The sequence below is a fragment of the Akebia trifoliata genome, chromosome 7 (genome assembly GCF_017979445.1).
Source record: "Akebia trifoliata isolate Shusen 1 chromosome 7, ASM1797944v1, whole genome shotgun sequence".
Taxonomy (NCBI): Eukaryota; Viridiplantae; Streptophyta; class Magnoliopsida; order Ranunculales; family Lardizabalaceae; genus Akebia; species Akebia trifoliata.
The window spans coordinates 1,876,399-1,948,487 of record NC_141381.1 but is presented as its reverse complement, the minus strand read 5'-3'; the positions used below and the strand labels follow the sequence as shown (position 1 = coordinate 1,948,487).

At 34.9% G+C, this 72,089-nt stretch overlaps 5 protein-coding genes across 8 annotated transcripts in view; 2 read left to right on the top strand and 3 right to left on the bottom strand.

Annotated features, from left to right (window-relative positions):
* Positions 1–1,068, top strand: part of LOC147397930 (uncharacterized) — a 15,412-nt gene extending 14,344 nt beyond the window's left edge. Inside the window, exons 16-18 of the mRNA XM_086447015.1 lie at positions 29–149; positions 235–329; positions 489–1,068. Of these exons, the coding sequence (XP_086303141.1) occupies positions 29–149; positions 235–329; positions 489–672 (400 nt within the window). The 3' untranslated portion in view covers positions 673–1,068. The remainder of the gene's footprint in view (positions 1–28; positions 150–234; positions 330–488) is intronic.
* An 18,264-nt stretch (positions 1,069–19,332) lies between these two features.
* Positions 19,333–36,123, top strand: LOC147397929 (uncharacterized). Of its 2 annotated transcripts, none has more exons than XM_086447014.1 (14): positions 19,333–19,674; positions 21,649–22,218; positions 22,599–23,807; positions 23,923–24,250; positions 25,348–25,603; positions 25,694–25,910; positions 26,395–26,747; positions 27,671–28,201; positions 29,240–30,440; positions 30,793–31,143; positions 31,410–31,647; positions 32,668–35,291; positions 35,376–35,527; positions 35,687–36,123. In XM_086447014.1, the coding sequence occupies exons 1-14, from the start codon at positions 19,555–19,557 to the stop codon at positions 35,907–35,909; spliced, it is 8,373 nt and encodes a 2,790-aa protein (XP_086303140.1). In that variant the 5' UTR covers positions 19,333–19,554; the 3' UTR covers positions 35,910–36,123. The 2 variants fall into 2 exon arrangements, with proteins under 2 accessions (XP_086303140.1, XP_086303139.1); XM_086447013.1 differs by having other exon boundaries at positions 25,333–25,603.
* Positions 36,124–39,429: 3,306 nt separating this feature from the next.
* Positions 39,430–40,395, bottom strand: LOC147397928 (protein SLOW GREEN 1, chloroplastic-like). The gene has a single exon (XM_086448887.1). The coding sequence runs from the start codon at positions 40,393–40,395 to the stop codon at positions 39,430–39,432; it is 966 nt and encodes a 321-aa protein (XP_086305013.1).
* Positions 40,396–42,120: 1,725 nt separating this feature from the next.
* On the bottom strand, positions 42,121–47,097 carry LOC147397927 (zinc finger CCCH domain-containing protein 19-like). Its single transcript, XM_086447012.1, has 3 exons — positions 46,714–47,097; positions 44,433–44,543; positions 42,121–44,260 (listed from the first exon to the last, which is right to left on the bottom strand). The coding sequence occupies exons 1-3, from the start codon at positions 46,828–46,830 to the stop codon at positions 42,398–42,400; spliced, it is 2,091 nt and encodes a 696-aa protein (XP_086303138.1). The 5' UTR covers positions 46,831–47,097; the 3' UTR covers positions 42,121–42,397.
* Positions 47,098–52,936: 5,839 nt separating this feature from the next.
* Positions 52,937–67,590, bottom strand: ARF8 (auxin response factor 8). Of its 3 annotated transcripts, XR_015179676.1 has the most exons (17): positions 66,541–67,590; positions 66,216–66,328; positions 65,986–66,084; positions 65,710–65,766; positions 65,338–65,493; positions 65,167–65,251; positions 63,025–63,115; positions 62,759–62,923; positions 62,553–62,675; positions 62,233–62,308; positions 60,048–60,195; positions 58,320–59,353; positions 58,056–58,246; positions 57,366–57,554; positions 57,019–57,152; positions 54,215–54,247; positions 52,937–53,159 (listed from the first exon to the last, which is right to left on the bottom strand). XR_015179676.1 is itself a non-coding variant. In XM_086447010.1 (15 exons), exons 1-14 carry the CDS (start codon positions 66,584–66,586, stop codon positions 57,380–57,382), a joined length of 2,559 nt encoding a protein of 852 aa, XP_086303136.1. In that variant the 5' UTR covers positions 66,587–67,589; the 3' UTR covers positions 52,937–53,159; positions 57,366–57,379. The 3 variants fall into 3 exon arrangements, 1 of the variants encoding a protein (XP_086303136.1); XR_015179677.1 differs by lacking the exon at positions 54,215–54,247; XM_086447010.1 differs by lacking the exons at positions 54,215–54,247; positions 57,019–57,152 and having other exon boundaries at positions 66,541–67,589.
* Between the last annotated feature and the right edge of the window lie 4,499 nt (positions 67,591–72,089).

The window sequence follows — 72,089 nt, the reverse complement described above, 5'->3', positions numbered from 1 at the left end:
TTGAATATATTACGATCAAAATTTTCAGATTTATACAGTTAACGACGCTAATGTTGATCCCAATAACGATAGTGATTTGCCGAAGATATATGAAAAAATTTGGGACACGTTTGCTGACACAAAAAACTTCACATCCAACGCCCATTAAGGTATGGGCAATGTTCATTTTATGCCATTTTTTTTCCTCTTTTCTTAATCAGAAACATATCTAAAGATGTTTTGTTATGCGTGCAGATGAAGGTGGCAGAATGCATCCGTGTTCTTATTGCTAGAAAAGCCAAAAGCATGCTTGATGAATTAAAACAACTCTCAACTGCTTTGAGTGCAAGGTCAGTTTCGATACACAAAGTTACAATCATTGTAGCCGTTATGTCTATGATTTAAAATCCATTTAGCTTTTGAATAACCCAACAGATTAATATTTCCTTGGATCCATTTTTGTGTTAATATGTATATTCTGAAATTTGTGAGTTTTTCTTATCTTTCAGTGGTAAAAAAAATATTCGAGAGTTAAACAACTTCTTGGAAAGTTGGGGGGTGAGGAGGCCAACCTTACAACCTTTGTTAAATTCTACATTCTTGAAAGACGATGCAAATACTACGGGCGAGCCTTCAGAGGCGGATTTAGAGTGGGGGCTGTGGGGGCAAGAGTTTTCAAATTCTATGGACTAATGTGTTATTGCGAAAGATGTTAGGGGCGGATAAAGAACTTTACAACTATTGCCCGCACAATATTTTTTTCCACTATTAGTTGCCCCCACAACTATTTTTTGCACTCTTAATTGTCCCTCACAAAATTTTTTCTACTCTTAGTTGCCCCCACATGAGCAAAATCCTTGCTCCGCCGCTTCACAGGCCAATGTTACAACAGGAGCCCAAAGCAGCAGCAAAAAGGAGAATTCCAAGTCGAAGGAAAATAAGAAAAAGAACAAAAACAAGCAGAGGTAGCTTTCATGCATATTTTTTTTTATATATATAGTTATGGAAAATGGACATGTGTAAATATAGATTTCTATTGTTACATGAATTGCTTATTTACTATTGAAAGTTTAAGGAAAGTATTGGATCTATAAGGATCAAAATTTTCAGTTTTATACAGTTAACGAAGCTAACAACAATGGTAGTTGTAGATAAAAATGAAAGTCCGGGTAAATCAGAATCAAACCAACATAAGTCAGTTCCACTAAGTAAGAACCAGAAACAAACTGAAATGCCAGTAGAATCAAACCAACTCAAACCAAACTAAGGTCAATTTGGTTCGATTCAGTTCCATGGGATGGCCAATATCCTAGCTCAGCCCTTGGATGCAGAATATTATACAATAAAAAGAATATTCTATTAATAGATTGTGGGTAACAAAGTCAGATGGCGAACTGTTTCAAACATTGTTGGAGGTTAAGAAATTAATCCTTCCTCTATCCCTTGATTTCAACCCCAACTTAATCCCTTGTAGAAACCCTTCATTTTTACGACCACGGGTCATTTTCAAGTTCTTCAACCTTTATAGTTAAAAAAAAAAAAAAAAAACTAATTCAGCTATTGAACCTCATCTTCAATCCATAGTTTTCAATCTTGCCTTTGTTAAAAACTTCTAGATTTTTAATCCAGAATTCCATCATCAAAATCCTATCTAGTTTGTTAGGTTTGAAGGTTGAAGAAGTAAACTGAATCATTAAGGTTGAAAAAGAACCATAAAAATACTTATAAAGATTTAAAAAAATCACCAAAATACTTTTCAAAGTTGAAGAGTATTCCAAAAATAAAATAAAAAATCTCGAAACTATGAAGAAGAGCTTGAGGATGTCTGGTTTGGGAAAATCCATAAAATTTCATTGTATGTCTGTCACCTATGGGTTGGACGAATAATCACTAGCCCGGCTAATCAAACGGGTCATTGAGTGGTCCGGTTTTTAAAACATTGTCGATTCATTTCATCTTAGTTACAATTGAATGTAGTTAATGAATTTGTTTGGTTGTTTCTGATTTTTATATTTGGGCGCGCTACTCGCTCCCACCATAAATGCTCTCGACGTCCATTTACTTGTGGCACCCACCAAAATGTTCACATAAGATTAATGTTGGAGTGACTTCAGTGAGGACACACGAAGGACATCTTGACGTGGTGGCACATGCATACCCTTAGATGCGTTTTCTCCGAGTATGAGTAAATCACATCTACAGACATGCACGTGCCACCACGTCTAAGTGTCCCCCGTGTGTCTCCCGTTAAGGTCACTCTACACTACAAAAAAATTGCAAAATAGGAATAGATATTTAAAACAGCATTAAGCCGTTTCTATTTAAAAATGGTATTAAACCATTTTATCTATTAAAGCCGATTTAATCGTGTTTTAAACATCCCAATTTCCGTCTCATTCTATTAGAACGAACCACTCTCTCTCAATCACTCCCTCGATTGACCTCTCGATCTTATCTCTCTCTCTCAGTCGCTCCTTCAATCGACCTCTCAATCTCTCTCTTATTCGCTCTCTCAATCTCTCCCTCGATCGACCTCTATAGGCCTCACTTTTCTAAGATTTCACATGGTTGCAGAAGCGAAAAGGGGCATCGTTCTGTGCTAAAGTACATCTGCAAAGAGATCAATAATCCAAATTAGTGGTTTGTGTTGCACGTAAAGAAAAAGGCTGATTCTAGTGTTCTTGCTAATTTCAACAATGGAGGAAAAGATTGAAGATTCCAAATTGTACTCCATCCTTTGTAGCATATTTGATGCCCAAGTGTTGAACCTAGAATTCAGAGGATTCCCAAAAGGCCAAGGCAATCCCCAAGCGGGAGTTCTATCCCCTATTTTGCTTAACATTTATCTTGATCTCTTTGACTTAATAATTGGTGTAGATACCCCAATTTGAACGGGCACCTACTCGAAAGGGTTCAAAAATACAGATTTTTTTTAATAAAAATTGCCAACGGACCTCAAAGGCCCAAATCAATCGAAATATGGCATTTTGATCGAATCGAGGCTCTTGAGACCTCCTAATGGTTTAGTGGGCCCATCAAAGGGATTTGACCTACCCTACAATTTTTCAATTCTACCGCTCCGTCTTTGTATCCCAGAAATACCCAATTTTTAACAAAATTCTCAGACGGGCCTAAAAAGTCCGATTTGCCAACACGTGGCGTTTCGATCAATCAAATAATTTCAAAATTTCCTAAAAAGATTTTTTTTTTTTAAAAAAAATGTAAAATGAGACTTGGGACAATCTCCACCTTCCTTACTCCTCACCGCTCCGCTCCAAATTCGAAGAAATTCTAAGCCTGCCTAAGGCCCATAAACCCTTAACACTCACAAAATATATTTCTCACCTTATCCCCTAACCTAAATCCAATCCCACACCACCTAAAACCTAAAACATACCCACCCTCAAAAATCCAATCTAAAATAAACTTACCCAATCCAATAACCCAAAACCATTTCATAACCCAAGCCCAATACACTAAAAAACCCACTAACCCTTATCCATATTCAATTCACATCCTACCCATAATCCTAATCCACAAACCACTACCTACATCAACCAATCACCATCTTGATAATCAAATATAACACATGTCATCACCCCATCTCACCTTTCTCATCCAATCACCTACCCCCATTAATTTTCTTTAAACCTCATCTACCCACACATCAACCCATCACTTTTTCTCTAAAAAAATCACATCAACCCAAACCCTCCCCTAACCTACCTTCATTACTCCCTATAACCCATATTCTCTCAAATCAAACACATCAACCCACACCTCTCCTTAACCTATCATCATTATACATCCTCTTAATCTACCATCATCATTTCCTATAAACCCATCTTTACAATCTAAACATATACCCATCCTCTCAAATCAAACATTCATTCTCTCCCATCAATTAAATCTAAACCCCTAACCTCCTGAAAGCGCCCTCGATCCGCGGGGTGTGCGGATCCGCTTTTGACACTTGAGGTTTGGGAGTCGCCACCTAGTTATTGTGGTCTAGGAACCAAACTGACTCTAACATGGATAAAAAGAACTAATCTACCATAAAAAATCTGAATTCGGGGATCAAGTTACGGGGTTGGAAGGTGTTAGGCACCAACCCCGCCCGGCCAAAGCCGGTCTCTACTAACTTCCCAAGTAAATTACATTGCTAAAACCTAGATAAAAATAAATAAAAGTAAAAATTTACCTTTCCGATAGCAAGGACTTTGTTCCCTCAGATCTGACAAAAGAGCTCCTTGTACCGTACTCCCTTGCTTCGTTCTGTCTCCGGATTTGATTTCGGATCTCCGAGACAAGGTATCTTCTTATTTTTGAATCTGAACTCTTCAAATTTGTTGCGGATTTGGGGGTGTTTTTGGAAGGCTTTTAGGTGTTTTTAGACTAAAATTGAAGGGGGGATGTTAGGTAAGGAGTTGAGGCTCCAAAACTAGGGTTTATGGGGGGCTAGGGGAGCTTCTAGACCTACTTCTCTTAGGGTTTATGATTTGATACGAAAATAGGGTGTGAGCACCTCTATTTATAGATGTTTTTAGGGGTTGATTTGGATAGAGTTAGTGTTTAATTAGAGATCTTTTAATTAGAGTTGTGTTTTAATTTGACTTGTTTTAGGTAGAATTGTATTTTAATTAGAATTGTTTTAGGTAGAATTGTGTTTTAATTCAAATTGTTTTAGGTAGAATTATTTTTAAGTTAGAACTCTATTAGATAGAGTTATTATTTAATTAGAATTCTATTATGACTTTTGGTCTTATTTGATTGACTTTTAATGTTTTGACTTTAGTCTTAATTGATTGACTTGACTTCAGTCTTGCTTAATTGACTTTAATTTTGACTTCAGTCTCACTTGATTGACTTTAATACCTTGACTTTAGTCTTGCTTGATTTAATTTTAATTTTTGGAGAAGGCCCCTTTCATTATTTCTTTAATTCTTTGGACCCCCAAATTGAGGGGTTCTTAAAGAAATATCTCACGAACCCTCAACAATTTTGCCTGAGAACCCGATTGATCGATTTTTTAGGTTCAAAATTTTAAATTAATTTCATTAATGTTTCACTTTAATTATTTAATATTTATTTATTAATTTCGAAATTTTTAATTATGAAAATTGTGAAATTACCGTTTTGCCCCCGGAGAGGACTTTTCACGTTTCAAGTCGGTTTTTAATGTTCCAGGATGTTTTAGAATCGATTTTTCGTAAGGAATTCAATGGAAATATTAGTTTTTGTTATTTATGAAGTTTTTTTGTGTGAAATGGTTGTGAACTTTACGAGGGGCATTTTCGTAATTTTGTCAAATTCTGTTAAAATTGGTGAAATGATTTATTTGGTTCCGATTTGTTATTTTATGTGTTCGAGAGAGTTTTCCTAAGCGTAACGTAGGCTCTAGGGTTGTTTTGAGGTTAGGGATATTTTGGTAATTTGGTAATTTTTAGTGATTTTTATCGTGAAGTTTCTTTCTGGTCTGCAAGATGATGATTTCTATGTTTCTGGGGTCGTATTTTCCTAGCGTAGCGTAATTTCTAAGGTTTTGTCAGTTCGAGATACCTCATCCGGATTTCTGAAATATATCTGGTAACAAAATAAAGCAATAGAATACACATCCATCATTGGGAATCATTGCGATCGGGTTGACGAGTTGATTAATCAGGCGGATGCAAAAATGGGGTGTCTACACCTCCACACATCTTGTCACATGTCACCATCTCTCTCACCCTCCCAACCACCCTCTTACACCCTCCATTATCTTAAAACAAACACTACTCAATCAATCAACCACCCTCTTAAACACCCATCATCTCACCTCACCAAGCACTCCACCCAAATGATTTGGGTAAGATCCAAACCATTTGGATAAAAACATAATCCATTTACCTCCATTACATAATTACCCATCTCCCAACTCTTAATTTCATTTTTTCACTTTTAAAACATATGTCATTCTCTACTCTCCCACACTTCACCCCATTCTACCCCTAAAATACCCTCCCAACATTTATAAAAACCCCCCTCCTCTTCCCAAAAATGGTTCCCAACTCTCACTATCAAGTCTCACAAAAATCACTCTACTCTCTACTCTCAATTCTCTACTCATCTCTTCACTACTTTCTCATACTAATTTAAAAGGAGTTACATTCTCATAACTCACTAAGGACCTTAGAAGACATTGAAGAAGAAGAAGAAAAGAAAGATTGAAGCTTCAAGGTGGGTGCAACAAAATACCCCCTCTCTCCTCTTCCCTCTTCTATTATCCTCTCATTTCTTTATTTTATTTTAGATGGACTTAGGATGAATGATCCCCCTCCCTTATCTCCGGTAAATCGGACTTCGGTTTGATCAAAAGTATAAGGGTTGTAATCCCTTTTAAAACAAAATCAATTTTTAATCTCCAAATCGTTTTTGAGGCCATGGGTATGAGGTCCCTTCTCAACTCATGAGAATGGACCCTTAACCCTAGCCAATATTCTTTCAAATCACATTTGGTCCCCATGGCTAAGGATCTATAAGGATCATCTCCATCAATGTGATGACCCTATAATCAAGCCAAAAAAAAATCCCTACTTAGGGTGTACATTATCAACACGTGACACTTAGTTTTTTTATTTTTGTATTTTCAATCAAAATGACCGACTTGAGTTGAGGTTATCGCCACTTGGAGGGGAGAAAAGGGTGCTTAACATCTTCCCTTTTCTCCAACCGAGTCACTTATCCCGAATCTCAAGGTTTGATTAGTTCTTATCCATCGCGAGTCACTACGTGCCAAAAATGTCACTTTTTAGAAAAATGTGCATCGGGTGACCATTCACACCTACTTACAAAATGAATGGTGGCGACTCCAATTCTTAGTAGATGTGACCGTTGTAATGACGAAAACCTCGTATCTACAATTGGTTAAAAGTATTGATGGTGAAGTACTTGGTAATTTTGTAAATTATGACTCATTGTAATTCTTTTTGTGTAGAAATTAATGTGATAGAGAACCTCAATGTTCTCTATTTGGTTCTATTTTGACCGCGGGTAATAGGTGCATGGAAAAAAAATTTAATTAATTTTTTTAAAAAGTTTAGATATCAATTTATGACCACTTTAGACATCGGTTTGTAATCGATGTTTAACGACTCAGACTTAGTACATCAGTCTTATAGATATCGGATTTTAAATCGATGTCGAAGGTATTTTTTATATTAGTGCCTTCATTTTATAAATGCAGATTTGGAACAGTTTTTAGCCGTTCCAAATCTTGAGATCTAGCACTGCTTTTAACCGTTTAAACTCATTAACGACGCTTGATAAGAGACCGTCATTCAACCATTTTCAGAGTCTTAGGAACTATTACAAACCGTTCCTAATTTCCATTTTATTGTTCTAGTGCTAGCACCTCTCTTTACGCCCACTTACTAAAAATCTTAAAAGTCATTGAACGGCATTCAATGGGTTCAAAAGTGAACTTGTATTAGATGATTTAGTAGATACCTACCAAAAATTACAAACGCAATTTTATCCAAAGAATCTTGAATTAATCACAATTTTTTTCAAAATATTAGAGAATTTTGTCAAAATGTTTCTAACCACTCACATTATACTATTTGTATTTATTTCCTTTGTTTAAATGCAATGCAACTTATCCAAAAAAAAAAAAAAATTCAATTAACTGTTATGTATATTCAAGAGCATCTCTTCAAGATTAAAGAGGAAAAAAATGCAAAAATTCTACAAAATGAAGCAAAGTACCTATCAGAAAAGTATCAGTCACCCTCACCTTTTGATTTATTTCTTGATTTCGATCCCAAAAAATGTCTCAAATTCAATTATCTGCAGTTGTTTCGAAGAATTTCATTTTTGATAGAGGATTCTTCGAAAATCCCATTGCCTCAAACCTGATCAGAGGAAAGATCTCTTTACACTTCGCAAATCAATTGCTTTACAAGCTTTCATAAGAACAAAGGAGGTTACTTATGATCGGTTTGATTAATCTTATTAGCCCATTTCAACATCCAGATAGCTAAGAACCAAGTTTTAAAACCATAATTGACTTTTGGTCTCATTTATGTTGATTAGAAAATCTCGTTTAGGTGGGCTCTGTTCGAGTTGTAGATGATAAAAAATAAAGAACAAAAGAAAATCTTGGCAAGCAAAGGTCGAACCATAGAGACAACGTTAATCCAAAATATGTTTCTTCCAATCCAATTCAAGTTTTTGGAAAACGATTAAAAACAATTTTTGAAAGAGATTTATCTAAAATAAACTACTGAAATAAAAATTAAGAAAAATAAATACAATAAAGAAGTATAGATCAATTGGATCCACCTTCACAAGCTTTATCAGTGAATTCTGGTTCTCTTTTTATCTAGATCCACTAAACAAAACTTATGTTTGTGGATTGAAAAATCAAACAGTTAAAAATAAACAAGATCAAAAGTATGCAATAATTTTGGTAGAGATTATTAGATAAACATTATCTATTCTCTGTGAAGCATGGTTCTTCTTGAACTTATCAAAGAAAGAAACTATCAAAATATGAGAAACATTTAATATTCAACATAATAATAAAAACCTACGTTATCCCAATAACTCAGACCGTGATTATTAGATTAACATTGACTGTTTTCTGTAAAGTATGATTCTTCTTGAACTTATCAAAAAGAGAAACATCAAAACTTTGAGAAACATTCAATGGTTAGCCTAATAATACAAACCTAACATTATCGCAATAAAACTATGAAGCAATTTCGAGAATAATCAAAACACTAACAAATCTTGCTCCAGCTTCCTCAATCAATCTAACGGAGATTTAGCCAACAATCATCGCAAGAACAATAAAGAAAAAATAAAGTAAAGAAAACAAAGAAAGAGAAGAGAGATGAAAAAAAGAAGTTATCTTTATTGCTTGACTTGAAACTGACAGAGTCTCCTTACAACTTTCATAAAACTCAGAAAGAAAATAAAATAAAAACATAAACTAAAAGAATAGAAGTTGATCTCCAGGGAGATGAGGTATCCTTTTAAAGATGAGATGCCCTTTGGTCTGGTCTTCTATTTATAGAGAGACCAGATTAGGATTTCTTGGGTAATTAGGATTTCGGAGACACTCCGTGATTACAAAAATATTAAAGTTTTACTTCAATACAAATGTCTTTCAGTTGCCAAGTTTCAGTACAAATCTCGAGGTTTTACCTTCTTAATTGATTGCGCCACCACCGTTGACCCTAGCGCCGCCATAAAGTTTTGGTCAATTGACTTGACTTTTGGTTCACGGTCTTCTTTTGGATTCTGGATCATAGTGGTAACTTCGATTTTTCCTGATTCGTCTTGAAACTCTACGAATAATTCATGTTATACGTAAATAACAGTAATTATTTTCGAATTATATAATTAAATGGAAAATACGAATTATTATGGACTAACAATGAACTTATATGCAATTAGAGGGTTTAGTGTATAATTTACTGATAAAGTTTATGTAATTAGGGCTCTAGAAACGAAATTCTAAACTCTGATCAGGCTCAACGTTCAATATGAATTTAAAGGAGAATATGATTTTGAACAAGTTTTTTTTTTTTCAAGGAAAAGTCAATTCGAAATTTCACATAATCTCGTGTTACCCAATCGCAAGACGTTGTGTGCATTGTAGACTTATCTTATGAGGGGCATTTTGATAAATTGGGAGTACACTCAACAGATGCAACGACGTCTTCCGATTGGTTAATCTAAATTTTATGAATTTTCAAAATTATTTTATGTAAGAAAAAAAAAATCAATCTTAAACATAGATGAAATGGGTTCTTTGGTCCAACGTTAGTATTCTTTAATAATTCTATTTTTCAGTAAGAGTCATGTTGGAGTGACCTCGAAATTCACTAAGTTTCACATTATGCTGACGTAAAGGTGTGCACAAAATCATAGATATTTTTCATTTGTATCTTAATGAAAGCATTTATGGTTCTGTGCACACATCCATGTCAACATAGATAAACTTATTTTATATTGATTGCAAAATTAAAAGGTTAGTATCTCTATTGGAAAAAGATCTCCCCACCAGCGATATCATTGGATCAGGTTCAAATTGAGTTAGGTCGATTTGGGGCCAATTCAATGAGGATCTATTGGAAAGAAATGTGGACCATTAAAAATTGTAATAGATTTAGATCGGATCAATAAGTTATCAAATCGGTCCTTATCGGATACGGATTCGAATATTAACATTTCGAATCTAATAATATCCGATTCGAAATAATATATAATATATATTATTTCATTTGATTTATTTATTATATACATTGCATATACCCAAATTTTGACCAGGCCCTCGACACAAAATGCCTCAAAATTTATCAAAATTGGAATGGGCCCCAAGGCCCAAATCTTCAAAAATCCAATGTATTTTGTCATTTTTTTCAATAAAGGGCCCAAGGCCTCTCACGTGGCCCACGAACCAAAAATCCACCTCCCCACTCCTTTGTATTCCTCAACCCATCTTAAACCTAACCTAAGCCCACTCAACTCAACCCCCAAACTCATTCTTATTCTACCCATTATCCAAGCCCATTCAACTCAACCCAAATCTATTCATATTCAACCCACAACCTAACCCCAACCCAACACTCTACCCAAGCTCAACTCATTATCCAAGCCCAACATCACAACCAATCATCAAACATCATCAAGTGGGACACATGTCACCACCTCAACTCACCTTCCTCATCAAAACTATCAACTCTCATCACCTTTCTCTAAAAAATCACATCAACTCATGCATTCCCCTAATCTACCCTCATCATTCCCTACAAACCTTCATTCTCTCAAATTAAACACCTCCAACCTATACTTCCCCCTAACCTACCCTCATCATTCCCTACAAACCTCCATTATCTCAAATCAAGCACCTCCCCCTAACTTACCTCCATCATTCCCTATAAACCCATATTCTCTCAAATCAAACACTCATCTCCTCCCATCAACTTATCCAAACCTCTAATCTCCACACATTTTGACATATGTCACCATTTTCCTCACCCTCCCAACAACCTAATTAATTACCCTCTTATACCCCCCATTTTCTTAAATCAAACATCACTCCCTTTTCACTTCACCAATTAATTACTCTCTTACACAATCTCATCCTCTCAACCACTCTCATTCATTTCATTCCACCTAACAATCAACCCAAATGGGTTGAAAAATCCAACCTATTTAGGTTGTAAAACGACCCATTTAACTTTCTTACAGAAATACCCTTCAATCCCCTCTAATTTACCCTCACATCTCTTTTAAACCACACATCATTCTACCATTTCTCCTCATTTCAGCCAACTTTACCCCTAAAAACAATTCACAAATCCTATAAAACCCCCCTCATTCTCCACTCACAACCCCTAATGAAAAAAAACCTAATGAAAAATCCAAGGTTTAACCCTCAAAAGGATTAAAAAGAAATCACTCTCTTAACCCTCTACTATCAACTCACCCTACTACCTTCAACTCTCAATTCTCAACTTCCTCTCAAGCAAATTCAAGAAAGTCAAAGGAATTCATTAAAAAAAGTCAAAGAAAGTCAACAAAGGAACAAGATGGGTTTGGACAAAAGAACACCCCCTCCAACTCTCATATTCTACTCACCCCTTTCTCTATACATTTGCACAGACCACAATGGTTTGAATCATCAAGAGGCCCATTTTTCCATAAGGTTGCCCTCAATAGTTTGAACTCATATTAAAGTTCCTCATACTTGAGGGCACATATGGGATTTTTTGATTCTTTTTATTTTTATTTTCAAAAGTTGATCGAATCTAAGGTTACCACCAACGGTAGATGGAGTAGGGTGCCTAACACATTCCCTACTCCATAATATAGACCCCCTTACCTAGAATCGAAAGTTTGACTAAATGTATTATATCTGTACGAAAGTCATCAAATGCCAAAAAATATGATTTTTCAAAAAAATGCAATCTGAGTGACCATTCACACTTATTTCAAATATGAATGATAGCGAATCCAAAACCCCCCAAAGTGGTTGATATATTCAAAAAAATGAATAAAACATGTGTCCACATACATAATATAATATATAATAGATTTTTTAAATAATAAAAAATCAATTAGATAGGGAAAAATTATATTTTTTTTAATACAAATTATTCGAATTCTAATCGGATATTATCCGATAGGATAATCGGATTCGAATTTGGATAGAGTTTTAGAAAATTCGTCGGATGCAAATTCAAATTCGGATATCAGATAAAAATTTTGGATTCGGATTCGAATTCGGATATTGTTGTATCCGAACTGATAAGCATCCATTGACAATCCTAGGGACTTTTGTACATGGTCATTTTGTCAATGGACGATTGGATCAAACGCAACGATTCTTTTAACAATACAATCCTAACCATCAAACTAACTAACTAACTAATCTGATTGATCTAATGTGTAAAAAATTTATCGAACCTCAAAACATGATATAATGTATTTTTGTAAGCTATATTATTATTTCTATTAATATTTTCTCTCACCTTATCATACATTGTCACTGTTAATCATCTTCTTAAGACTTGAAAACTCAACTATCCACGAGCCCAATCAACTTGGGCAAGTCATATAAAATGAAATAAAAAGTATAAATATTTAAAATAAATAAATAAATAAAAATTATTTCTCGACAAAAATATTATGTATATATATACATACACGAACAATAAACAAGGTCGATTTTTTATCCACTTTGGAGCATTTTCTAGTTGAGTTAGCCAAGTGAATGTGTCAACTCAACAAGTTGAATTCATTGAGTTAGGGGCTAAGTCACCTCATATCCAACCATGTTGTAACTATATCATGGTTTTAAAACTCATCCGAGATTGAAACGTATCGCTCGAGTCGTCTCAATATCAGGCATGGATGAGACAGACAGACAAGTCAAATTTTCGGACGAGATATAAAACCCCACGCTCATTTTTCATTTTTTTTAACGAGACGTTTGAAACGTATCGGAAAACTCATTTGAGACGACTTGGTATCTGGCATGGACAAGACGAGACGCAAAACCGAGTTTTAAAACCATGAACTGTATGGTAATAAAATAAGAGAGATTCTATTGCTATGCCAACTTTTGCTAATGCCACCTTAATTCATATGTAAATCACTAAGGAATTAACACACATTTTGGTGTGGCGTGTTAGCAAAAGTTGGTGCGACAATGGAAGTTATCTAAAATAATCAAATGGACATGATTAGAGTAGAAGGAGAGAGACCTATTTTATAAAGGTCTTGATTGAGTATATCTTGAGAGTCAAAACAGAAGACCACATCAACCAAACCATTGCCCTCTTGTTTCTTTCCCTTCTCACTAGAGGAAGCCATTTAATTCTCTCACCTCTCTCTCTCTCTCTCTCTCTCTCATGTAAATATATAAGAGGAAAGGTTGCTTAGCTCTGAAGAAATAAATAATGTACATTAGAGGAAAGCCTCCTAACCTCAATTATCTCTGAAAGTAGATTCCACTATAATTAAAAAGTTTCAAAAGAGAAAAAGATAAATCCTAAAGTTGGAACATTAGAAGATAAAATAGAGCAAGGTAGCACCTAAAGAGGAAGTACATTCGTAAATATTAATGTTTTAAAACCGACATTTTGCTCAATTATATATATATATATATATCCAACATGAATAAATAAAATATATAAGATTTAATAATTAAATTTCACTTTGTAAATCTACAATAATATTTAAAAAAAATGTTTAAAACAAATATTGATGAAGAACCTCCATAGAATCAAAGGAAAAAAAAATTGAAAACAAAAATATAAAATCCTTGATGATGAAATCAATAAAACATATAATTATAAAATAAAATATCTGAAAAAATATATAATTTCCTCAAATCTTTCATTTTTTTCAAATTTGCAAAGTTTTTCAATGTTTAATTTTATTTTATTTAAAATAAAATAAAAACCCTGAAAATGATAGAGTTTTAGTTTAATTTATTATTTTATTTATTTCAATATCCTTAAAAAGAATAAGTGATTTAGTAGATTTATAGATTTTATTTGGTACTAAAAGTCTAAAACTAGTAAAAAACATGCAAATTGTTTTGGATTTTCTAATTTTGCAAAAGAGAGAATTTTAGTTATAGTAGGTTTCTATATTTATTTGGTGCTAAAAATCTAAAACAAGTAAATAACGGATTGAATTTTCTAGATTTTCTAATTTTGCAAGAGAGAGCATCATTAGAAATTTTACAAGAACTGATTTTTAGAAACCAACGGTTTGAACGGTTGAACGATCGGTTTTTAAACAACTAATGGTTCTTGCATAACTTACGATTCATTAAAAATCGGATAGATTTTTATAGAAAATCCAATTGGATCTGGTTGAACTGTGGGTTCGGTTCGATTTTTAAAACACAGGTAATATTTGCTAGTACATAAGGCCTTTAAAGTTAAAAGTAGAGGAAAATTATGCAATGACATCATAAGACACTGTGCTGCATTGAGGTGCACATAGAAAGATAAATGATTTCCTAGAGATACAAGTGAAAATATATGATTATGTGTGCGCCACTATGATAGTACAGTGTGTAACGCAGTACCGTGAATAATTACTCAAACACCACTTGAAGGTAGATCTAGAGTTGCAACTTGGATGGGCTAACCCAAATGCAACCCGATTGATGAGCGAGCCTAGGTTGGGTTATATGAAAAATGAGTTGAGCCTGGGCTAAGAAATATCAATCCGAATTGAATTCAAGTTGAGGCTTTGAGCAACCCAACTTTAACCCGAACTCGATGTTATATAATTAAATATAATTTTTTAAAAATATTAGTTTTCTTTTCTTAAATATATTTGTAAAATTAAGAGAAAAAAATTATAATATAAAAATTAATGAATTTGGAGGTTGCACACAAATTTATTTATTAGTATTTTTTTTTTTTAAGATGTAAAATAAAATTTATATGTTGATCAAAACGAAATTAGACCCACCCATGAGTTGAGCTTGTGTTGAGGGTTCTACAACTTGGGTTGAACATGAATTGACTATCCAACCCGCCCAAATTGTAGTCCTAGGTAGATCATTATTCTTACACGTACTATGTAATGCATTATAAGCATTGTAGACACTCAAATTTGACCGGGCCCTCGATGCAAAGTACCCAAAATCCATCAAAATCGAAATGGGCCTCAAAACCCAAATCTTAAAAAAAAAAATTTTCTTTTTTTTTCAATAAATGACCCAAGGCCCTTCCTACGTGGTCCATGAACCCAAACATATCTCACCACACCTTTACACTTCTCAACCCATCACCATAATTATTCAACCCACTACCTACTACTTATTACTATACCCAAGCCCAACCTACCACCTACCATTTCAACCCATTGATTTCAAAACCTAACAATTCAAATCCAATCAATCTACCCAAGCACAATTCTCAATCCATCCCTATCCTGATCCAAATCAACTCAACCCAACATTATCCTACCCAAGCCCAATCATTTTACTCAAACCCAAGTCCATTGACTTTTCAACCATCCTACCTAAGACCAACATCACAACCAATCAATTAAAATCATCAAGGTTGGACACATGTCATTACTTCAACTCACCTCCCTCATCCAACAACTTACCCTCATCATCTTTTCTCTAACAAATCATTTACCCCCCATCACATTTTCTTTAAAAAATCATATCAATCCATCACTTCCTCTAACCTACCATCATCATTCCCTACAAACCTATTCGCACAAGTCAAACTCACACCCCTCCTCTCTAATCAAACACTTCTTCTCTCCAATCAACTCATCTAACATTTCATCAATTACCCTCTTACATAACCCATTCTTTTAATCAAAACCCATTCAACTAGCCGAACATTCAATCAATCAACCATCATTTTACACCTGCATTCTCTCAACCAAACACCACTCATTTTATTCCACCAACACTCAACTCAAATGGGTTGAAAGATCCAACTCATTTCAGTCACAAATGATCCATTTCAACCTCCTTAGACAAATGCCCTTTCATCACCCTCAATTTACACACCCCCTCTTACAAACCCCAAACCATTTTACTCATTTTCACCATTTCATCCCAACTTACCCCTAAAATAACATCCAAACCCCTAGAACTCCCTTACTCTCAACTCACACCACTTAATGCTTGAACTCTCAAGAGTAAAAAAATCACTCACTCTCAATACTCACAACTCACCATTTACCCTCAACTCTTTCTACTCATAACTCACCACTCACTCTCAACTCTCTAATCTCTCAAGTAAATCAAGAAAATTCAAGGAAGCACATCTCTTGAAGATCAACAAGATCAAGGTGGGTCTTGGACAAAAAGGGAAACATTATCCCTCTCCCCCTTCTCTTCCCTCCAATTCCCCTCTTCTACTTCTCCCCATTCTCTACACTAATGTACACACCACAAAAGGTTTGAGTCATCGAAGGGCCACTTTTTCAATAAGGGAGCCCTCAATGATTTAAACCCACATTAAAGTCCTTCATACTCGAGGGTACATATCGGATCTTTTCGATTTTCTTCTCTTTTTTGTTTATTTTAAAATAGACCGAATCCAATGTTATCACTAATGATGGAGGGAATAAGGTTTGTAACACCTTCCCTACTCTCTAACATGGACCCCTTTACCTAGATCAAAGGTTGAACCAATGAGTCTTATCCATACGAAAATCACTAAATGCAAAAAAAAAATTGATTTTTCAAAATGAACATTATGGGTGATTATTCACATCCTTTTTCAAAAAAAATGATAGCAACTCCAAATTTCAAAGTGGTTGAGATATTCAAAAACGAAAATCTCGTATCCACAAACATGACACGTGGACATGCATTGAACCCTTACCCATTTTCTTTTAGAATTAGGATCATGTAAGAGCAAAGATTTTTTGTTATAAAAATTGTGTGCTAAGCTAATAAACCAATACCATAATGCCACATGTATTAAGAGCAAGTAAAGTTCAAACATTTAGACGCTAAGAAATTTTCTCTCAAAATTTTACTGCACTAACCCACTCTTTTCAATACACGTCGAGTCATGCCAACGATTCATCAGCTCAGCATAGAATTTTTATACTAATAAATCTCTATCCCGTTCCTATAGAAAAGGAATGGTATTTACATAGCACGTACATTTTGGTTGGAGTTTAAAACACATTAGATACAAATACGCGTATATTTATTCTCCAACCAAAATGGGTCCCATCGACACCAGATGTTACCAAAATACAAGAGTATCTCAAATATATACCAAAATATAAAGGAGTAATTTCTAAATTACTATAAATTATATTTATTTAAGTCATTTTCATGCCAATTAATTTTTATTCCATTTCACGATACATCGCCTCGATATGAGAGAGAGAATAACTAAGCAAAAATATATATGGGAATTGGGATGGTCCCTACACTCCCCTGGTATTCTCGTGGCAGCTTTTTAGGTTCCATTCCAAAGAACAAATACAGAGGTCTTCATCAAAAGTGTTTCCTTTCTTCGTGCATTTGCAATCTCAGGTCCTTCTTTTTCTTCTCTCTTACAACCTTCTTATTCTAACAATTATCCTTTAAAGGTCTTTCTTCCTTTTTTTTTTTTTTTTTTTTTTTTTATTATATATATATTTTTACTTTTTCTAAAAAAAAAGCTCTGAAATAGGGAGAGGTTGTCGTACCTAGGCTGGTAAGCGTCAGTAGCAGCTTCATTTCTCCCGTTCACATTCAGTCTTGACTCTTGATCACCTACTACTGTGTCATATGGTGTCCAATGTAAATCACTACTACATGTGAGCCACGTATATGGCAAAGGTGGATCAGATTCGAGTGAGAAGGAATCTTAAGAGTAAAGACATCTTTTCTTTCTAAAAGTATAAAGAAGACGACCCTAGAATGTGAACTCTTTGGGTCCACACAAAGTCTAGGATTAGAAAATGAGAGCTGCAATTGCCACACCAATTTTTACCAACACCACACCAAATATGTGCAAATTTTTTTTTGGTGATTTATATATATATATTGGTGTGGCATTAGTAAAATTTGGTATGAGAATAATAGCTCTCATATATTGTACTATAACATTTTCTAATTATTTATTTACCTTTTCTGTGAACCTATATTCAACTCAAGGGCATAAAAGTAAGTTCATCAAATAACTATTTTTTTACAAAATAATATATATTTTTGGATATATGGCTATTTTCATAAATATTTAAAAAATATGATTGATTCAGTAATTTTTTTCAAAATACATATATCCAACTCGATCGCTTGAGTAGAGCTGTCACTGGATCAGGCTTTGGCTCGGCTTATCGTGAATTGGGTTAGAATTATGTAATTAGGCCCATTCGACGGCCCAGTTTAATAACCTATATGATTTAATTATTATTAATAATAATATATTTATATTGAATACTATATATTATATATGAAGAAATTTGCGGGTCAGGTCTGGCTTAGATAGAAAATATAAATCATAAACAGGGCTGGGCTTGGGTTATGGATATTTTAAGCTTATTAAGGATCGGGACATTTATGACCCGATCCATTATATCCCTATTATTGTTAATGGGTCCCACATAGAAGACTATCTTCTAAGATGATGTAATCCTGCTAACGTCGTTGGATTACGAAGACTTTTAATTTTGACCCTTTTAAATCCTTGATCTTGTTTTCCTGAGGATGACGTTCTCCCTAAAATTCTAACCGCTAGATTATTTTACCTTTTATTGAAGCGTCTTTGTTACAAGATCATCAACGGTTTGGATTTAAAAATATCGTTTTCCTTAGGATCACAATAAATTACCCAAAAGAAAATAGGCCCAGTGTATTTAATGGCTCTGTCACATCATTTGAAATATTTATTTATTTATTTTTATAATTTTTTAAATTCAATTATTTTAAAAAAGGAGTTTTTTGCCACGTGTCACTCTACATATATATATATATATATATATATATATACAAGTTTCTGATTGAGCTGATTTTTTGTGAGGATGATCTTCTCATCATAGTGACCATCCTTGCAAAAAATCAGCTCAATCCAAAACCTCTAACCCTTATTTTGAAAAACGAAAGTTTTCTTAGACGGTTTCTCAGATGGCCCTTGAACCGCCCCCTATATATATATCTCTACAGTATGAATCTCTCTACATATTTGTCCGTACGTACACATTAGTACGGACTCTTTGTAAGCGCTGCCACTCTTTCCAGTTTTGCCCTCCATGTATTACATATATTCCCTACTAGTTCCTAAACTACGTAGTAATGAACTCTCTGCTTTAGAATGGCTTCTAGTGAAGGAAAGATGGAAGTCTCTCTCATATAGAAAAGTATAAAAGTGATGAGAGAGAATATGAGAGTTGGGAGATTCCTAGGTTTTCTTTTTTCTATGTTCTATGATTTCTTTGTAGCTAAGAAATCTCTTCTCTCATACTCTAAAAACCATTTCTCTCATAAATATAAAATTTCCATGAAAGAGAGTCTGAGGGATTTTAAAAAACTGGTTTGTTTGACTTTGTTACAGAAACTAAGTCAAAGAAGAAGGTTTGAGGATAGAAATGGCTTCTTCTTCTTCTTCTACTACTAAGAAGAGAAAATCTGATGAAGGTGATTTGATTAGTGTGGTTTTCAAGTGGACCTTGAATGATATACTCAATGAAGATCTTTACAAATATAAGGTTTCTCTCTTACTCAAGTAGTCAAGTTTACATACATTTTTATCTGTTTAATAGCTTTTGTATTTGAGAATTTGAGATAGAGATTTTAGTGTTTTTAAAGTAATTTTTCATGTTTTACTGTTTTTCAACTCTTGGGTCTTGAAAATGTGGGTTGGGCTTGGTAGGCCTAGTTCAATTTTTTTCCTTTTTTTTTTTTTTTTTTTGTTTTGTTGTTCTTCACTTTTGTGAAATTCCCTTTAAATTGCACCTATTAAGTAAAATTATTGTGGAGACTAATAAAGAGGTTACTTTATTTGATTATTTTGTTTATGAGTTTATTTATAACTCTCTAATTTATCCAATGAACAGTGATTTTTAGAGCAATCCCTGACTATAGGTTTAGAGTTTGGTAGAGTTTTTTGGAATGTTTCATTGCTGTTGGTTTCTGGCATGTAAGGTATTGAATTTTGGTTTGTGTGTCTATTTTGATCAATTTGGAAATGTAAACTTTTTCATGGAAATATGTTAAATATCAAGGAAGTTTTAATTGAAATTGCAATAAATGATGAAACAGATACGAAAACATACATAAGTAACCAAACTACAATAAACAACTGTATGTAATGTGGAAATGAAGATCAATAATGTTATGCTCACATTAGCATGAGTATTTTATTGTTTGACAACCAAAACAATTATATTCTATAGGAAAATGTAAGCAATAATTACATATTAGCAACAAACATCTTAATATGTAAAATATTTACTTATATGAACAAATTATATTAAGTACTACATTTTCGTATTATGATCTTTTAAAATATATATATATATATATATATATATATATATGTATGATGAATAAACTACTAACATTTCTCATTAATTAAAACGTAATTGATTTTGTGCATGATTATGTGAATGTTTTAATATGCTTACAATACATCAAAATAAGAAGATATATATCTATATATATAGGGGCAGGATTAAGATCCAACATGTTTTGTAAACTTGGGATGGGCTGATTTTTGGTGAGGATGGTCTCCTCACCATAGAGATAATCCTCACCAAAAACCAGCCCATTCCGAGACTTCTAACCCTAGTTTACAAAACACGTTGGGTCTTGATCCTAGCCCATATATATGTATATATAGATAGATATCTAACTAATCATAATCATGTCTAGCAATGAATTATTATGTTTAATTCTTTGGCCCTAAATTTTACTAATGTTTTTAACATATTTGTAAAAAAATATTTAGGCTGCCTGTTACTATTTATCAAAATATTCTGCCTCAAACTTGCATTTTATGCTGTCCATGAAGCACATGGACTAGCCCTAGCAGTGCAAAATTGAAGTTCTTGTGTAGTTGATTATCTTCCCCTTTTCTCCTTTATTGGTGCCATTGTTATTAATAATGTGGATATCCCTGTAGTACTCTGTTATTGTTCTGCTGCATGGGTACTCTGTTCCAACAACTTGCATTTAAGTAACGAAGTTGGGTCTCAATTCACGACCCAATACCCATGAACCTCAATTGACCTTAAACTGAATGATTGTTGTGTCATCATCATCAAATCCTTATCCCAAAGATTTGTTGTCAGCTAATTGAATGTTTTTTTATGCCTTTTCTAAACCTCTCCACTTGGTTTTATATTTATTTTCCATTACTATCTCTATTTGTTCGTTTTATACAATTTTCTTCCCTTGTTCACTTTGTTGTTCACATGTTAATCTTTTATCAACTTTCTTTTCTATACTTATCTTATGGCTATTATTCACATTTTCAAGTAGGATTTCTGGTAAACTGTCTAAATTGTCTCCTTTTGTCTAAATTTCTGTTAATCTTTTAAATTGTCTCCTTTTGTCTAAATTTCTGTTAATCTTTTATCTCCTTTTGGTTTCTTTTGCTAAATTTTGTCTTCGGTCGGAATGTTTCTGTTAATATAATGGTATGTCTTCGTTAATTGTGAATATTTTCTTGTTCTTTGTAGGTGGAAAGCATTCCAGAATCTTTTCAATCGGTAACGCATTACCTTGGGTCATATATTTTTCCCCTAATAGAAGACACCCGTGCCGAGTTGTATTCAATTTTGGAGATTATTTCTGAGGCACCTTGCGCTGAAGTAGTCTCTGTAAATGAGTCTAAGCCATATGGATCACTCTTATATGACGTTAAAGTTGATTCTTGGAAGAACAGGTCCGGTGCTAGCCGCACGGAACCATACAAACCATTACCCGGAGATATTTTCATTTTATCAGATGCCATTCCCGAAAGTGCTTCGGATTTAGAGCGTTATGGGCGGACATGGACTTTTGCTTCAACCACTAACGTTCCAGAAGTTGAGCGTACAACAATTGATTCTAAAGTTTCTGAGGATGATAACACGCCGACATATTTTAAAGTCAGAACTTCAAAGGCCATTGAAGTTGAAAAGGGCATGAGGAAATCTCTTTTTGCGGTTTTTCTTAAAAATATAACAACAAACAATAGGATATGGAAGGCGTTACATATGTTAGGAAACATGAAGGTTATACAGGAGGTTTTGCACGCCAATTCTGGGGTAAGAACGTGAACTTGGTCTAGCTTCTCTTACAGGTGCTTTCATAAATTAAATGACAAAAGAACAATTAAAATTTTCAAAAGAAAATATTTTTTCAAAAAATTAAATCATTATTAATCGTGATTTTTTGAAAAATCAAAGTTTTTTCAAAAGCTTTGTTATTTTTTTGTAAAATCATGATTTAATTGTTTTTTTTTTTAACTATGGATTTTTGTCACTATAATTAGAAGCCTATCATCATCATTGTAGTCATCATTATCAAAGTCTTTTCTAAAAATTATTATCTATGGCCAAAGAATTTTTGTTTATCTATTCAATTATCTAAAATCTTAGTGAAACTGTGTAGAAAATGATTTATATGATTATTAATGGTATTGCAGGATGAGGAAATCTGTGATATCTGTTCTTCTTTACAAATTAATGTCTCTTGGGCCAAAAGATTTGGTGCGAGATTATCCTCCATGTTGAATGAGTCTCAAAGGGCTGCAGTACTAGATTCGATTTCTACAGTACAGTGCAACCACAAGTCTACCGTTAAGCTTGTTTGGGGTCCACCCGGGACGGGAAAAACTAAAACTGTTAGTACATTGCTGTGGACGCTCTTAGAAACAAATTGTAGAACTCTTGCATGTGCCCCAACGAATGTTGCAATCACAGAAGTGGCCGCACGTGTCCTTGATCTTGTTAAAGCATCCTATGAGTCGGACAGTTGTAAGGATTTCTCGTTGGGTGATCTGCTTTTATTTGGGAATAATGAGCGATTGAAAGTTGGTGGTGATCTGGAGGAGATATTTTTGGATTATCGTGTGAAAAGACTTACAGAGTGCTTTGTTCCAATGACGGGTTGGAAGGCATGTTTTACATCAATGATAGATTTTCTTGAAGATAGTGTTTCTCAGTATCAGATATATTTAGAGAACGAATCAAGAAAGAAGAATGAAATTGACAAGGAGAGTGAAATTGAAATTGGTAAGGAAAATGAAACTAGCGAGGTTGTTGAAATTTCATTTCTTGAGTTCATGAGAAAACGGTTTAGTGCTCTCTTATCATCACTCAGAAATTGTGTCAGAATTCTATGCACCCATCTACCCATACGCTTCATTTCGAAACCCAATATACAAAACATGGTTTCTCTTCTAAGTGAGCTTGAATCTTTCCAAAGTATTTTGTTTCGAGATGATGTGATTAACAAAGAACTAGAGGAACTCTTTGCACTTAAAGAAGTAATAGAGAATGAATGTGAATCAGTTAAATGTTGTTCTTCAACTCTACTTTACAAGACCAGAATGGAATGCCTCTATGTTCTAAGATCTCTTTCTTGTTCTCTTGATGATCTTAACCTTCCCAATTATACGAACATATATTCAGTCAGGGAGTTTTGTTTTCAAGCTGCGTCTCTCATTTTCTGTACCGCTGTTAGCTCATATAAGCTGCATTCTGTGGAAATTGAGCCATTAGACTTGTTGGTTATTGATGAAGCAGCCCAATTAAAAGAATGTGAATCAGCGATTCCCTTACAACATATGGGTATACGGCATGCCATTCTATTTGGCGACGAGTGTCAACTACCTGCGATGGTCTCGAGCAAGGTATAAATTATCTATCCCAATAGATTTTTTTCTTTTTCTTTTTCTGATGGCCACGTTAAAATTTTCTCTCCATTTTAATATTAATAGATGATGTTCTTTATCTTTCTCTGATTAGATATCTGATGAAGCTGGCTTTGGAAGAAGTCTATTTGAAAGGTTGAGTTTACTGGGACATCAAAAGCTTCTTCTTGATATGCAGTTTAGAATGCATCCTAAAATAAGTTCATTCCCAAATGCTAAGTTTTATCACAACAAGATCTTGGATGCACCTAATGTTCAGAGTCAAAGTTATGAAAGAAAATATCTTCCTGAGCCTATGTATGGTCCCTATTCCTTCATAAATATTGCTGATGGAAAAGAGGTATTGGATCGTGTTGGACATAGCCGAAAAAATATGGTGGAAGTAGCTGTTGTAATGAAAATAGTGCGGAACCTTTTTCAAGGTATGTTTATTGTGACTTAAATGGTTGTATTTTTCATAGAACATCACCGTATCCTTTGTAGTTCTATATTTTTTAAGGAAACATAAAAGTCGTCTGATTTTCCCATCTTTTTCCTCCTCTCCCTCCTAACTATCCTTTCAAAAATAGGATGATCATTTTTCTTTGTTCTTTTTTTTCCTTTTTTTTTTTTTTTGGTGTGTGTGTGTTTCAGTTGTTAGTAGGTGAAGCTGGGTTTTGAACCCAGGTTGTGGAATCAACATTCACAGACTTTTAACAAACTTACAATTTCTCTAATTGTCATTGTACTATTGACTAGTAACTAACTCCGAGCAATTTTCGTAATTGTTTTGTTAGGAAAGTTTGGAAATAATATATTAACAGATCTTGTTGCAACATATTATTATTTATGATAAGTAGAGAAATTTATTAAAGTTAAAAAAAAGGTAGATCAACCTTATCTCTTTTTTGGCAAGGCAAGAAAGGATTAGTGGTCAGCAAAAGTGAATTTGAGTTCGACGGATTTTAAAACAAGGTCGTGAGATCATCATTGTACATGCATTACGATCTTAGCTAAGCCAGCACCTTTGGTTGAATGACCTACATTAGCATTTGCATATGCATGGTCGTCTTAGCTTATTACCTTATTTGGCACACCTTTTAATTTTGTATTTACTTATAAATCTTCTAATGTAAAGGAGATAATCCGCATAGGTTTGCTTAATTTATTGAGCCCATCTTTGAGTTGAACTGCATCCATAACATGTTCTCACCAAAGCATTTTTCATTCATATATGAATATTTTGCTCTAGTTTGCTAAAAATTTTGCTATTAAATTGAGAAAATGATGAATAAGTGTTTGTTGACACCAAAATTTGGAAGACCAAAGTGCCTCCACAGTTGCATTTAATATTGATGTCATCAAGGTTATTTTCATCTAGACAAATAAAATTACAATCCACACCTATAATCCAGTTAGTTTGTTCTCTAAATAACTAAAATAACCTTTTATCGTGTAATTGCCATTATTTTCTGTTATGATTCTCGATTTCTTCAATTAATCCATGACAGTTTTATGTAATTAGCTTTTATTGTTACAGAATGGAATGGCACAAAATCGAAGCTTAGCATTGGCATAGTATCTCCTTATGCTGCTCAAGTTGCCGCAATTCAAGAGAAACTTGGAAAAAAGTATGAAAAGCTCGATGACTTTTCTGTAAGGGTTAAGTCCATTGATGGGTTCCAGGGTGGTGAGGAAGACATCATTATAATCTCCACTGTTAGATCTAATTATGGTGGATCAATTGGTTTCCTATGCAGTCCCCAGCGCACTAACGTTGCTTTGACAAGGGCCAAGTACGGATTGTTTGCTTCTTCTTTTCCCCCCTTTATTTATAGTGAATACGGTGACTGTCTTTCTTAAATACATGTTTGTTGCCTTTGTAGACGATGCCTTTGGATTTTGGGAAAAGAAACAACTTTGGTAAACAGCGAGTCTGTTTGGGCAGAATTGGTCAGAGATGCGAAGGATCGTAAGTGCTTCTTTAACGCAGATGAAGATAAGGACTTGGCTAAAGCAATATTGGATGTCAAGAAAGAGCTTGATCAATTGGATGACTTACTTAAGGGAGATAGCATATTTTTCAAAAGTGAAAGGTGGAAGGTAAATTGCATATTATAGTTAGAGAGCTACTATTGGCACCCTAACTTTTACTTATTACACCCCAATTTCTTAAATTATTTATCACACCACCATTAAAGATTAAAACACACTATTCAAGCATTACACAGATTTGGCTCCAACTTATTATCTCAACATTTCAAAACATTATAACGTTCATTCAAACAATTTCAGAAGTTGTGTACAATTAGGATTATGTCCATATAAAATCCAAAACCTAAAAATAGAAATCTAAAAAAAAAAAAAAAATGAGAGAGCTTATGGCACCCCTACTTTTACTTATTCTCAACCATTCGTTTATTTTTTTTATTGGTGTGTAATAAGTAAAAGTTGGATGCCAATGACAACTCTCTATGGTAAAACCTTTATCATTTGTTTCAATAGTGTTCAAATTTCTGCCCATAATTTGGTAGATCCATCTTTTATATAGATTTTGAGGTTTTGTCTTTTTTTCTCATATCGACAGGTTCTTTTCAGTGACGATTTTAGGAAAACATTTGGAAGTTTGAAATCAATTGAGACAAAGAAGAAAGTTATTGATGCATTGCTAAGACTTTCATGTGGCTGGCGCCCAAGGAAGAGGAAGGTAGACATCGTGTGCGAAAGCTCCTCGCAGCTTGTGAAACAATTCAAGGTTGAAGGCTTGTATCTGATTTGTACAATTGACATAACGAAACAATCAATGTATACCCAAGTGTTGAAGGTTTGGGATGTTTTACCATTGGAGGAGATACCAAAACTAATTAAGCGTTTGGATAACATCTTTGGGATGTGCACTAATGATTTTGTCAACCGCTGCAAGGAGAAACGTATTGAAGGGTATGTCCAATTATCCTTGTTATCATAATATATGACAAGATTTTAAATCTCATATCATTCCGTTGTTTTGAGTTTTCTGAAATTCAAAATGGAATCCAAAAACTCATTTTATAAATTAAATTTTAGGTCTTGTCCATAAATAATATATAAAATTAATTTTTAAGTTTTTAAAATAAAAAAATCACCTTTTTTCACATGATGCATATTAGAAATGCTTTAAAACATTTTGAAACAAACATAAGAATCTCAAACCATTACATATGATGCATATAAAATGTTGCAAAAGTCTTTTTATTTGATTCAAAGAATCTCAAAAGTTACAAATCTATTTTTTGCTTAATCAAAACATTGCAGTTGATATGTTTCGGGAAATATTATGAAACATTTGACTTTCATTAAATTTTGTTTTTCTGTAAGGCTAATGTATTTTGTGAAACATTTCAAAACATTGCGAGACATTTGAAATTTTGCAACGTTTTGTTCTTCTATGTCAAAAAAACTGAATGTTTGTCAGAGCATTTTTAAACGCAACGGACCTTTAAACATGGTAGGTGGTCCCCATCATGCAGTCCAATTTAGTGGAGGGAGGTGGAGGGTCAATGTTTTTTATCTTTCCTCACATTATTGCTTACTAGTAAATATTTTTTTTACTTGTTATACAAGTGATATTTCCTCTTTTAATTGTGTGTTTTGCACTTTTATGTTTCAAACATTTGTTTATCGTTCAACTCTAGATGTTTTATAATTTTAGACTTTTCTATAATGAAAAACATATAATTCAGTTTTTCATAAAATTTTACTCTGAAAATTTGAATCCTTGAAAGTGTTTTATTGGCTTTCTCATTCTTATTTCGATTCAGTATCTTTGGTATAAGGCTTTGTTGTTGTTCCGTGGACCATTCCTTTCTTTTTGGAGTGTGCAGAGATTTGGAAGTACCAGTGACTTGGCCAACCTCTATTATCCAATTTAAGAACCCTAGTAGAACTGAGGTTGACAATGATTCAAGTACTAATACATTTGATGGAAGAAGTTACGTTGAGAACTCAAAGGTGAGTGAGAGTCTATTACTGATGAAATTTTACTCCTTATCATCTGGTCTTGTGGGCCACTTGCTCTCTGGACGTGATGGAAGAGAGATCGATCTTCCATTTGAAGTAACAGACCAAGAATTGGAGATAATTCTTTTTCCGAGAAGTACTTTTATCCTTGGAAGGTCTGGGACCGGGAAAACAACTGTTTTAACTAAGAAATTGATTCAAAAGGAACAACTGCACTGTCTTTCTTCAGAAGGATTCTGCGAAGTTAAAAGTGACACTGGTATGGATGTTCTCAAGAGAAATGAGATTGTAGAGAGCGATGTAGAGACTAAGCAGACTGTCTTACGGCAAATGTTTGTCACTGTCAGCCCAAAACTATGTTCTGCTGTCAAGAACCACATTTCTCACTTGAAAAGGTTCGTAGATTACTTAAATATTTCAATCTATGTAATTTTTTATTTTTTTTGAAAATTATCATCTGTTAACTTAAGCTTTTGTTTTTGTTTTAATCTGCTCCAGAGTTTTCTCTTATATTAATTATGTTATTAGCTATATGACTAAAAACATTGGCGTGGCTAGAAATACTCATACATTGTGTAATGTTGTATATATCCCCTCAAGGTTTCCCCAAGGCTTTCTCTTAGAAGCGTAATGCATTCTTTAAGCGTAAACCACTGTGCAATTTTTCCAAAATAGGGAATTTCTATCCCAAGAGTTGTGCAATGATAGAATGTAAAAATTCTATTCCAAATATATAGCCCTCTTTATCTTATGATTTTTCAAAGTATGACGCTTTGAAAATAAATTGGGAAACCAACTTATTTCTTTTATATTGGCAATGGTATCATAGCTTGGTCTTTGAAAATGCTTGTAACCCCAAGTTCATCAAATCTAAGCTCTGAATCATGTAGAATGTGTGCAGATTGCATTAGTTTCGTATGTGTACAGTTGGTGTACTTGCATGGCTTCTTAAGTTATTTATTCAAGTATCACCAAGTTACTGATATTATTAAAAGCTGCCTTACCTATTAAAAAAATAAAAAGAATCATTTTTTTGGATGATTAGAAGTAACATTGTCAATCATTTAGAAGAAAAAGAGCCTATCATTGGATTGTGTTGATCATGCAATTAGGTCAATTATTATTATTTTGAGATCTAAAATTGAATCCAAAAAATGTGACGGTTTACCATTGGCTAGAACAATTGTGTTCTGGTTAAATAATCACTTAAATATATTTTCTTCGTATTTTTTTTTCCTTTTATTATTATTTTTAGGTAACAATTATTTTAATGTTCAAATTGCATAGCATTCAGGCGACTCATTTGAACTAACTATTCCATGGAAGGTATTGCTTTGCATTGTATGTGATTGTCATAGATCATCTAGAAAGTTTATATTTAGAGTTCAAGTAATCCTTTCAGTTTATATTCACTAATTTCTTGTTTTGTACAGCATTACCTGCGGGGGTGATTTTTCGGGGGAGCACAATTCAATTGATATGATTGATGACACAGTTGAATTCAAGGATATCCCAGATCGCTTCATTGATATTCCACCGAAGTCCTATCCACTTGTTATAACTTTTCAAAAGTTCTTGATGATGCTTGATGGAAGTATGGAGAATTCGTACTTTGATCGATTTCATGATGTAAGGGAACTTTCTCTTGCAAAAAGTGGAATTTCGAGTTCAATTGCCTTACAAGCTTTCATAAGAACAAAGGAGGTTACTTATGACCGGTTTGATTCATCTTATTGGCCCCATTTCAACAGCCAGAAAACTAAAAAGCTTGATTCTTCAACAGTTTTTACTCAGATAATTTCTCATATAAAAGGTGGGTTAAAAGATGGTCAAGTTTGTGATGGGAAATTGAACCGGGAGGATTATCTTTTACTATCTGAGGGTCGGGTATCCAATTTGGATAGGGAGAGAATAGAGATAATTTATGATATTTTTTTGGATTATGAGAAGAAGAAGGTAGAGAATGGTGATTTTGATTTGGCAGATTTAGTTATTGACCTTCATCGTCGACTGAGACATGGAAGCTACATGGGTGAGGAAATGAACTTTGTCTATATTGATGAGGTTCAGGATCTTACCATGAGACAAATTGCTCTTTTCAAATATGTTTGTAGAAATTTTGATGAGGGTTTTGTTTTCTCGGGCGATACAGCACAAACTATTGCTAGAGGGATTGATTTCAGATTCCAAGATATAAAATCTCTGTTCTACAAAGAGTTCCTCTCAGAATTTGGAAGTGATGGTAAGGATAATATGAAAGGGAAGGGTCAATCACGTGTTTCAGAAATTTTTCATTTAACCCAGAACTTCCGTACTCATGCTGGTGTTCTTAACTTGTCCCAGAGCGTTATTGATCTGCTTTACCGTTTCTTTCCATTGTCTATTGATGTTTTAAGCCCGGAAACAAGCCTCATCTATGGTGAAGCTCCAGTTTTATTAGAATCTGGGAATGATGAAAATGCGATCATAACAATATTTGGTAATAGTGGAAACATTTGTGGGAATATAGTTGGTTTTGGAGCAGAGCAGGTTATTTTAGTACGTGATGATTGTGCAAGGAAGGAAATTGCTGACCATGTTGGGAATCAAGCCCTTGTTTTAACAATAGTTGAGTGCAAAGGCCTAGAGTTTCAGGTAAACAGTTCTATGATTGATTTTTCATTTCAATGATATTTCTCCTTGAAAGTTTATTACTTATAGTAAGTGATATAATTGCGAGTTAGCTTCCCAAACTGAACATGTATTACTGATCTTGACTATCTAATGTCATCTTTTGGGTCGGCTAAAACGCACAAATGTCACACTGTTAGTTAAGAGTATGGGCCATCCAAGAGATGATGGCATGCGTATGTATTCGACCACTAATTGTAGTACCATTTGCATTATGTTTTAAGGTGTTACCTCAGTTCTTCTGCTATATGGTTTAACCAATTATTATAAATTTTCTTTTTGGTTTGTTTGTCCTTATTTTTTGTTACTTTGGCAGGATGTATTGTTGTACAATTTTTTTGGCACCTCTCCTTTGAAAAATCAATGGAGAATTATCTATGGGTATATGGAGGAGCAAGACATGCTTGACTCCAGTGAAACAAGATTTACAAAATTTAATCAGGCTAAACACAACATCCTCTGCTCTGAACTTAAGCAATTGTATGTAGCTATAACTCGTACAAGGCAAAGGTTATGGATTTGTGAGAATACAAAGGATTTTTCAAAGCCTATGTTTGATTATTGGAAGAAGTTGTGCCTTGTCCAAGTTAGACTACTTGATGAGTCACTTGCACAGGCGATGCAAGTTACAAGTAGCAAAGAGGAGTGGAGTTCACGTGGTATCAAGGTTTGAACTAGGATATTTTATCTCTTCTCTTTCTTCTTTCTTCTTTCTTCTTTCTTATTTCTTATTTCTTATTTCTTATTTATATTTTTCCTTACTAATTGTTTTGTTGAGTAATAATTGAACTAGAAAGCAGTTAAGAGAAATCACTCACATTCAAAGTGCTCATTTTATTAGTTTTCCAGTCTACTTAATCACTTGAGCCAATATTTGGTTGAGAACTTCTGAGTTATTTCATGGCTTCTCTTACTTATTTAACTTTTGGGCAGTTGTTCAATGAGGGCAACTTTGAGATGGCCACTTTGTGTTTTGAAAGAGCTGAAGACTCGTACAGAGAGAAATGGGCACGGGGAGCTGGTCTTCGAGCTTCTGCCGATCGTATGCATGGTTCTAATTCTGAATCAGCTCGTGTTGCCCTTACGGAGGCTGCAAATATTTTTGAAGCAATTGGCAAGGCTGAGATCGCTGCCAAATGTTTTATTGAGTTAAAGGAATATAAAAGGGCAGGTTTGGACTATTTTCTCTCTACAATTTTAATTAATATACTTCTTAGTTTTTCCATATGTTTTATTTGACATCTATTTAATGTTTCGGGGTTTCAGTGATCTTTTCATTAAAAAAAAGTCCCTAAAAACTTGAAATTCTGACTACTTCCTTAAGTTTCAGTCTAGCTGTAGTTGGAAAGTTTCAGTAGGGTTTGATTACTTGCAGATTTGCCACACCATTCATTTTAGTGCTCTTATATAGTATGCAGCAGAATGATCTCTAAGAAAATTTTCATTTTTTTCTTTTTTATTTACCTGATAAGTTTGAAGATGAATTTAACATTTCCACACAAGCATGAACTTCTTCCCACGTCACTTTACGAAACTATGACTAAGGGAATTCGTTTTTTTAGTAGCAACTTGTATTTTATTGGCTTACAATTTAGCCCACTTGGTGCCCAAGTTTGAATTTAATGTTAAGAAACATGTGTCCTTGGTATCTTGGTTGCTGTGCTCTCTCTGAGAGTTCCTCTGCCATTTTTTTGGGAAGTAGTTTGTTAATCATATTGTTTTTTGTTTAATACATTTGGTCTTCAATGGATGTTAAAATATATGATGATTTCACTACGTGATGTGTCATGTGTGGTATCATAATCTGATCAAATGTCTTTTGAGTTTTTTATCTAACTAAGTATTGTTAGATTTGTAGTTAACTGCATGCATGAGCTGACTAGGTATTTTGAGAGGAATCCTTTTGTAACCATTGAGATCTATTGACTCAAAGGAATTATCTTCTGCTAAATGTTTGTACATATGGGACACTATCATTTGTTATGGGTCTCTACATCTCAGTAAATATTTTATGTATAACTGTAGTACTTTGGTCCTCAACCTTGTTTGCCACACATGTATATCCAACGTAGATACTGCCCCAATGGACCACCACTTAAAGGGTAACTTATATTTTCACATTTAAAATCTAGCGTTCAACCATCGTGGGGTCGGTTAATTATAGTGTTAATTTCTTTTGTTACTGACACAGGAACCATTTATTTGGGGAAATGTGGGGAATCCAGGTTAGAGGAAGCTGGTGACTGTTTTACTTTTGCTGAATGTTGGTCTCTTGCTGCTGAAGTATATGCTAAAGGAAACTATTTCTCGAAATGCTTGTCTGTTTGCACGACGGGAAAACTCTTTGACTTGGGTCTTAACTTCATCAAATTCTGGAAAGGAAATGCAGATTCAACTATTGATGTGGTCGGAAGAAGTAAAGAATTGAAAGAAATGGAGCAAGCTTTTATGGAGAGATGTGCACTTCACTATCATGAGTTGAAGGATACCTCAACTATGATGAAATTTGTTCGGGCTTTCCATTCTATGGATTCCATTCGTACTTTCTTGAGAACTTGGAATTATCTCGATGGCCTCATGTTGTTGGAGATAGAATCGGGGAATTTTCTCGAAGCGGCCGTCATTGCAAGGCTGAAAGGTGATCTTCTTCTTGAGGCTGATATGCTAGGAAAGGGTGGGCATTCCAATGATGCATCAAGTCTGATTCTATTGTATGTTCTTTGCAACTCTCTTTGGGCAACTGGAAGCGAAGGTTGGCCGCTGAAGCAATTTACAAATAAGGAAGAACTTCTTTCGAAAGCCAAGATGATTGCTAAAGACACGTCAGATGTCTTCTATGAGTCTGTTTGTACAGAGACGTGCATAATGTCAAACCAAGAGGTTAGCTTGTTAAACTTGGGAAAATGTTTGAGTGCCTCCAAGAGACTTAAGAATATCCGAGCTGAAATTATCTCTTCTTGGAGAATACTTGACGTGCATCTTCAGTTACAACCTTCAAAGTATGAGTGGGAACATGAAGTGATTTTGAATCCGTTGAAGCATGCCGACGACATGATTTCTCGTAACAGTGTTTCTATGGAGTCTCTTATTTACTCCTGGAATTTATTGAGGGAGAAAATCATGTACATATTTGGATATCTCCAATCTCTTGGTACATCCGATGGACAAGAATATGTGTCTTATGGGGAGTTCTGTTTGGGTTTCTTGGGTGTACGGAAACAAGAGTTTAATAAGACTACAGTCTACGTGTTGCTTAAGAAAGATGCCTATTGGAAGAAAGAAATCAATGACCGAATACTTCGTAAGAATGGGAACTTGATTGGTATGGATGTTGGCCAATTTGTCTCTGCCGCTCGAAGTTATTGGGTTTCAGAATTACTTTCGGTTGGCTTGGAAGTATTGGAGAAATTGGAAGCTCTTCATACGTTTTGTATTCGGAATTGTTTCTCATTATTTTGCCAAGGTATGATCATACTTCACAAATTTGAAGTCGCAAAAATTCTTTTGGTGTCCAAGATAGTGGACTGGAAAATCCATGCTTGGGCACTGCAGAAGCTGCAGAAATTCCTGGACTCGTGTAAATGGAACTTCTTGAACATTGTATTTCCTCTCGACTGGAGACAAACAATTACAGAGAATGTGATTTCTCTGAGAGGAACCGATCTTTATAGGGATCTGCTTGAAGAAGTTATTATTGAGAATGTCAACTCAAAAGGTAAGTTGACGTATGGGAGAATTGGAAGGGTTGTGATGTCGTTGTTTGTATCTGGTAAGCTGACTGATCAAATGTATGAGATGATTGCAAAGTGCTTTGATGGGAACCACCCCTCATGGAAGTTATTTATTGATCAGCTTAAAGAGCACCTAATTTCAGGATCGCAACAGGTGCCTCTCGCCAACAACCTTCAAGTAGCTTTGCGAGAAACATTTAATGCCAACTGGCGTGGAGAATTTGATTATATATCGCCATTCTTTTATGTTTATCTTGTTGAACGTCTTTTGTTCTTGGTATCTTCTTGCCAGGGGTCCTTTTCCACGACGAAATCTTCTCTCATTGAAATACTTGCTTGTGAGAATTGGACAAAAAAGCCGTATATCTCTTCGGGTACTGACATTCTTACAATTTTAGGAGGACATTATGCTTTTATGGCTGATGTAATACAGCAAATTATCTTCGATTGGAGGGAAACTTGCAAATGGCTTGAAAAATCTAAAATTGCTGCCAAGCAGTATTATCCTTTGCTGGCATTGAGGTTGGTTGTTTTAGTTAGTTTAATTTGCTTGAACTCTGGCAAGCATTTTTATTTGCTGTCAGAGCTGCTTGGTAGAAATGATATTATTTCACAGTTGCCTAGGGCTTTTTGTGAGATCCTTCGTAGAAGAAGAAACCGTTCCTTTGTAAGTGTGCTTGCTGAAGCACTTCTACAAATTGAAAATCCTCTCGTAATACTACAGTCAGGAAATATTAGTCGGCAATTTTTATGTCCCGGGGCTCTTGTTATAGACATTGACATGATTCAATGCAAAGAGGATGTAATGGGGATACTGTTCCCAAAGAATCTAGGTGGTACCTATGTCCAAGAAGATGTTGAATTGGAAATCAAAAATTCAAGTCCCGAGGATCTGCCTTCATGCAATACTGACAAAGGGAATGATGATAACCTTCCACCTACTTCAGATTTAGTAGGGAAGGGAAGTCAGGTTGTGGAAAATGAGAATGAAAATGATGATAGTGATTTGCAAAAGATTTATGAACAATTTTGGGACACGTTTGCTGACACAAAAAACTTCACATCCAACACTCAACAGATTAAGGTATGGGCAATGTTCATTTTATGCCATGTTTCCCCTCTTTTCTTAATCAGAAATGTATCTAAAGATGTTCTGTTATGTGTGCAGATGAAGGTGGCAGAATCCATCCGCGTTCTTGATGCTACAATGACCAAATTGAATCAAAAGAGCCCTTCTGGCAATGAAGATGGGAGCCTATTTAGAGAAACGAAAAGCATGCTTGATGAATTAAAACAACTCTCAACTGCTTTAAGTGCAAGGTCAGTTTCGATACACAAAGTTACAAGCATTTTAGCCGTTATGTCTATGTTTTAAAATCCATTTTGCTTTTGAACAACCCAACAGATTAATATTTCTTTGGATCCATTTTTGTGTTAATATGTATATGCTGAAATTTGTGAGTTTTTCTTTTCTTCCAGAGGTAAAAAAAATATTTCAAGAGTTAAACAACTTCTTGGAAAGTTGCGGGCAAGGAGGCCAACCTTACAACCTTTGTTAGATTCTCTGTTCTTGAAAGATGATGCAAATACTACTGGCGAGCCTTCACAGGCCAGTGTTACAATAGGAGCCCAAAGCAGCAGTAATAAGGAGAATTCCAAGTCGAAGAAAAATAAGAAAAAGAACAAAAACAAGCAGAGGTAGCTTTCATGCATTTTTTTTATATATGATTATGGAATATGGACATTTGTAAATATAGATTTCTATTGTTACATGAATTGCTTATTTACTATTGAAAGTTGAAGGAAAGTATTGGATCTGTAATGACTAAATTTTTTAGTTTTATACAGTTAACGAAGCTAATGACTATGGTAGTTGTAGATAAAAAAGAAAGTCCGGGTAAATAATAGTTTTTACTTTTATTAATGTGTTAATCTATATGGTCAATGCCAAGACCAATAGTGTAAGATGTTTGCCTCAGTTTGTACTTGATTGCACTTGGTAGGTCACCTCGGCCGACATCGCTTTCTCGATCTTATTTTCATTTGGTTTATAAAAAAACCTTCATATGTTATGTATGCTACATTGTTGATCCCAATTTTTTTTAGATTATCCTTTGGTGGAAAAAAGAAGTGATAAATAGACAATTTTTTCTTACAAATTTGGTTGACGAGGCTTTCTATTAGCATTCTAGTTTGTAATGGGAATATGCTTTCGGCTTCATTGCCATTTCCAAAGCTTGGTCCTTGTTCAAACAACTAATGGAGTGATGTTTGGAAACTTCATGTGGGTTATACCCATGCTTTGGGCCGACCTTGGTTTGATTCAATCGAGTCTGGGCAATTTTCAAGTCTAAAATTAAGCCTGGTTTGATTCGATCGACTCAGTTTATGTTCTTAAATTAAGCCTGGTTTGTCCATTTTTTTCAATATTTAGATAATTTTCAAATTTTCAAATAGTTGTTTTTTTTTTTTTTTTCCATAAATATAACAAAATTTTGCTTAATAGACACTAGTCTAAGGTCTAAAGTTTGCAGTAAAATCACCAATTTAAAATGTTTCAAAGTAGGATAAACCTGCATTTTTCAGAGAGAGTGATGAAATTGCAACATTTAAAAAAGTCTAAAAGCTGTAAAATTGTACAACAAAGCAATGAAATTGTTGATTTCTTTGTTTAGAAAGCTATGAAACTAAGGGTATGTTTGATTGCACATGGAAAATAGGGTGGAAAATTAATTTCCATGGAAAATGACATTTTTCAAGTGTTTGATTGCACATGGGAATGAAAATTCATTTTCCACCCCATTCAAAAAGTTCAGTAAATCATGAATTTCACTTTCCCACCCATATGGGTGGGAAAATGAAATTCACCCATATTTTCCATCCTCAATTCTTCCCTACCACCATCACTACCACCACCACCATTACACTAACCTCGCCGTCGTCGTCATCACCGCCGCCGTCGTCACCTTCACCGTCACCGTCGGCTCCATCTCCGACCACCTTCTCTCTCTCTCTCTTCTTCTTTTCTTTCTTCTTCTTCTTCTCCATCCCTCACCTCCTCTACCACCACCACTACCACCACGTTTTCCCCCCATCTTCCTCACTTTTCTCCGTCGCCATCGCCGTCGCCGCTGCCATCGCCACATCCTCCCCCTTTCCTCTTCCTCGTCATCTTCTTCTTCCTCTCCCCTTCCTCTCATCTTCTTCCTCCTTCTCCTCTTCTTCTTTTCTCTCATATTTTTTCCATGATTTTATCCAAGTGAAATCAAATAATGGAATTTGATTTTCCAACCCTATCTATTTTCCACTACTAATTTTCCATGGATTTCAAATTCCATGGAAAGTGACTTTCCATGCAATCAAACATACCCTAATTGTCTAAAACATATCGAAGCAACGATTTTGGAATTGGAAACCGTCACTTGCAAATAACAAACGAACCTTGGGATAATATTTGAACAGACGTTATGGTAAAAAATAAAACCACTTCTTAGACGTTGTGAATTCATCATTTTTTGGAATTTTAAAGCGATTAATTCTTCACTTCTAAAAAATGTTGCAAACTATTCTAGGTCTATTTTAGTAGGGTGCAACATGGTTCAGCTCAATTTGTGGCTAAATTGGAATCAAACCAACATAAGTCGGTTCCACTAAATAAGAACTAGAAACAAACCGAAATGCCAATAGAACCAAACCAAACTAAAGTCGATTTGGTTCGGTTGAGTTCCATGGGATGACCAATATCCGAGCTCAGCCCCTGGACGCAGCATATTATACAATAAAAACAATATTGTATTAATAGATTGAGAGTAACAAAATCAGATGGCGAACTGTTTCAAACATTGTTGGAAATTAAAAAATTAATCCTTCCTCTATCCCTTGTTTTCAACCCCAACTTAATCCCTTGTAGAAAACCCTTCATTTTTTTCGTTTTATGCAACCTATACCCAACAAACCTTGATTTTTCTTCCAAACATGAGTCATTTTCAAGTTCTTCAACCTTTAGAGTATAAAAATAAAAAAATAAAAAACGAATTCAGCTAGTGAACCTCATCTTCGATCCATAGTTTTCAATCTCACCTTTGTTAAAAACTTCTAGATTTTTCATCCAGAATTCCATCCCAAAATCCTATCTTGTTTGTTAGGTTTGAAGGTTGAAGAAGTAAACTGAATCATTAAGGTTGAAAAAGAGCCATAAAAATACTTATAAAGATTGAAAAGAATCACAAAAATACTTTTCAGAGTTGAAGAGTATTATAAGAAAAATAAAATCTCAAAACTAAGAAGAAGAGGTTGAAGATGTCTGGTTTCGGAAAAATCCATAAAATTTCATTGTATGTCACCTATGGGTTGGACCAATTCTCACTAGCCCGACTAATCAAACGGGTCATTGAGTGGTCCGGTTTTTAAAACATTGTCTTCGATTCATTTCATCTTGGACACAATTGAATGTAGTTAATAAATTTGTTTTGTTTTTTCCGATTTTTAAATTTGGGTGCACTACTCACTCCCACCATATATGCTATTGACATCCACTTACTTGTGACGCCCACCTAATTCTTCACATAAGATTAATGTTGGAGTGACCTCAGTAAGGGACACACAGGGGACATCTTGACGTAGTGGTGCACACATGTCCATAGATGTGTTTTCTCTGAGTACAAGTAAAACACATCTACGGATATGTGTGTGCCACCACGTCAAGGTGTCCCCCATGTATCCCCATTGAGATCACTCTAGCACGACTCTTTACGCCCACTTACTAAAAATCTCAAAAGTCATCGAATGACCATCAGTGGGTTCAAGAGCGAATTTGTTTTAGCTGATTCAGTGGAGACCTACCAAAAATTACAAACCCAATTTAATCCAAAGAATCTTGAATTAATCACAATTTTTTTCAAAAAATTAGAGACTTTTGTCACAATGTTTCTAGCCACTAACATTATACTAGAAACTCACAAAGCATGAGTTTCATGTTTATAATCATTAGTGAATCAAATCATGAACATAAACCAACAAAATTGCATCAATTAAAGAGAGAACAAAGCTTTATTTGTATTTATTTCCTTTGTTTAACTGCAATGCAACTTATCCAAAAAACAAAAAAAACAAAAAAATTCAATTAACTGCAATGCAGATTCAAGAGCATCTCTTCAAGATTAAAGAGGGAAAAAAAATGCAAAAATTCTACAAAATGAAGCAAAGTACCTATCAGAGAAGTATCAGTCACCCTCACCTTTTGATTTATTTTCTTGATTTCGATCCCAAAAAAATGTCCCAAATTCAATCATCTGCAGTTGTCCCGAAGAATTATCTGCAGTTTTCGATAGAGGATTCTTCGAAAATTCCATCGCCTCAAACCTGATCAGAGGATAGATCTCTTTACACTTTGCGAATCGCTCATTCGCCTCATCGATCAGATCAAGCAAGCAAAAAATCACACCTTGGCAGAAAAACGGACGATAATCCTCGGGATCTTCTTCGATAAGATCTTGATAAATCTTCATTGCTTCATCAATGTTCTTCTGTAGATAATGAATCTGAGCGATGATCAACCGAACATCTCGAGTTTCTTTCATCTTCTGTTCTTCGTAAGCGAGTTTTAGGGTTTGTTCAAGCTGTTGGAGCGCGATTTGGCTTTCTCCACATGTTTCCATGATCAAGGATTTCTGTAACAGAGCTTCATAATTGAGAGGATTTATAGCCAAAATTTCTTCCAAAATCTTTCTAACTTCTGACCTTCCCATCGGTTCAACTGAAACCAAGCGTTTCAAGATCTCCAAAGCTTCTTCATCTTCTCCATCTTCGATCTTTCTTTCCAATTGACATTTCAAGGCATGAATTAACTCAGAATCCAACTTCTCTTGTTCTTGATCTTTCTCTTCTACTACTTGTTCAACTATGGAAATCGGATTTTCAGCTCTTGCAGGAAACACAGAGATTTTCCCGATCATCAATGCTGCTGTTGCTGTTAGAATCAGAGCTCCTGTCGTGTTCTTGATCTTTCGAATTACAGGATTTTCTTCAAATTTCCTATTAAAACTGGATGAAATCTTAAACCTATCCCTAGATTGAGAATTCGAGGGAAAATGTAGATTGGATGGTGTAGATGATGGTTTTGATCGAGTCGCATATAAAAAAGTGAAGTCGACGCCATGAATTACTGCTCTTCTTGTAAGAGAATCCATTAGAATGGCTGAGTTGTAGATTTAGGGTTAGGGTTTTGTTTTGGTGTTTCTTTCGTTATGATCGTCGTTCTTCTTCTTCATGTTTTCTCTTTCATGCAGATTGCAGACGAAACGTACGAGCGGGAGAGAGACAGAGTAGAAGATTTGTGAAATGACTTAAATACCCTGATCTGTTGTCAGAGAGTTGGATGTTGGAGTGTCAATTGGGTCCAATGGGTCACTAATCCGACCCGATCCGCCCTAAAAAAATAAGCGTTTGAGAGGACCACAAAGGTCGGGTCGGGCACTAATATATTTTATATGTGTGGACCCCTATGTTGACAATAGATATATGGAATGGTTTCAAATGTTTTGAAAAGCGCATGAATTTATTTATTCAAATAAAATTCAAAAATCGATCTACCAACATTGGGTAGGGTAGGGTAGGGTTCAGAGCCTTGTTAATAATTCAGAATACGATAAAAATTCGATACATAACACATTCGAGTTCTTTTCAATTTTGGATTGTAAAAATTTGATAAATGAAAAATATACGGGATATGTTTTATAAGTGTATTATTTATTTCATTTTCAAAATTTGAAAATTAAAAATTCGATAATATGATAGTGATGGTGATGATATAGTGGTGGTAGTAATAATGATGGTGGTGAGAATGAAGGCATTGAGGTTATTGTTCTATTGGTTTATAAAAGAAGACTAAAGTCAAAGGATAAATCATCACTTTGAGAAATTAAGATGTTATTGAAATAAGTTTAAAGGGGCGGCATATCATTATTATTTTTTTAAATGAAAGGGACATTTGTCACTTTAAAATGTGAGTTCCTCAAAAAATTTGAAGCATAACTTCTTCAAATTCGAATTTATATTACACATTACAACTTTTACACTTTACAACATACAACAAATTACAAATTCATCGAGTTTTATAAAAATTTGTCAAAAAATAAATAAATAAAATGTGATTTATTTTTTTTTAACTTGCGGTAATTATTCATAATAATATTTTCGTTGAAAAAAATGAGAAATTCATGAATTAAACGGGAGATTGCTAATAAGGGTTCAAACTTCGCCAACTAAGACCCATGCAACCCTTTTAATAGAGTCGGGTTATGGCTCGACAAAGCCTGATTAGAACCCACCCATTGACAACCCTAGAGATGGTCGTCAAAGCCTTAAACCGTCTATCAAATGTCACGTCTTTTATTCTTTCAATTGTGTTTATATACTTTTATAGGTATATATGGGCCAAGATAGATCGAGATACCAGGTTCTAAAACCATGGTCTTAATCAACTTTTCTATTAGTTTAGACTAGTATATTTTCACAAATGCATTTATTTCTAATTTTATCTTTTAATCTTTCCATCTTTTTTTTTCTTTTTTTTAATTTGTGTGAATTTCTGTATGTATTCCTCATCTATGAAGATCAAAATTATGCCATTTAGAAGATCAAATCCCAGGAGAAATTTTGGAACCCACAAGTATCAATAACCATTAACACAGAAAACAATGTTTCCACAAAAGGAAAAAACCAACCGAACATTCTGAGATATTCAATGTTTTGGTGTTACTGTTTCATTTCAATATCAGTTGAAATCAGAATGTTCTACAGAAACAAGAAGAAACTTTGAACCAAGAACATGATAACCCACAATTAACAACACAAAGTAACATAAATTGGGAAAGAATAACTAATGCAAGCAGACTAACGTAAACAGACAAGAATGAGCTTTAAAGAACTCCTATATTAATTATATCAACAACAACAAAAATGATCCAAAAATAGATAGAAACTCTTATCATTTTCAGTATCACAGTTCTCAATTGGCTTAAATACATAAAAACAAACTTTAACTAATACAAAATAAAAAAGGCTTAATCCCCTACTTGTAACAAAGAAAACCCATCCTTCCAAATATAAGTAAAGCTCCCAAAACATCATTTGCACCAACCATAACTGAAGACGATAAAAAAAGAAGTCACTGTGTCTCTGCTCTCTCCTTTAAGAGAACATCACACCAATCCTCTTTGCAAAATCATCCCCGTCTTCTTCATCATCCAAGTATTCATCTTCCAAGTCAGCATTTTCATCTTCCTCGGTTTTCAAGTCCCCACCATCAACTTGTTCATAATCAAACTCCCCATCTCTCTGATCGAAGCTTTCGGGCTCTTGATCTTCCACTCTGTCCATTATCGCATCTTCTGTCTCAAACTCACTCTCCTTTTGAGCAGAGGACCGACCCTCATGAGTAATAACCTCATCACCTTCTGCAGAGTTTAGGCCTTCGTCTTCTACATCTTCATGGTTAACTTCTTTATTGGACGAGGGCACATCACTATGTTTCTCTGTAACCAAGGCATCCACAGAATCTGCTGTTTTTTCTTCTCTTTTTCTTTTCAAAATCACATTCAGGGACTTTGGTCCCTCAAAAGAAGGAAACCCGCCTTCCGACTCTTGATGACCCTCAATTTTTCCAATCTTTGTGTTTTTCCGCACTTCACCGTACCCAGAAAACTTTGCACTTTTCAGTTCCGCTAGGCTTTTTGGACCAGAAAAATTTAAGGAATTGTTGTCTACGTCGTCTCTTCTGATTGATGCCCCCCTGAAATTTCCTCCCTCTGTGGTGAAATCCTCTTGTACCCTCGGTTTTATTCTATCTTGGAGTCTTCCTTGGTGGGAGGATGTCAAAGGCCTGACAGGCGACAATCTGCCTCGGTTCCTTCCCCTCTCCATATGAGAATCATTATGGTCACTATCCGGTGAAGGTTTCCCAAGAAGTGATATTCTACCTTGGAGCCGATTACTTATTGAACCCTCGTGAGGAAGTAAATGGGGTGGGTCCTTATGCAAACGACCCTGGTATCTGTGATCTACAACTTGGCGGCTACGGTCATCTCTCCTGTCAAAATCACCACGACGATCAGGGCTAACAGCTGTTCTTGACCCATCAATCCGCCTTTGCTTTGACAGCCGGTAACGCAGATCTGACTCATTAACCTGACTGGGGCTCTCAGCTCTCGTGAATCCCCTCTTTTCACGCTCGGATGACCTCTCCAAAATCCTCTCAGAGGAAACCCTACGTTGTTCCCTGGGGTACTGATCTTTGAATGTTTCCCGCTTAGTGTAATCAGCTAAACGACCATTATCAAATTTACTTGGAGTGTCATCCAAATGCCTTTCCCAAGCTGTCATCCTTCTGAACTCATCCTCATTCTGGTAGTAATCAGAATCCCGATGCGCACCAACTGTGAGAACATCAAACCCAGGAGACAACTCCCTCAGGAATTCACCGGGTTCCATACCATTCCGGAAACTCCAATCATCTGACGGCTGAGCTTGACGACCACGATCGGTCCTACTTGCAGAATTTCCACCGATGACTGGAGGAAAGTTTGTCGGCTTGTACCTTGGAAGATCATCGTCAAAGGAGATAGGTCGTGGCATAGTTTCCCCAACCACTATTCTATTTTTTGACAGTATTGCAGATTCAGCTTTAGTGGGTTGTTTTGCTGCGACTGGCTTTATGATGTTCTCTTGTAGGATTTTCTTCTGTTGAGTACACTTCTCGAGTCCCCCAAAAGCTTTCTTATCAGTGTGAAGCTCACTAAAAGATACAGAAACTTTTGGAGGTAATGGTTGTGGGACGAGACTATCAATAGGCTGTGGTCCATGCATGAAGGGGCATCGATCACCCTTCAAACAAAGCCCCTTTTGGAAGTAAAAGCACGGGGTGGCTTGTTTACCAGAACTATAAGCAGGAGTATGGGTCGCAGAAAATTGTGTCGATGATGATGCAGTTGGTGTAGGAGGTAGAGACACTTTCTTAGGACTTGATGCTGTGGTACCTAACAAGCCATCAAGCGGCTGAAACAAAATAGTATTATTAGAAATCTTGTATTATGATGAGTATTAAAAGTTGGTTAGGAAAAAAAATGGAAGGGTGATGATACCTAGCATTACCCAATTTTCTCATTCACCCATCTTTATCAGATATAATAAAATAAAATCAATTCTGACATGTTCAGAGGAGACTCACCGGATGTCGGAACGAACATTTTGCATTCAAGCAGTTACCGTTCAACCAGAACCAGCAATCCCGAGGATTCATCCTGGCATCTTCGCTGTGGCGATATTCACATTCACTTCCCTGTGTAATAAAAGAAAAAAAGAGCTCAGGTACATTAATAATGCTAGTGATATTGCTGCACAATGCAACACTGTAATTGTAGTACATGCATGACATGCATTCTAAAATCTATATAATATAACAAAAAGGTGGACCCCATTCTCTTTGTCTCAAGATTTATACCACAATATAAAATGTATCTCAAGGACAGGTTGTACCTTTTCACCTTTTTTAGTCTTACTCTTTCCCAAAAACAAAAATAAATAAATCCTAACCTTCTTCTTCTACCTTGTTTCCAATATTACCCCTCCAACTTGATAGTCTTTCCTCTTCTCCCCCATTTCTTAATAATACCACTCCAACTTTATTATGTTTTCCTCTTTTAGCCCCTTAACCCCCAAGATCTCTTAATAATACCTTTCCAACTTTATCATTTTTCCACTTTTACCCCTTAACCCAAAATAGGATGTTCATGCGTAGGCATGAGCAAACTGTTGTGGTTTTATAAAACAAAACAATCAGAAGACGATAGGTTTTATAAAACCAAACAATCAGAATATGATATTTCATCAATGATAAAGTCTTGGAGGATGATGCTAAAATGGCATTCTTTGTATTACAAACAATCATTGAAACAGATAAATATTATCAGCACAGAGTCCAGTATCTAAATTAATGGACTTTGGAAAAACTGCATGGAAGTTGCATACCCAAAAAAAAGAACAAAAATTCATGGTAATTCAGGATAAACAGAGTAAACAAAGAGCTATGTTCACATCTTTCAAAATACGTTTGCATCTTAAATATATATATATATATAAACATTGAAGCAGGTATTTGGGGACCAACTGCCTGGAATTTAGAGAGCCTCTTGTGCTCAACCCAAAGGTTGGGGTCGCTTACATTCATCCTTGGGCAGTGGGAAGTAAAGCATGTCGAGCCTGACAAACAGGGTGACAAAATAACTCAAAAGTAGCAAGGTAAGATATAGGCAGTGGCTGACGAGGATTATCAGACTCTGAGATAGAGGAGACTTTCATTAAGGAGATTTTGTCGAGATAAGGACTTGCAAAAGTCGAGTAGTCGCAGAAGTCAGGTCTCAGACTCGCAGAAGACAAGTTCAAAGTCTCTCGAGGTTTCGCCGTGGGAATTTCGCGAGAGTTTTCGCCGCTTTGAAACAATAAGTTTCACAATATCGCAAAAATTCCGCGTGGTTTTTCTCTAAAAACTCGGAAGGTTCCGCCAGAAAGAGTTTGGGATTGAATCGTTTGGTCTTTTCCAGTCCCTGATTGGTTTGAGAACCTGATTTAATTTCAAGGAGATAAACATTTGGGAAAATGTAACTTAGAATGTCGGCAAGATTACTTTACGAATCACAAGAAGAAAAGGGGGAAAAAAGGTCTGACGTTCTTTGACGCATTCTCGTACTAGTCCAAGAAACTTTGACTCTCCCTATCGATATGGCCGAAGATACTTTGGTCTAGACAACACCGCGCCATGTGTATTATCACTCTCCCAAACCGTTAGCTCCCCAATATATAGATTATCCATGAAAAAGGTAAGAAATCTATGGCACAGCTATTAGAGATTCCAACCATAAGGCACAAATAGTATATATAAAAATCTAAAACTTGGTGCCTGTTTGGACAGCAATGCTAGCCAATATATATTTACATTAAAAAAACAGTTAAAATTTTGGGAAAAATCAGAAATCCAAATAAACCCATTACATTTTTATTTCATCAAAAGCAAAGACAATGTTTACTTTCTTTGATCAGTTTCACTCCACCATTGAATTAGGTATCTAACTACCGAACATGCAGTCATGTGGATCCTCCCATCATATCCGATCCAGATGGATCGAATAGACAGACAAAAAACATGAACTAATTAACTAAAACCCACAATTATGGATTTTTTTTAATAATATGTTCAATAGCCCTACTGATCATCTACGCTGTCATGAAGAGATGATAATTATCTGATTTGAATTGTTATCTACCCATATTGCTCTCATAAAAAATTTCTTCTAACAATCAAGCAAGAATCATAGATAACAAAACCCTAGCCTATTACAAAGAAGTTAAAACAAGATCCATGTCTTTGAAACCCTAAGAATTCAAAGAGAACAAACATCCCAAACAAAATTCATAAACCCTAAAAAATTTCTAGAAATCCAAAAAAAAATTACCTTTTTGCAGGTCAAAGGAGATGCAAGAAAATAAACACAATCGGTGTTCCTTTTCAAGACATCATCTTCTGCAATTGTTTTGGGGCGATGGCTCAAATCTCGATTTCCAGCTTTCATGGCTGCTCTATTAAGTAACAAAAAAGCTTCCTCCTTTAAAGATTTAGCTCGAAATTCAATCGAATTAGGGTTGAAGAAATTCTTCTAGACCGATTGAAGGAGAGAAATCAAAGTAGCAGAGCTCTCATTCTCTCTATAGTGTCTACGATTAGGGCAAAAGAGATGAGAGAAGGAGAGAGACGTATCCAATCTGAGTTGACTCGGATCTCGTCACGTGATGTGTGAGAAAGAGAGACTCAAAAGTTTCTAAAAGAGAGAGAAAGGCTGGAGTTGTTCAAGTTACATATATATAGAGGAGAGAGAGATCCGATCCTAATAGGACTATGGGCGGCCAGTGATCTATCCGCTAAAGCCGACCATCTCTTTTTATTAATGGGCCGGGCTGGACTTTAAATGGGCCCGATAATGTTGAAACTCAAAAAGATCGTCCGAAAGCAATCCATTTTCTAAAATCGTGGTTTCTTATAGAGAGCTGCTATTGGCACCCCAACTTCTACTTATACACTTTAATTATAATAAATGGTAAAGGGTCGCGTTCCGTGTACACTTATCTCTACTCATATCTCCACAACTCATTTGGAGCGTTGGATTAAATAAAAATCTATGGATGAGATTAAAAATTTCTTACAAAATAAAAGTTTCAAAATTAGTTTTACCTCCCCGTAAAACTGATCCTCTTCTCTCAATTTCGTTTCTTTGCGCATTACAGGTTCACTTTGAAAAAGAAAAAGAAAATAAAACCCATTCCATACACGGGTTTAGTCCACCATTAATGACGGTTCAAATCTGATTTCTCAAGTATACATATTAATGGCAGACTCTATCAAGCCTCTAAAAATCCTAGACGCTTTGAAGCTCTAGCCATATACAAAAAAGAGAAGGAATCAATAGACAGAGGGGGGCGGGAATCTTAAAATCAAATCTTGAAAAACTTTCAAATTCGATGTTCATCGCCATCTTCTCCAAAAATTTCAATGCACCATTAACGACGGGAGAGAGGATTGAGCTAAGAGGGGAGAGGCCAAGAGGATTACTTCGATATGAATCAACATTTTAGGTTTTTTCTTTTTTTGTTAGAGACAAAGTCTCTCCGTTTTGTTAAGTGATTGAGGGATGTGAAACTAAACAGACTCTTTTTAAAGGAGGACGGAATAAAAAAGCATATAAATTTATAACTTAAACGAAAAACTGATTTCAATCGTTAGATTAAGCACGATCTAATGATTGAGCTCAGTTGTGAAGATATGAGTAGAGATAAGTGTACATGGAACGTGACCCAATGGTAAATGGTCAAGAAAAAGTAAAATTTAAGGTGCCAATACAAGTTGCCTCTCTCTCTCTCTCTCACACACACACACATAGATTTTTATTTGTTAGATTTAGGATTTTATATGAGCCTAATCCTAATGTAATGAAGTTGTTTGAATATGTTATAATGCTTTGTAATGTTGAATTAATAACTTAAACCAAACTTTTGTAATGTTTGAATGGTATGTCTTAATCGTTAATTAGGGTGTGATAAATAATTTAGGAAATTGCAGTGTAATAAGTAAATTTTGGAGTGTCAATAGCAACTCTCTTTTATTTTGCACTGCATATCTTATTCTTCTTCATTTTTTTTGTTTCTTCTTTTATTTTATTTTTTTGTTTTTTGGTACTTGTAGATTTTTTTTTTTTTTTTTTTTTTTTTTTTGCATCCATCTCGAAATCTCAATCCATATCAAGATCTCACACCTAAACCATACAAATAATATAAAAACATATAAAAGATAAAAAAAATAAAAGATTTTTTATATGATTCGGTAAATATGCCTATATCCACGGGCTTATAATATGGTCGTATTCAGTCCTCTCCCCGAGGCCCTCTTTTACTCTTCTTTTTTTCCTCCATTTATAATAGCCTTTAATAACCTATTAAAGGGAAATCTAATTCTAATTAAATTACAATTATCATATTTATCTTTATCCAAATATATTAATTGTAATTATCTAAAGGGCAATAATTCTCTCAAATTAGGATTCTTTCCTAATTAAATAGAGTTTCTTTAAAATAATGTCTCGTGTCCATCTCGAGATTTTCATTGATTGATGTGACATGAATGGTCCAGATGGGAGAGAATTTTATCCCTCCACAATAACTAATGACAATTGTTGTGTTTTATTGTATAGATTGTTGAATATTACTACAATTATCGAAAATACATCATTGTGAAATCCATAATACAAGCATATGAAAAATATCTAAAATATATCTTGGACTTATTAATTTTTGTAAAAATATATGAATTGCATATCTTAGAATAAGGCCAATTCTTTAAATGTTTATTCATATTTGTTATTATATCCTTGAATTTTGTTATAATAAATGTGAAATAAGTAAATAAGGATGCCCAAAATGGCCCAACTGTCTATGGATTAGATCAAACCTAAAACCTAATTTATTCTTATGGATTGGGGTTCCAATTGTTAGAAAAATATGGGATTTATCCCCAATGTTGAATGGAAGTGGTGTTGTAAATGTTTTTAGTCCCACATTGGATAGAAACAAAGAAATAATGAAAATCTTATATAAAATCTCACATTGTGTAATGTATGTGGGTAAGCCTATGCACGTATGAGGGCCCATGGGCTCTAGAAGGATCTGGACCCTATGCTCCAAAAATCAATTAACTAGGAGCATATCGCAAGCAAGGAAATCATGAATCGTGAATGTTTTAAGAGACACACATAGTGATTGTTCTAAAAGGGACGCTCTCACAAAAATAGTGTTTGTTAGAATTACAACCAAAAGGCATTTTCTACAGACATGGATGTCCACGGCGACGCTTCTAACTTTATAAATTCTCATCGCACACAAGGAAGTCATGAATCGTGAATGTTTTAAGAGACACACATGGTGATTGTTCTAAAGAGACACTCTCACAAAAAAAAGTGTTTGTTTGAAGAATTACAACAAAAAGGCATTTTCTATAGACATGGATGTCCACTGAGACACTTCTAACTCTATAAATTCTCATATGTTCCTTGTGGGGGATTTTTCGAATCTCCTATTCCTCAAGATACATGTTACAATAAATGCTTAACTCTGATTTTCTTCTCTGGTAAAACTTCTAAATTATGGTTGTTTTCTCCGATGAAACTTCAAAGTTTCCGATCGTATTTTTCTTCTGCCTTAATTTGAAAAGACACGGATGTGGTGCCAACAAGGAGCATCTTACGATCAAGTTAGAACTTAGTAAAAATTGCAAAGCTAAAAAAAAATGATGAAATATAAATATTTATGTGTGGCTTGTGGCTTGTGCCTTGAATTTGAATGAGAGAGTCTTCTCTATTTATAGAATGGGTTCTTTAATGATTGTAGTAATTCAATTGTAACCACCCACCCATCTTGTCTAGGATTTATGATAATAAAAGTCCATGATATTTTGATGGCATTGAAGACTCACTCCTCTTAATTCTTGTAACTAACATGAGAAGTGATCTTGAATGTGTAATTAATCTAACTCGGTGACTATTTAATTTTTGAATTAACTCAATGATGTTATGAAATTGTAACTCTTTCGAGCATCATATACTATTTGAATAATTTTGGATAACGCCTTTGTTACTCAGTTACCTTGCTCACGCAATTGTTAAAGGGGTTGAACCTAAAGAGGCCAAACCTATTAGCATTCATAATAAAAAAGGAAGGTCGGACTAAGTGGTTGAACCTCGTAAAGTTTAAAATTAAGGGGGTCGGATTATGGACCAAACCTCTTAGAGTTTATCATTATGAGGGGTTGGACCATAGGCCGAACCCCTTTGAGTTTATCATTATGGAGGTCAGTCTAGGGACTAGGCCTCTAGTTGTTATGTGATTAGGAGGGACGGACTACTCCAAACCTCTTGACATTCCCTCATCACAAAGGGCGGAATAAAGAGACCAAACCTCTTGGGTGTTGCGCCACATAAGGGGTTCGACTAATATTGGCTGAACCTCTACTTGCATATTTTGGATCAGATCCTTCAAGGGGGATTTGATTTATTAATATTTGATTACTTAGATTTGGTAACTTTGCTAATTCTTGGGAGGAAATATTTTTGGTTCCCACATTCCCCAATTTGCATCATCGAATTTTCAACTTTTATTCCATTGTATCTATAATTTTTCTTGAGATTTCTCATGTGTCCTTGGGAGTCCAACCACAGTACGAGTTCACTTGGACATGTACACCTGGAGTGTTTTTTTCTTTTTTTACACGTGTAGAGCATTATATCCTGAGAGATTGCTAGCACCTTGTAGAAGCGAAATTTATCTTAACGTTATTGTGTCCAAAACAAGTCTCGCTCTGTTCAAATTCGGAATTACATCCAATCGATATTTATAATTCATTTATTTTTTTGTTATTATTTCATCTCCTTTTTCTTTTGTCTATCTTTTGTAAGCTTACAACACAGAAATAACACCAATAAGTACCCAATTAGATTAATAACTTCTGATTTTATAACTTTCTAGGTTGATTTTGGATCAACCATGTCTCGATTAGATAATGTTTTCGAAGACATAAATTATGTACATTTAGATTGTATATATATTTATTTAGATATATAATATATGGGAGTGGTTCAGCAGCCCTAAAGTTTGCCAAACATTTTTCAAAACATGGGTTAGAAACTTTGGAATGAGCTGATTTTTTGTGGGGATGATCTCTATAGTAAAAAGATCATTCTCTCCAAAAATCAGCTCATTTTGAAATTTGTAACCCTAATTTACAAATTGAAGAATTGTGGACCGTCCAATTTTTGTAAATTACTTTTGATGCGGTTAGAAGTTTTGGAATAAACTGATTTTTGCTGAAGATGATCTCCTCATCTTAGAGATCAAGAGATCATCCTCACCAAAAATCAGTTAATTCCGAAACTTCTAACCCATGTTTTGAAAAATGTTTGGCACAATGATTGATAAACTTTAGGCTGTTGAACCGCTCCCATAATATATATCATATTCTACAAATATTTTCATGGAATTCGATTTGAAAAGGAGAAATCCAAAAATATTGATTCTCTGGATCATATACGATCTAAGACATATTCCTAGTCGAGCCAATAGACGAATTGAAGGACTTGTTAATTTACTATAGGAGATTAGGGAATTTACAAAGATCAAATATTTATATTACAGCCAAGAGCGGTATACTTGTGTATGAGTGAAAAAATTAGAAATAAATGCATTAAAAAGAAAGAGAGCTTCAACTTTTACTAAGACCAAACCCCAAATATTCATTTTTGATATTATATTAATTGGAATGCTCATAGTAAAAGTTGGTGTGGTAGTAGACTCTCAAAATATAGGTGTTAGATGTTTTGAACATGCTCCAACAGGTAATTATAGATCCAATTACAAGAAATATTGAAGTTAAAGACGAAAATTGTTTTAACCATTTCATTACTCCAAGAGAAACCAATTTTCTGAAAAAAAAAATTCCCCAGAAATTGAACACAAGTAGCCATTGCACACCACACCAAATTATACAAACCATAAACCAACCTAGGCTCATACCCCATTACCCCTTCGAAGCTGTGCATTTGTTCTGTTTTTAGCCGTGCAAGACTACCAAAACATGTATTTAATGTTCTTAGCTCCCATTAAAGCAAAACCAATTTGAGAGTTCTATAGATTTCAAGAAATCAGATTTGTCAACCTAATTGTTGCAGTTCACAGAATTTTTTCTGTAGATTTCAAGAAAATACATAAAGAACTTATATCCTCTAAATGCAACATATTTTCTGGAAAATTTTAGATGCACCTCTAACTTGATTTTCCCTAAAAACATAAAGCTCAACTCGAGAATCACAATCAAATGAACAGATTTTTTTTCGGGCTAGAGAATCAAGCGGGTTAGTGATCAGCAGAGGCGAAGGGGGTCGATGGGATTTGAACCAAAGAGATAAGAATGTTTCAACTATCCACAATATCAACATTTCGATGCTTTTAGAGTAATGGTTGGGTTTGTATTAAATAGCAATGCTAAGTATTTCGTATAGAATGTCTAGAATATGGAAATGTTGCATATAAGCAAGAATTATCAAACCTAGCATCGACAAGTACCTAAATTCCAACGATCTAAGAAAAACTGCAGTTCATCTAAAGAAACAAAAACAAAAAACAAAAAAAGAGTTAAGCAGGTATAGTTTTCATGTGATTAAAAATTACAGAAGAAACCATGGGTCCTAACTTCATAGTCTGTAATCCCAAACTTAATACAGTAGAGATGATAATAGGAAAGATGCAGCGTATGCGTGTGCATGAGTCTAGGAGAATCTGGATTCCAAGCCATTGGAGAGAGAACCTGCATGTTCAAAACAGATCTCATTGAATATATATATGCCAGACCACACACAGATCAAAACACTAATGTAAAAAAAACTTCCTAATCCCATTTGTTTCTTCACCTAATACACATATTTCCGTAAAACGAATTATCTTTGTATAATTGTTAATTAAGATTACAAACTTTATGTTACACAAGGGAACTGCAAGATATATTTTTTCTTATTATTTTCAACCATGTACATAACTCTACTTATTATGTGATGGATTAGGGTGATTTAGAAATTATATTTTTGAGTTACTTGGATATTATTTAATATTTATCTGAACTTACAATGGTCATCTTTGCAAAGTTTATCGACCCTTAAAATGTGGTTTCCAATACCATTTGAATTGCACTTGATAATGATCTACTTGACAAAACAGTGAACATGACATCCAACCTAACTTACTTATGAGACACAGGAAACAGATGTGATCAGTGTCAAAAGAAAAAGGTGTCCAAACACCAAACAGATGTGATACAGGACACTCTGTGCAGTTTTACTATTAGTTTCAGTTTCAGTTTTAGTTATAAGAGTAACTAAGCACATGCATATATGCAACATAGAAATAATACAATATTTTTTTTTTTACAAGTAGAAATAATATAATTTCATAAGCTGATAAACATGAATATGATGAAAAGAATGTAAGAATAGGGCTTATTAAAAATCATGTTGTGTGCTTTAAGAAACCTTAATAGAATTGAGTATAACAAAGGTGCCAGTAAAATTTTGGAAAATATAGTGTCGGCCCACTAACCAAGTTAAGAAAACAATAATAGAAGTAAACTTAAAACCTACAAGCATTACCTACAATCCATCATTCAATATATGGGTTATAAAATTCCAGAAGTTCCTAATATCTTGGAATGTGAACTATCAACATAATCTATCAAAAAAAATATACATATTTTATTTTACAATATATTTGTACATAAGCCAAAATTTTCCATAAATACGTGATAAAAGGGTAATATGAAGATGTATGTCAACATTTTCAGCATGTCAAAATAGCATTGCCAATACTTACGAGCATTTTTAAGTACTTCAAGTTTTGAGGATCCTACAAAATCAGTGGAGGAAGCAGAAAACAATAAAAAAATACTAGAGGTTGATGATCAAGGATTCATATTTTATATGCATGCGATTATCACATCAAACTGAAACAAAAATATACTTATCTTGCAACGTTAGAAAAACAGAAGATGAAGGTTGATGTCTAACTACAAAATGCAAAACATTTTCCAATCCTCTTAACACAATCAAAATGGTCTTTCTCGACTCTGTTCTCACCACTCTTCCTTAATGCTGTGTTTGGATTGAGGGAAATGGAGAGAAGAGAAAATAAACGAGTTTTTCTCGATTTCTCTTGTTTGGATAGTTAAGTGGAAAGAGAAGTGAAAAGAATTGGAGAGAAGAGAGAAAACAAATGAGTTTTCTCTCTCCAAAAGTGCAGAGAAATGGAGAAAAACCCTTTAAAATATTTTATAATTCCAACCCTTCCCATAGATCTCTTTTTAAAGAAATTTTAAAATTCCAAAGTTGTCCCAAGTTCTCTCCTGTCAATCCAAACATGGTGGACAGAAATTGAGTTTCTCTTCTCTACTCTTCTCTTAATGAGTTTCTCTTCTCTCCACTTCTCTCAATCCAAACATACCCTAAGGGGGTGGTTATGGGTTGTGTGTCACCATTGATGGGATTACATCCCTAGTTATAGATGGAGAGAGGTCCAAGAGTTTTTTTCCAATTCGAACTTCGAAACCCATCAAGGAAACTACCAATTTAATTCAACTCTCATGTTTCACTATAAACTATGTAACCCTTTGGGATTGATATTGTCATTAATGAAGCAAATATCTTTCAAGAAACTCCCAAAAGAACAAAAATAAAAAATAAAACATTAAGGAAATCAGATGAGATAGCTCATCCATTGAGCGAACAACTTATAAAATCATACTCTCAACCCAAAGAAGATATTGTGATGATTCTGATGATTCATCGTCAAAATATGCTAGTATTATTGTTCTATATTTTTCGTTGAGCGTTAATTAGCGGGCATACAATTTTGTTACATGTTTTATTCTTTTCATTCTATATTCACATACGCATGTATTCCAATCCTTAATGGATCGAAGTTTTCAACCTGGAATGAACAGATCCTATTAACCCTTGGAGTAATGGATTTGGGATCTAGCATTCCAGTTTAAGAAGTCTAAAGAGCTCACAGATTCTACCAATGCAAAAGATGAGGCCAAATATTATGCATAGGAAAGATCGAATCAAATGAGACTAATTTTGATGTGTATCAATAACAAATAACATTAAATCATCACTTCCCCAAACCATAAATGCAAACAAATATTTCAAAAATTTAAGATTGTTTTTGTTTTGCTGATGAGTGGTTAGCAAGCTAACGAATATCCCAATTTACTACCATCGTGTAGTATGACGGGTATCAAGGAGTGCAAGATTACATCCTTGATATGAAATTTTCCTCATGCAATTTATTTTGAATTATCTTGCTCAATTTGGTCCATTCCAAATTTACTACGATAGTAGTAAAAATAAATGGAATGTGAATAAACTAGCAAATATTTATGTGCAAGAATACGCAAGGCTTAAGCAGGAAGACAACATTCAATCCATAATGTAAATGAAGAAAGCCAAAGAAAACCTAAAAAGGTAAAGACATGGATCAGCTAGTAGCTTTCAGACTCAATAAAAAGATGGTGACAACTTTAGGTGTTTCTTCCAATTGAAAGAATGGGCGCCTTTAGAAAGACCATCCCAAACACAGGGCAAGTTTCAGAAGAAAGGTGCAATTACCTCTCATACAGTCATATGTACTGAATCAAATCTTGTTGAAGCTCCCTCTAATACTATAGGTGGATCGATTCGGCTACCACTATCCATGTTACACATTTGATGCATGGATTCCTTATAAGATGGGAGTCCAAACCAAAGTAACGGCGCCATTCTCAAGGGAAATCAACATAAAACCAATTTAGAATGACTGAAAATTCCTCTATTTGTGATAGACGATTGGCCATATCGCCCAAAAAAAAAAAAAAACACAAAACAAAAGAATAGAGTGGTAAAAGAAAAGGTCCTTGATGTAAATGTAGATTGAATTAAGGAGGTAACAAATCAAACATGCTAAGAAAGGTTCCACAAGTAATGGACTTCTTGAGATAATTTACATGGATATTTGGGAACCCATGACATGGAGACATCTACTTGTTGCGTGAAAAATCCCAGGTCCTGAATGCTCTTGAGATATACATCTATTAGGTTGAACTAAATAAAAAGATAGAAGTCATAATATCAGCCAGGGTTGATGAGTATTATGATAGACCAGAGTTGCGGCACAGGTATCCTCTTTGGGGTTAAGGGGGTAAAAGAGCAAAAACTATAAAGTTCAAGGGGCATTATTGAAACGCGAGGAGAAGAGGAAAGACATTAAAATTAGAGGGGTATTATTGAAAAGGAGTGGAGAAGAGGAAATATAATAAAATTGGATGGGTGTACTTGAAAAGGGGTAAAAGAGAAAAGGTAATAAAGTTAGAAGGGTATTCTTGAAAAGTAATAGAAGAGTAAAGAAAATAAAATAAAAGTTGTCCTCGAGATTTGTAGAGAGATTAGATCCCAGCCCTCTTTACATAGGAGATAAGGGGAGTGGGGTTCACCGTTGTGTTTTATCATATACAGATGACGGTTTGACAAGAGTCAGGACTTGTTCGACCAAACTCCTAGAAATATGTGGTATTAGTGCAATACAAATTGCGGATATGCCACAATGGAATAGAGTAGCAGAAAGGTGTAGTCATACTCTACCGGATATGGTTAGGAGTCTGACAAGTAACTCCACATGACAGAAATCGTTGTGCATTGAAACCGTAAAGACCACTCCTTGGTGAAAGACAGACCTAAATTTTTCCCATCGCCAACAGCAATGCGGCTGAAACTCACTACATGAAAAGAGTAAGGTGTATCAACAGGTGGAGCCCCTGTGGTCCCACAAACTCAGCTGCCATAAGTTTCATAGGGAAAGAGATTTCTAAGATCTCAGGGTAGAAATAGAAATGAGAGCAACACAAAAAAGACATCAAAAAAGAAAAAGATCTACAAAGAAATTACGCAAGGTTGTGATCTATTTGTGAGTAAGCGTATTTATCACATACCTTTTATATGATTGTCAATATTCAAGGGAATCAACAGAGGGCATCCCAGACGCAAGGTTTCGAGAATCGCAGCTACTGCTCAATCTTTGACCTCCATTTTGGCCATAGGAGTCGACCCCTTGCTTCCCGAGTTTATGCACATCCTCGGGGGAAAGTATCTTGATATACCAAACATTATTCACAAACGCACTGTAAAAGTGACCAAGTATATCAGCATGACATAGAATCATATCTACTCAAAAGAGTAGTATTCCGTAATCATTCGCAAGAGAGAGAGAGAGAGAGAGAGAGAGATGCTATTGGCACCCCAACTTTAACTTATTACACCCCAATTAAAAATTAAAAAATAAGTAAATGGTTGAGAATAAATAAAAGTTGGGTGAGAATAGAAGCTTTCTCTTGTTTTTTCGCTAGATTTCTGTCTTTTGGGTTTCAAATTTTATATGAGCCTTATCATAATTGTAAACAATTACTGAAATTGTTTGAACGAATGTTACAATGTTTTGTAACGTTGAGATTATAATTATAGGCAAACTTTTATACTGTTTGAAGAGTGTTTTAATCTTTAATTGGGGTGTGATAAATAATTTACGGAATTGGAGTGTGATAAGTAAAAGATGGGGTGCCAATAGTAACTCTAAACATATGGAATACCACTTGGGAATGGTATAAAGTGGAGGCAGTACTTACTCCCAAGGGTCGTCTCCAAGGAGAAGCACATCGTTCTCCCTGTCAACAAATACAAGCTGCCAGCCTGATCTCAGAGGGCCATCCAACTGCACCTCAATCCCGAACATTCGTCCAAGTTCCTCTCTCAGCTCGTGATAACTGCTGAACCGGCCAATGTCCAGTGACCTCCCAACCGACCCTGATTTGTAAACCTGCACAAAATTTAAAAAGCAACACCAATTGTAAACTAGAAAATTAACGAAGGTCCTTATTTTAAGCTCTCACCTTCACAAATGTTCGTGTCGGAGGGTCAACTTGCCCTGCACCATGCAATGAATCAGATGACTCGTCCATGCAACCATACAGAGAACTCTGAAACCCAGTAGTCCCAAACGGCATTGTGGACACATCTGCACCAACCGAAGACGTACCCAAACCAGGAACACCACTAGGAAGTAGGAGAGGGGAAGAGTCGATGTTAACACCGAAAAGGGTATGAGTCTGGGCATCTCCGCTACAATTGTCCTGCTCCATTGCACCATCTTTCCCAGGGAAAGGTGGGAGAGATACCGAGCTACCAAAAGTATTAGCTTGTGAATAAGAAAATTTTGGTACCCATTGTTGCTGTTGCTGTTGCTGTTGCTGCTGCTGCTGCTGCTGCTGCTGCTCACTCAACAAGGACTGATTGAATCTGGAATAGTTGAGAAGATTGCCACTCCCTTCAGGACACAGTGAACCCAACATATTCTGTATATTGGAAGGACTTAGGGATGCTGAGAATGTCATATCTGAATCTGTAAAGTCTGGTTTTTGAATGGGTAAGGGCGATGGCTGCGGCTGGAAGTGATTGTTTGGAATCTGAAATGCATCTTGATAACTTTGTTGCTGTTGTGGCTGCTGCTTCAGCTGGCCATTAAGGGGCTGCTGTAATTGCTGCTGTAGAAGGTGAAGTGGTTGGTTCTCTGATATATTCTGCGTCTGTTCATGCAGAATCTGCTGAGGAAGCGTTTGTTGAATAATTTGTTGCTGCTGCTGCTGCAAAAGTGGGTTAGGTCTGCATGACTGTTGAAGGTATTGGAAAGGCTGCTGGAATTGCAGAAGTTGTTGTTTCAGAGGATCTCCACTTCGTATATCTTGCAAAGCAGCTGCGGCGATGGCATGATATTGTTGATCATGTTCGCTTCCTAGTAACGATGGATCAAGTCTTTGCTGCATCCAGGGATTCACACCAAGTGCTTGAAAATTCAGAGATTGAAGGCCTCGATCTCCAGTATCACCTCTCAGCCACATGAGACCATTAGCAGCATCATCTTTATTATCTGTAACAAGATAGAAAAACATTAATAGATGATGAAAGCATGATATTGTGTTGAAAATGAACATGAAGCAATTCTCTCTCCCACGAAAATAGAATGAAAATATGCAACCAGTTTATTCATTAGATAATTTGAGAGAGAAGAATTCTTGATTACGATATTTTATCGCAGCTGTCACGTACTCATCCCTCGTGACATGACTAAACTACCATACTCAATTACACCTAGTCAATCCAGTGTGAGGCGATGCCACCAATGTGTGAAGCTTAAACATCTTCTTCAGCAGCTCAGTTTTGCAGTAATATTTCAATAGGAAAAAATATGCTTTTACAACGAGTTAATGTAGCACAAGAAAACATCCACTAGCCTTCAAGTTCAGACTTCAACTTAAAATTTCTCACACAAGTAAATGGAAAAGCTAATAAATCTAATGAATGGGTATATGACCAACCCTCTTATGAGAGTCCAGAGATAGCAGTTGAGCTGCCTCGCTATTAGTTAAACTTACAACAAGTTAACTAATTTAAGTAGATCAAACACAGAAAATTGAGACATATCATGATTTCATCCCTATATAGATCATGACATTGATGACTAACTACAGGAATCCATAGAAAATGAAAGTACGAGTAACGTGGCTAGAAGAAAAATTAGTCATCATATCACTGGTAAAAAATAAATAAATTGAAAGGCATACCATAAAGAGAAGATACTCCAGGATGCCATGGTCGTTTCAGCCTTAGTGGAAACAATGATGGGTACATGGGAAAGGTTGTTAAAGGCTCAATTTCCCACAGGGAAACTCTTGGCTGTCTCTCACCTGCTGTCGACTCATCCCAGCCAACCTACATTTACATAAAAAAGGCTTAATCAATTGTAATTTATTTGTACATACAGCAATCTTCAATCACTTCAAACCATGGTTTAAACTTTAAAATAATATTATGCAACAGTAAATAGTGGTCGATGTAACAGTACTTCCCACAACCCATTCCATTTCATCTTTAAAAAATGGCACTCTATTACTAACCCATTCCATTTCTTCATAAAAGAATGGCACTCCGTTACTGAGCCATTTTTCTGTTCGTGAACGCAGTTATTTATTTATGGTGTTAAGGAACTGTGTTATTTGAGATTTTGCTTTTGGGAAGATCAATTTCCAAAATTAACAAGGACTGCTGTTATTTACCATTATTTAAGATCAAATTTTGAAGTCAACTAAAAATTTCATATTAAAACACATTTTTTTCACAATTTAATATAATATGCGGAGGAGACCAACCAATGTTATAATATAAATAACGGTAATTACCACTGGATGTTGCACCACACAGTAACATTATTTTAAACCATGCTTTATCGATCAATTAAGGCCCTTATGGTAAAGTAGTCTTCTAGTATTCCCAAAGAACTATTCAAAAGAGACATGTTTGGTGCTTCCTATATCTTTTCCCTTTTAAAAATTGGATTGACAGTATTTAAGAAATTGTTCTCATATCTTTTAAAAGTTCTCATAAGTTCTAGTCCAAAATTCAGTTTGCAGCAAAAGATGCGCTGGAAACCTCTTACCGGGATCTTTCCCCTGACATCCAGTATTAAATACTAATTATAAATCTTTTGATAAGTACAAGTTTATATTGGTTAGCTTGGGTTCAAGGGGGTTTGAACCTAGGACATGGGAACAACAACTACTACTTATAAATCTTATACTTATTTTAATTTAAAATTCATGATTACCTTACCTGATTTATTATTTCTAACAAGTTAGTAGAAAGAATGAAATATATTCTTTTGAAACTACCCACTTAGCATTTCTCAGAAAGGTTATGCCATTACTCGAGTATTACATGTGTCACATGCCCCTCCTGCTAGTTTAAGAAGTTGATATACTTTAAAATCATTTAATAATAAATAAACAAAACCCAATGGTTATCACTGCAACCAAACAACCCCATAAAAATCTAGCCCACAATAGAAAACCCTGGAGCCAAAAAATAAGCAATAGATCTAGTTCTCATTTAACTGTAAAATCTTAGCATCAAAAAAACAATTTTACACATCACAAACCAAAAAATAGAAATTTGTTCATCTACATTGAACATAATGATTGGCAATGGGAAAGAGAGAAGCTTTCTTATAAATAAAAATAAAAAATAAAAAAAGTCAAGGGACGTCATTCGTGGGGATAAATTATAATACATGGTAGGATGCGGATGCATAAACGCACTTGTTAACATGGACAACACAGGGTTCCAGATGACCATCTATCAGACGGATGATCCAGATTTTCCGCATCAGCAGTTCACAAGGCAAGAAAACCGCATCTTATAAGGGTATGAATCTTCAACCAAAGAAAACTCCCACAACCTCATCTATATTCATTGCTCACCCCACCCCCCCCCCCCCCAACCCAAATGTATAATCATAGATAAGAAACACAAACACAGTAACATAGGTATGTGAGCTCATCAAGAACAACATAAGTATTTTATTTTGAGAGCTGCTATTGGCACCCCAACTTTTACTTATCACACCCCAAAATAAAGAAAATTAGTGGATGGTTGAAAATAAGTAAAAGTTGGGGTGCCAATAGAAGCTCTCTCTGTTTTTTTGCTAGATTTATAATTTTTGGGTTTAGGATTTTATATGCGCCTAATCATAATTGTAAACAACTACTGAAATTGTTTGAACGAGTGTTATTATGTTTTGTAATGTTGAGATTATAATCTGAACAAAACCTTGATAATGTTTGCACATAGTGTTTTTATCTTTAATTGGGGCATGATCAATAATTTAAGAAATTGGAGTGTGATAAATAAAAGTTGGGGTGCCAATAGCGGCTCTCTTTATTTTTTCGTAAATCCAAATACAAGCAAATCTACCTTGACAGAGCGCCAATGAGAATTTGGCCAACGAACAGGATCAAGATCACTTATGCCAGTTATCGTACCCATGTACCTGGATAATAGAACCTTTTTTCAGATTAACAATAAAATAACCATTAAAAAAACAGTTTATCGACAAACCTGAGACAAGTTTAAGCCCCAACAGAACACAAGAAGTTAGTTGGTTTACCGATACATGCATAAACTTTATATCAACTTCTCAAGTTCCCGTGCAGTTCACAAAGAATTCAAGAGGGTATTAAGGTGATAAATCTACTGTTATACTACTAAACTATATGGTTATACTACTAAAATACCTACGGACACTTGATTCTTCAGTCTCAAAGAGCATCCGGAAACGCATCCCAACAGATACACGAGTGTGAAATACAGCTTTCGCATACTTCGAAAGGGGTATGACAAACTCAGATGGACTAGCTCTGCAAAATTACAAAATAAATGCATTGGTAGAAGAGAAAATATCATGGCCATGTAAAGAAGAAATTAGGATTTTGCTTTGTACCTTGGATTATAAAATATTGTGAAACGGCTATTAGTAGCAGCAGCGTGAGCTGCGGCAGCAAGAAGTCCTATATGCATACTATCACTTGATAAAACAGATGAAGGCATAACGGTTTGCGGTCGATTTGCACGGCGAATCCCCAATAGTAACTGATTTTTTTCATTCCTAATGATAAACAAACAAAAGAATGCGCATTTAATAGCATATATATGGGTGTGAACTCAGTTGAAATTTTATATGGGACAAAAGTTAAAGATAATGCATACCAGATAAAAAGGACAGAATCTCCAGCTACAAGTCTCTTGGCACTGACAAAGACACTCCAGCCCGTGGTAAGAAGATGCCGCTTGGGCTGTCCTGTGTGATGAATGGTGGGGGGCAGTGCAATTTCAACATGTGCAGTACCAAAAAAAAATTTGATGTACAAAATTGCATTAAATATTGTGGAATAAATCGTATTAGTCAATAGTGTAACTTTGGAAGAGAAGAATGGAATGGAGACAAGAAACAGCAACATCTAAGAAAGAATTTGGCTACATTCTTCAGAAGGTAGCCATAGTATTACTTAGATAATTAGTGGAAAAATATAGAGAAACAAGGATATCCGCATGGTCTTCATTGACTTAGAAAACTCACAATGGTATCTGTGAATACCACTTTTTCCCCTTCCACTGGATAGATACAGGTGTATCCTTGAAATAAAAGAACAATAATAATATGGGTCCAAACATGTCAAATTGCTTTCAAATGAGCCCTTCTTCCCTTTTATTATTTTATATCTTTTGATACAACTGTTGGTTACCCAATACAGACTAGAACTGGAATCAATTATTTCAGGTTTGATCTTCAAATAGATAGGAAACCGACAGTTAATTTGATGGATGATTTTGGTGGGGTGGGGGAGGGCCTTCCCCATGGACATTTACGCTAGAGTGGCAACTAGTTTGAAAACAGTTGCTAACGAAAAGAATTGAGTTTCCCCTTATAGTGTGTTTGCAACAAGGATAGGCTTGTAAGTCCCAACTTTCTATGATATTTATAATTGGATTATTGCTTATATCAAGGGGAGGTAACTTTCCATCTATAGAATGTAAAGATTTGAGATGGATGAGTAGAAAGGAAAGATGGGGAAAGACAGTAAAATATGAACTCAAAACAACCTCATCAAGGGTTTGCACAATTTACAATTAACGAACAGTAACTCCAAATCTCGCCTCATCCTACCATAGCTTTGTTGAAAACCTTACTTTTCAAGAATGTGTCAAGTAGTCCGAATCTATTTTTAATAAATTCCTTTGGTTAATCCCAAAAAAAAAAGTGAGAATCTCATACGAAAACTCAACTTTTGAGTTTGTAACCTTTCTTCCTAACTTTATAAGCCCACGCCACTTTTGGCAATAGAACTAATCAGGTTTTGCATAGGTGTATTGGAAAAGAGCATGCATCCAAGATCTTGCATCAGTATGGAGAATTTTTTGCTTGGTGACTAACACAAAACATTGAGGAAAGCCTGAGTAATGATTACCTACATTAGTGTCATTTCTGGATGACCTCTGCATGTCATACACCTTAAGGAGTTGAAAAACTATTGTGTCAGCTTTGATGTCATTGGGGTCTCCATCACAGACATAGAACATTAGAATAGTGCCTCATTTTTTACACTGCTTACTACTGTAGCTTTTTTTTTTTCCATCATTTCTTTTCTTTCTTTAATTTCAAAAAGTAATCTTTACAGCATTCTTTATTGTATTACCTACCTTTTTCCTTTTTTTCAAGTTAGATTTCTTTCACTAACAATATAAATGCATATATAGAAAACGAAAACTATATAAAATGCAGATTGCTAAATTATGAAAATACGCTGACCCAACGACATGCAGTTGAAGAAAGGGATGCTTTGAGGATTCTTCCTTTACGTGTACCAGAGCATACCTAACAAACAAAAACAATGTGCAAGTTGCCAAATATCAAGGCACCTGTGGTACCTAACTTCCATGATAAAACAATGGAAAGGAAACAGAAGCCTAAACCAAAAGATGATCAGCAACTAAATGATCCTATTAGAATAATAAACAACCGATCAAAGAGAAACTAAGGAAGTAGAAGATGGAAAACAATGGCAGTACAACTATATGTATATTTACTGTGAAATTAGCCTAAACATCTTTCCCAAAGCAAGACATTAGGACTTGACCATACAAAAATGCCATGACGTTAGTAAACTGCGTAGAGGATATACATGTCATAACATTCCTATTTAGGCCAAATTCAAACACAAGGTTGCCGCTCTAAGGCTGAGTAGAACTAGTCTTTGCATTGCTATTGAAAGAAAAAAATGCAAAACTTCATGAAAATAAAACAAGTGATACGAATCTAAACACTTATTGAATGCATACATTTAACCTTACCTCGAAAAATATGCCTAAACTTCCACTCAACGTCATGAAGATCCCTAGCAATAAGTTCCTGAGCTGGGGGTTGCTGAGAGAAATCCTGAACAACAAACAAACAAAAAAGGCGATAATGTCATCCAATTGAGCATCACACAACAGAGTATAACTCCCCCACCAAATACCTACCAGTGGAGGAAACACTTTCTCTGCAGCACGACGAGGAACTGAGAACCCCCCATGAGTACTAGTATCACTAGCAGTTAAAGTCTTGCAGAAATAATTAGTCGGCTGTTTGCTCGGAATACCCAACTCAGCAGGGAGATAAGTATCTTTTTGCTCTTGCTACACAGTGCAAAATTATTTTGTTACTTTAAAAAATTTATTCAGAAAAGAGGATCTAATCATAATTTAAGCAAAACTAACCAAAAAAAAAAAAATCAAGACTACTGGTGGTAATGGATGCAAAGTAAAAATTATTTTGTTTCTTTAACAATTTTAATTGGATCGAAGGATCAAATCATTATTTAAGCCAAACTAACACAAAAAATTCAAGATTACCGGCGTCAATGGCTGCAAAGTCATTTGAGCATACACTTCATCCGTTTCAACGTCTGCCTGAAATTTCACAACCAAAAATGACTCTCTCTCTCTCTCTCTCTAAGCTCTTCTCCACATTAATAGTAAAAGAAGAAACAATCATAAAACAAAGCATACTTTTTTTTCTAGGCAAGAAAGGGGTTATTGGTCAATTGGGAAGGTGGGGTTCATCAAGGTTAGAAGCCGCACCTTGCCAACTTATCTAAGTTGGCAACCTCATCAAACATTCGTACTTACATGCATTGTAACATTGTGGAGTTGGCAGATCAGTTGTGGAGGCAAATTTGGATAATTTGGGATATGGCCATCGACTTCTTTGTTCGTTGATGCGGCAACCTAGGTTCAAACAAAGGGCTAACTTTAAATATGCTATATGCTCAATTGATCACAAAAACAAAGAAAAACTTTAAATATGCTCAATTAATCACAAAAATAAAGAAAACAAAATCAGGATTCTTCACATATACCTGCTCGCTATGGCCCTGTGGAAAGTAGACAACACGGCTACCGACCATCGGTAGGGACACAAGAGGGCCAGCACAAGCATGCCAAAGCTCCGAATTCAAACATCTCTTCTCCCCTAAAGAGCAAAAAATACCAAAATCAACAGATAATTTAGCTTGATTTCTCTGAAGGATTGAGAAGGGCGTCCTTTGAATCTCAAAAACCATCCGAGTGTCTAGATTGTGGGACAGACTTACTTCTCAGGATTACAGAATCATTTCTATGAATCAAAATATACAATATTTAGCCCCGAAAGACAAATCTTTGAAGAAGAATAAGAAGAGATACCTTCTTGACCCTGCTGAACCAACCCTGAAGATGGAGAAAGCTTCATTTTTTTTTTACCAAAAACACTAACTTTAGCAACAAAAATTGCTCGAAGAAGACACCCAAAACTTCATTCCAAGCTTGCTCACTGACCCATTTCTCTCTGTTCTTCCATCCAAAAGAGATGCCATGAAATTAGGTCTCTATCTTTTTCTACAAAAGATCTCTAAACAACACAACACCAACGTCTCTAACTTTCAAGCATCCGCATTTCTCATACCAGAACGAAATCTATGATCTTTAAAGCAGATTACAGCGATTTTTCCCAAAAAACGGGACGAAAACTTCAACTAACTCGAGATCTCAGAGAGTTTTGAGTTCAAAATTTCTCACAGTTTGAGTTTCTTCGTCTTTTCTCAAGCTTTCATCCAAACATGTGATATCAGAGCCAAATCTATGATCCTGAAAGTAAATTACACCGAAATTTCCCGTAAAAACAACAAAACCTTCAAATTACTGTTTCCACAACTTCAATGCAACAAACTCAAGATCTCAGAGAACTCAAGTTCGAAATTTCTCACAGATTGAGCAGCTTCTACTCCTAGATCAAGCTCATCCATGATCTTGAAAGCAGATTACACCAAAATATTCCTAAAAAAGGAAAGAAAACCTTCAAACTACTGTTCCAGCAACTTTAATACAACAAACTCAAGATCTCAAAGAACTTAAGTTCGATATTTCAAGCAGAATAAGCTTCTTCCTTCAAACTCGAGAACGAAATCCAGAAATTTCGATCAAAAAAACAAATAAGACAGAACTTGTTCTTCTTAGCTCAGAGATCGTGCGTTTCTTCACCAAATCCAAAACCGTAAAAGCGTGAAAGATCATTAACCAAGCTCTGTAAACCGCTCGTCCTTGAAGATCGCCATGAAAGATCTTTTACGACCTCTTTTCGTCTGCAAGATATCTCAAAATCCGAACCAGAAACAGAGACACAGAAGAGAGAGAGAGAGAGAAAAAAGCTTTCTTTATGGCTATCGCTATCCTTTCGTGCAGCAACTTCTCACAGTAGTAAGCGTAGCTTTTATTACACCGACCCGATACGAAAAGAGAGACGAAGTGACGAGAAATTGCAGGTTTGGGAAACTTCAATCTTGACCGTTTATTAATTCGTACTAACTAAATCTGACTCGTTCATTTACTGATGCCTCTGACTGACAAGACGTGAAGCATGTGCACTGCATCTTTAGTGGTCGTGGTCAGAGTACGGATGGGAAAGAGAAATAAATAAACAAAGATTCATAATTGTAGTTTCCTCCCTTAATAATAGAGTATATTAATAAGATCCCTTGTTATTTTTGTAAACTTGTGGGTCTCCTCTTTGGAGTTTGGCAACGACGTTGACTCTAACGGAATGTCATGCATTCATGTTTATAGGGTGATTTAGACGTACCCCTCTGTCTTTTGGTAAATCTTTAGGTACCCCTTTATGTTTTTTAACTGATGACTTGCCCCTTGAATTCAGTCGTCTTTTATATATTATTAATATTATTATGAAATGACATATATGCCATCTTCTTAAATCTATCAAAGACAAGCCATTTCCAACCTCTCACCCTAAGATATTTGAAATAGAAGATAACGGAACTTTTGATTGAAAAAGCAGTCATCCTAACCTTACTAACCTTATTAAGGTTATGTTTAATTGCACATGAAAAATAATATTTTTCATATGTTTGATTGCACATGTCTATGAAAATTCATTTTCCATCCTAATCAAAATGTCCACCAAATCATGAATTTCACTTCCCCCCTTATAGGTGAGAAAGTGAAATTCATCTAAATTTTCTATCTCCAAAATATCTTCTTCTTTTTCTTTTCCATTATTACTACTACAATCACAATCAACTTCACCGTTGTCATCGTCATCACCATTGCTAGTCACATTCTCTCTCTCTCTCTCTCTCTCTCTCTCTCTCTCTCTCTCTGCCACCCCCGCCACCACCTCCACGTCCTCCCCTCTTCTTCCTCACCATCTCCAAACAATCACAATGGCCACCATCATCATCATCGATGTCATCTACGGCCACCCTCATCCTCCTAATTTTTCTTCTTCTTTCTCCTTATCTTCCCTCATCCTAACCCATCTCTTTCTCTTCTTCTTTTTTTCCCCTGGCATTTTTTAAATGCAATCAAACAATGGAATTTGATGTTTCCACCCTACCCATTTTCCACTTCAATTTTTTCATGGATTTCAAATTCAATGGAAAATAATTTTTCAAGCAATCAAACACACCCTAAGGATCGTTGGGCTCACCTCTTGACATCCAAAAACATAATCCAATGCTTCACGGTTGTAGAGGACCAAAATTATATGAATTTTGAAAAATAATATTTTTTGTCGTTTAATTTAATTTTTATGTTTGGCAATTATGTGGAAGTTTGTAGCCGTCCATTTTCAAAACCTTACATCTAATTAAAAAAAAATGAATTTTGTTTATCAGAACTTTTAAATGATTAAAGGGCTATAGTGTTGGATTTCTGACGTGATAACCCATTTGAGCAAAACGACCCTCAGTAAATCTCAAAATCTTATTATGTTAGTAAGGAAATAGTTTCACTTATATATATATAAGGGGCGGTTCAACAGCCTTAAAGTTTGCCAAACATTTTTCAAAACATAGGTTAGAAGGTTCGGAATAAGCTGATTTTTTGTGAGGATGATTTCTATGATGAGGAGATCATCCTCACCAAAAATCAGCCTATTCCAAAACTTCTAACCCCATCAAAAGTGATTTACAAAAATTGGACGGTCCACGATTCTTCAACTTGTAAACTAGGGTTAGAAGTTTCAAAATGAGCTGATTTTTGGTGAGGATGATTTCTTCACCGTAGAGATCATCCTCACAAAAAATCAGCTTATTCCAAAACTTCTAACCCCATCAAAAGTGATTTACAAAAAATGTTTGGCAAACTTTAGGGCTGCCAAACCGCTCCCCTATATATATATTCTACAGAAGTAAGGTGAAAGGTTTAATAGATTAAAAACAATTACCCTTAATTTTAATATGATTGGCTTTAGGAATAAAAACCAAGCTTTATATCATTTTTCATTAGTCTAATAGGGAAAACATGATAAATATAATGGGGTGTCTTTGAACGCACAAGGTTGAATGGACAAAAAACAATCATCAAATATATCATATATGATTGATTTTAAGAAGAAAAATCAAACATTTATATCATTTTTCATTTGCGTAGAGCAGGTGTTTATTTTTCACTCTAATGTTTATTAAAAATTTGGCATACTATTAATAAGTTCCGAAAAGACATAATATGTATTAGACAATTTAAATCTATACTTCTAAAAATAAGTAATAAAAGTCGTGGGTCACTTTATGCCGCAAGGGGAATGCATCACGTACAATACCTAAAATCTCAGTGAAAAGCCTAAAATGTACAATTATCGAGACTCATTGATCAAAGAATAATGAAACATTATCCCAAAAATTTGAGATCAATCGAACAAACCATGTTCCTCTATTACTCCATGTCCAAAACCAAGTCTTATGTTGTTGAGAGTAAAAAAAAATTGTATTGGTAAACCTGTTTTTAATGAGTTCAATAACTCGGTACTAGTGAGATTTGATCATAGGTCTCTGATATTATCACCTAAAGACTTTACCAGCTAAACTAGTTCTATTTAAGTTCTTTTGGATCTTTCTATACTTATTTTAGGATCATCAATGTAAAAAAAATTAAAATTATAAAATTGAGATTGTAATCGGGCATTGTTGAATATGTGCACAAGCTTTCTCTTAATTAGTTTTAATGCCTATTAGAATTATTACAATTTTTTTTTTTAAATGCAATATCACTCCTTACCATACTTTGGCCTAATGGGATGATAGAATTCGTACTCCTGGGTAAGAATAACGCTAAAGTGACCTCATGATTGTACATCATATCGCACATCCTAACTTCAAATTGTGTAGGAAGCATAGATAGTTTTCATTGAGATATGAGTCAACTAGCATCTATGACTCATACACACTTTTTACGTCAAGATGTGCGATATGAGGTACACTCTTGAGGTCACTCAAGCACAACTATAATGGTAATCCTACATTGCCTCTCATTAAGTTAAGAGTCGCATTGGAGAGACCTCAAGCTAGAACCTCATATCGCACTTATTGACGTGAAAGTAGATAAGAGCCACATATGCTTTTTAACTTGTATCTCGATGAAAAGCATCTATGGTTCCCATACACTTTCACGTATCGCACTTCTCGATGTGAAAGTAGATAGGACCAATAAATGCTTTTTCACTCGTATCTCGATGAAAGCATCTATGGTTCCCATACACTTTCACGTCAAGAAGTGCAATATGAGGTTTCAATCTGAGGTCACTTTAGCATTAGTGTTAAGTTAAATCTCTCTAGGACCATTTGAATTTATACAAAGATTGTTGAAAATCAATGAAAACTTAAAAAGTTTTTTAACCTTATATATGATAAAATAAGTTCTCAACCCAATGCTAGAAATATTTTAATTTTAATTTTATCGAAGTGTGAATATTATCGTATGATTCTCCTTCAATTTTATGCCATTCACAATCAAAATACACAAATAATACAAATTCCTAAGTTATCAAACATAGTTTTTTTGTTTTTAATAATCGGGTATCCCTGTATTGGAGAATCGAGGCATATATGTGTTTTGCCAAGTCCATAGACTATGGTCTAGTCTCATGGCATGTGCAACGCCCGCGCATCACACACACTAGGTAAGTGAGGGTGTATCCTCGCAGGTGGCTCCTGATGAATCAATGCTCATACTAAGTATCAAACTCATAACTTACAGGATTAAATCAAACTCATATTGGTTATTAACATAGTTTTAGGGGTAAAAGTATTAGCATTTGTAATTGGTCCATAATAAACACAATGAGTAATACATATCATGCTAGTGTTACTAATAAATATATTTCACTTGTACCTTCCAAATTGTTGTCAAACCTAGTCTTCATACGTTCCTTGATGTAAATTTATGCAAGAATAGTCAAGCTGGCAACCCAATTAAGGCTTTGGGCACCTTATGCTAAGGGGAAACCAGTTGAAGTCTATTTATCTGATGTGGGTGATCGATTATAACTAATTTTTCCTCTATGCGTAACGCACCCAAGAGGCTTAGTAAGATTTCTAACCTGGTTAACATAGTAAGGGTAGAGTTTTTTTTTCTTTATGCAATACAAAGCTAGCTAGTTTAGTGATGAAATAAATAAATAAAATCTTTGACACTTTCAAATAACTGTCACACATCTATGGCTCATTTTTTCCTCACAATGCAAATAATTAGAGTCCAATTCTAATAATGTTGTGGCTTGGGTTGGATTTCATTTCAACCCACTGACAATCAAAGTAGGTAACTAGTAAAGATATATACTCAAATATATATAGGGGCGGAGCCAGGATTTTGCCCATGTGGGCAACTAAGAGTAGAAATTTTTTTGTAAGGGCAATTAAGAGTGAAAAAAAATAGTTGTGGGGGCAATTAAGATTGGAGAAAAA

Coding starts and splice junctions, on each gene's coding strand:
- LOC147397929 (XM_086447013.1), top strand. CDS start 19,555: ATGGCTTCTTCTTCTTCTTCTACTACTAAGAAGAGAAAATCTGATGAA. Junction 25,604..25,693: donor GTTGCTTTGACAAGGGCCAA/GTACGGATTGTT, acceptor TTGCCTTTGTAG/ACGATGCCTTTGGATTTTGG. Junction 28,202..29,239: donor CACATTTCTCACTTGAAAAG/GTTCGTAGATTA, acceptor TGTTTTGTACAG/CATTACCTGCGGGGGTGATT.
- LOC147397928 (XM_086448887.1), bottom strand. CDS start 40,395: ATGGATTCTCTTACAAGAAGAGCAGTAATTCATGGCGTCGACTTCACT.
- LOC147397927 (XM_086447012.1), bottom strand. CDS start 46,830: ATGAAAGCTGGAAATCGAGATTTGAGCCATCGCCCCAAAACAATTGCA. Junction 44,544..46,713: donor CTCCTTTGACCTGCAAAAAG/GTAATTTTTTTT, acceptor TTTATTACACAG/GGAAGTGAATGTGAATATCG. Junction 44,261..44,432: donor AATGTTCGTTCCGACATCCG/GTGAGTCTCCTC, acceptor ATTTTGTTTCAG/CCGCTTGATGGCTTGTTAGG.
- ARF8 (XM_086447010.1), bottom strand. CDS start 66,586: ATGAAGCTTTCTCCATCTTCAGGGTTGGTTCAGCAGGGTCAAGAAG. Junction 66,329..66,540: donor GGTTCAGCAGGGTCAAGAAG/GTATCTCTTCTT, acceptor TTTGCTCTTTAG/GGGAGAAGAGATGTTTGAAT. Junction 62,676..62,758: donor ACAATATTTTATAATCCAAG/GTACAAAGCAAA, acceptor GTAATTTTGCAG/AGCTAGTCCATCTGAGTTTG.